The 65,391-nt window shown below is 37.7% G+C and overlaps 7 protein-coding genes, 1 long non-coding RNA gene and 1 other non-coding gene across 15 annotated transcripts in view; 5 read left to right on the top strand and 4 right to left on the bottom strand.

Moving 5' to 3' along the window:
- The first annotated feature begins 5,141 nt into the window (after positions 1-5,141).
- On the top strand, positions 5,142-8,393 carry LOC113724607 (luminal-binding protein 5-like). Its single transcript, XM_027247493.2, has 6 exons — positions 5,142-5,291; positions 5,769-6,257; positions 6,387-7,109; positions 7,213-7,367; positions 7,476-7,558; positions 7,648-8,393. The coding sequence occupies exons 1-6, from the start codon at positions 5,231-5,233 to the stop codon at positions 8,132-8,134; spliced, it is 1,998 nt and encodes a 665-aa protein (XP_027103294.2). The 5' UTR covers positions 5,142-5,230; the 3' UTR covers positions 8,135-8,393.
- Positions 8,394-9,760: 1,367 nt separating this feature from the next.
- On the top strand, positions 9,761-13,030 carry LOC113727651 (uncharacterized). 2 transcript variants are annotated; one of them, XM_027251930.2, is made up of 3 exons: positions 9,761-9,869; positions 11,619-12,716; positions 12,850-13,030. In XM_027251930.2, exon 2 carries the CDS (start codon positions 11,633-11,635, stop codon positions 12,668-12,670), a length of 1,038 nt encoding a protein of 345 aa, XP_027107731.1. In that variant the 5' UTR covers positions 9,761-9,869; positions 11,619-11,632; the 3' UTR covers positions 12,671-12,716; positions 12,850-13,030. The 2 variants fall into 2 exon arrangements, with proteins under 2 accessions (XP_027107731.1, XP_027107729.1); XM_027251928.2 differs by having other exon boundaries at positions 11,619-13,030.
- A 2,953-nt stretch (positions 13,031-15,983) lies between these two features.
- Positions 15,984-16,816, top strand: LOC113724606 (luminal-binding protein 3-like). Its single transcript, XM_027247492.2, has 2 exons — positions 15,984-16,083; positions 16,169-16,816. Exon 2 carries the CDS (start codon positions 16,233-16,235, stop codon positions 16,653-16,655), a length of 423 nt encoding a protein of 140 aa, XP_027103293.2. The 5' UTR covers positions 15,984-16,083; positions 16,169-16,232; the 3' UTR covers positions 16,656-16,816.
- Positions 16,817-20,259: 3,443 nt separating this feature from the next.
- Positions 20,260-22,631, top strand: LOC113727650 (uncharacterized). Its single transcript, XM_072076306.1, has 2 exons — positions 20,260-20,363; positions 21,397-22,631. Exon 2 carries the CDS (start codon positions 21,411-21,413, stop codon positions 22,461-22,463), a length of 1,053 nt encoding a protein of 350 aa, XP_071932407.1. The 5' UTR covers positions 20,260-20,363; positions 21,397-21,410; the 3' UTR covers positions 22,464-22,631.
- Positions 22,632-25,002: 2,371 nt separating this feature from the next.
- On the bottom strand, positions 25,003-29,518 carry LOC140035414 (uncharacterized). Its single transcript, XM_072076305.1, has 2 exons — positions 27,270-29,518; positions 25,003-26,711 (listed from the first exon to the last, which is right to left on the bottom strand). Exons 1-2 carry the CDS (start codon positions 28,602-28,604, stop codon positions 26,370-26,372), a joined length of 1,677 nt encoding a protein of 558 aa, XP_071932406.1. The 5' UTR covers positions 28,605-29,518; the 3' UTR covers positions 25,003-26,369.
- An 8,746-nt stretch (positions 29,519-38,264) lies between these two features.
- Positions 38,265-38,371, bottom strand: LOC113728302 (small nucleolar RNA R71). The gene has a single exon (XR_003458031.1). It is a non-coding gene; the product is annotated as a small nucleolar RNA R71 (small nucleolar RNA).
- Positions 38,372-39,130: 759 nt separating this feature from the next.
- LOC140035781 (uncharacterized) lies at positions 39,131-41,406 on the top strand. Its single transcript, XM_072077163.1, has 6 exons — positions 39,131-39,265; positions 39,307-39,535; positions 39,650-39,871; positions 39,992-40,020; positions 40,199-40,662; positions 40,770-41,406. The coding sequence occupies exons 1-6, from the start codon at positions 39,131-39,133 to the stop codon at positions 41,404-41,406; spliced, it is 1,716 nt and encodes a 571-aa protein (XP_071933264.1).
- A 9,582-nt stretch (positions 41,407-50,988) lies between these two features.
- On the bottom strand, positions 50,989-53,850 carry LOC140035413 (uncharacterized). 2 transcript variants are annotated; one of them, XR_011839604.1, is made up of 3 exons: positions 51,903-53,802; positions 51,719-51,809; positions 50,989-51,330 (listed from the first exon to the last, which is right to left on the bottom strand). It is a non-coding gene; the product is annotated as an uncharacterized lncRNA (long non-coding RNA). The 2 variants fall into 2 exon arrangements; XR_011839603.1 differs by lacking the exon at positions 50,989-51,330 and having other exon boundaries at positions 51,440-51,809; positions 51,903-53,850.
- Positions 53,851-58,075: 4,225 nt separating this feature from the next.
- Positions 58,076-65,391, bottom strand: part of LOC113727649 (ATP-dependent DNA helicase Q-like SIM) — an 18,085-nt gene continuing 10,769 nt past the window's right edge. For 2 of the 5 annotated variants that reach the window (XM_072076302.1, XM_072076304.1), the window contains exons 14-16: positions 64,904-64,996; positions 64,060-64,367; positions 61,637-61,918 (exon numbers count right to left, since the gene is read on the bottom strand). In XM_072076302.1, the coding sequence (XP_071932403.1) occupies positions 64,068-64,367; positions 64,904-64,996 (393 nt within the window). In that variant the 3' untranslated portion in view covers positions 61,637-61,918; positions 64,060-64,067. Of the gene's footprint in view, positions 59,967-61,636; positions 64,368-64,903; positions 64,997-65,391 lie in introns of those variants that run through there. The other 3 variants (XM_072076303.1, XM_072076301.1, XM_027251926.2) reach the window with 3 other exon arrangements.

The following is a 65,391-nucleotide window of genomic DNA, read 5'->3' as shown; positions in this document are numbered from 1 at the left end:
TCATTTATTTTAACTTTTTGCAAACTCATTTAAATTCATTTTTGCAAACTAAGTTATCAATTTATACCACTCTTTGTACCCATCATTAGTTTTAAATATTTACTTATAATGTTCAATAAACTTAATTACCAATTTTTTTCATTTATACTCTATGTCACAAAATTACTTATTATTTAATAATTGAATAATACGAATATAAAAATTTGAATTAAGTACTATAAAAATTAATATAAAAACTTAATCCAAAAATTTTGAACGCCTAACATTTTTTTCATATATAAATTTAAAATTTCATCATTTTATAAAGATAAGAAAATAGGCTAAAATTTATCATAAATTGGTAATGCTAAAAAAATGAGCAAGTTAACAAACTAAGAAAAAATAAAATAATAAGATAAAACCAACAAATAATAATAATAATAATAATAATAATAATAATAATAATAATAATAATAATAATAATAATAATAATAATAATAATAATAATAATGTTAACATCATGACAAAATGAAAAATTTGAAAAAAAAAAAGGTAGGAGAAAAGAAGAGACTTGGGGGGAAGAGAATTTTAAATGGGTTAATTGAGTTTGATGGGTTACCCAATAATACCCATTTAATAAATGGGTATTATTGGGTAACCCATTTATACCCATATACAAAAATTTAAGATACCCATACCCATCTATTCATGGACGGGTATGGATAAATCTAGTTAAATGGGTTGATTTGCCACCTCTAACTTAACCTATCATATATTTACATAAACTAACAATTATTACCCTTCCTTGCATTTATATACTTTTGCTATTTAATCTTACCTATCTTTATTTGTATTTATTTATTTTCCCTAATTAATCTCACATTTCAAAAATATGACACTTGAAATATATCTTAACGAGTGTCCTATGGCACCTATTAGATAGACCGATAAAAAAATTCCAAGTATGTTCTCCAAAAACCATTCCATTATACATAAGCATTCGTGCTAGATAAAGTACTAAAGTAATGTGTTTACTAGTCCCGAAAGACACCATAGTCTAATGTAGTCGGGCTACTTTTTCTGTGTCATTTTCTGATCTTTTTTGTAAAACAAAAAAAAAAATGCCACAGAACAGAATACTTAGGCCATTTACCTCTTTTTCTTTTTTTTTTTAAGGTAGAAAAATACAAGCACATTATTTATAGGCATTCTATTGTAGTATACGTTGCCTTGATAAACATGGTAGTTTGATGGTCACAACATGTGTTGTTGTAAAAATCTGAGATTTCTTTTTTGGTACTAGTGACCCCCTTCGGATCACATCCGTCATTACTCCTCCTTCGGTCTCAATACCTAGGCCGCTGGGAGACAATGAGTTTGTTTGGATAGAAGTTTATTTGAGATAATTACTGAAGCACTTTTTGTGATGTTTTGTATGTGAGATAAAAATGTGATTGGGAAGATAAAAATGTGATTGAAATTTGTGAAGTAAATTATTTTATTTGAAATCAAGTCAATCCAAACAAACCTAGCGAGACACAAGAATTAGAACGACTGCAAGGAAAAATGGCATAATTAGATAGGATTATGTTTCTTTGAAATTATCAACTCCTGAATTTATGGTCAAAAATTTCAAGTACATAAAATATTACTCCTTCCGTCCCACTTTGATAGTCTTGTATTCCTTTTTCATATGTCCCAAATTGTAGTCCACTTTTCAATTGAAGATATAGTTGTATTTTAATTTTCCTAAAATACCCTTATTCAATGTAAGTATTGTTACTATAAACCTATCCCATTTAATGAGAGTTAATTCTTTTTTTACCATCAATTCAAGTTCTCATAAAGTTGTACCATATTTAATGTGAGGGTATTTTAGGAAAATAGCAATCTAAATTTACTTTTCCAACAAAGTTAACTATTTTTTCTTAAACTGTGTGAAAAAAGAAACAGTACTATCAAAGTGGGACGAAGGGAGTACTACAATTTACAATTTACGAGTACTTATATTGCTTACTGTCTTGTACATAATGATTGTCTTGTATATGATGCGTGTTTTTTTTTTTTTTTTTTTTTTCAATTTCAGCCTTCCCATTCAAACGCTGTGTTTTCTGCTTCTCATACACAGCTACACAAGAATTTGTTGTCCCAAGCTCAATGCTAATTGCTGTTTCAACATTCTGCTTATCAAACCCCTCCGCAGCTGCAGATGTTCCGAGAACCATTTCTTTAGAATACCGAAAGAAAACAAGGAAAAAGGTTATGGTTGTTCATTAAGCAGAGATCATATTTCTTGAAATTATTAGAAAACACAAACCAAAAAAAAATAAAAATTGGAACCCATCTTAAGTAATATTAATTGGTTGAGGTGCTAAGTTCTAACCAAAACCTGAATTACAAAATAACTAGAACTCTTGCCAAAACACAGTTTTATACAGTATAGATGTGACATGATCAATTACTTGAAACTAAACGAATCTAAAAGGTTAACAGCATACTTAGCAAGGTTATGAACAGGCACATTAAACGACATAGAAATCCATGCAACTTCTGCAGCACATGAAATCTTAACATAAGATAATGATATCATCAATCAACAAACCATGTGATGAATCGTCAGATTCCAAACGATCCAGCATTTTGGCGACTTTTTGTGAATCTCCTTCCAAAACAAATCTTTTTGAAACCCAAAACAACTGTTTTTATACAGTATAAATGTGACATGATCAATTACCTAAAACTAAAAGAACAAGAATCCAAACTGCTATATTATATTCTCGGTGTACCTCATTATATCTTGGTTGCAAGATTTGACCCCTCGTGCATATATTTGTGTAGTCAATTAGTTTAGCCAAGAGATCAAAGATTATTGGGCAAGTTTGATTCTGAATAGACTATGTAAGGTTTTGGGGGCGGAAGCTAGAGGGAGGGACCTACCAATATCGTATAGTTACTGTATCAAATCTGGCCAATATTTTGATGACACTTGGGAGTCGTTTGAGTGTGGTGATTGCGGCTGTAATTCGGTTCCACGTTGTCGGGCCTATGGAAATGGGACAGGTCAGTCTTTGATGACATGGATTTATGTGTAGTTGATTTCTGGGCTTATGAAAAGAAAACTTAAGAGGGATATTTGCCAGCCAAGGACAATCAACACAAATCTTGTGTCCCTTTTGACATTGAATTAAGAAAAAGGAAGCAAAAAAAAAAACATAGTAAGTATTATTTAGATAACTTTTAGTACTTCATCATAACGCAAATCTTGAATTCCTTGACAGATTTAATGATGCTTGCTTGTTGAGATCGTCACAAACCCAACCAAATACGAATTTTATGACCAAATTGAAAGCCAAAATTAAGCTCCATACTCTGAAAAGCTTTCCACATATCACTTGCATAACCAGTTCATACCGTAGTTTTTGTAAGGAGAACTCAAATTGACAGAAGCAGTTTTGACCACACTAATAATTCTTAAGGTTATGATTAATTATTACACGTTTAAATACGAAGATTTGTCAAGTTATCCATCAATTCAACGTCTTAATAAAATTTTTTTCGAAAAAAGTTCGTGTAATTTAGGGGTTGAATTTCAAGCTTAAAGCATTTATGTTAAATAACCCTCCACTTTGCTACTTTAATTTATGATCAGAGGGCACAAATTAAATAGAAGAAACCCTTTTTCATAAACTAAACTGAGTGGCAAGGCCATCTACTATTTTGATCATGGATGGATGCATACCACTATGAAGAAGTAACTACAGATTATCCGAGCCTGATGTCCCATTCTGGATGATGATAGAAACTTAGGGCGCTTGGTTCATGCTCAAGAATTGGAATTGGATATGGAATTATATGCAAAAAAAATCAGTACGGGTATGAGCTACTGGAATTATATTTAATCCAGAATAAATTTAACAAAGAAAAAAAAATGTCCTTCATTTTTTTCAAGAAAAAGAAAACCTATGACATGAATTACCTGAAACAAAGAGAAGAAGTATCCATAATGCTTAGGTCTTGTGTTAACTAAATATGTTTTTTTTTGTTTCTTTTTCGAGGTTGTTTTCTTTTTATATTTCTTCTTTTTGTATATGTTTCATAACGTAGATTGGCTAAAGGATCAAAGACAATTGAAAATTTTCAACCCCTGGTAGAGAATTGGAGGGGCTAATTTATAGTTTCTGAAAACCTTTGGGTGGCTAAAGGTATTTGCCAAACGTCCGTCATGAGGAGACCGAGGGGTTTTGGTAATTTGCAGTACACTCGCGAATCAGCTGCACGCCTTATATCCAATAGCAAAATGACACGTTTCCCTATGATATCATCAAGTTACAAGAGTCCCGGAGCCGAGTTCTTGATTGGTATAAAATGGAGGGCCCAAGAAGGTTATTTTAGTCAATGAGTTATGATTTTAAAATAAAATACACAGAAAATGGGAAAAGAATCGTATTCTTTTCGGATTTGAATTTTAGAGAAATAGTAAATAATCTGAAATTAACATCGGAAAAAAAGGGGTAAAAAATGCACTCTAGTGGAACTATTACTTCATATTTTGAAAATTTTTTAAAACTAAGACTGAAAATAATTTTTTCAAAAGTAAGATCGTATATGGTTCGTTAGGTTAAATGGATTTAACAATGATACGAACAATTTAACCAAGTTAAAATATTCAATTATTCCTTTTGTTTATTAACTCACAATTTAAGAAGTTAAATCGGAAACTATCCCTCTACCTTCACCCTTTTTTTTTAGGTCTCAGTCCTTTTTCTTGTTGAAATTATTTTTAAGTTAAATTGAAAACTCAAATTTTCAATCTTTTTATTTTCTTTTCTTTTTTTGAGGATAAAGGATGATTCCGATCACACTCGAAGAAGACAAATATAGAATGAAATTAAAAAAAAAAGGAAAAATAAAAATAGACGGAGTTGTAGCGATCAGAAAAGGAATGCAATCCCTCCCTCCTAAGTTTTGACACAAAGTGACGTTGTGGAAAGTGTTTGAACCAATGAAATTGGTTCTTTTTGAAACATTGCATCATCCCAAGTTCCCAACCAATTCAAGAACTCGACAGTCGACAGAATTTGGATACTATGTTGACCCTTTTCTCGCAATGCAAAGCTATAAATACACATCCCACCAGCACCCCCATAGGCATCGTCCCATATATCCCCAAGCCTTCAGATACCAATACATATAAGTTTCAATATTCCTGATTCATATCTCTCTATTCCTAAGATATATACACAGCACAACAATGGCTAGTTCTTCTTCCGTGAAGAATAAAGCTTTTTGGCTTCTTCTCCTCTTCGTTTCAGGTACTCATTCGTAGTTGTAAATAGTACTTATTTGTTTCTAAGCATCATCAATTCGTTAATATAATACTCTATACTCAATTTTCTTGGACGACTTCTTATATTTTTCCGAACTTTCGTTTTCCTGCATCTGCATGTATGTTAACAATAATGTTTCCGGAGACCACCAATAAATTTATGAATTGTGCATAGAAAGAAGAGAAGATTGCATGCATGGTGTAACAACTTTAATATTCCAATTACTTTATGCTAATTTGGAACAGGAATTTTCACCTGTTTGATTGCTTGGCTAACTAGGAAAATTTCAGATGATTAATTATACTTTTGAATTAGAATTTTGCATCAGAATGTTATCTGTAGTACTTGTCAATATCGAACAATCCAGCTTGAATAGTTCTACAACTTGTTTTACTTGAATTAGGCAAATATACGAGGGAAGTCTCTAACTTTCTTCTTTTTTTTTTTTGACAAATTGTGAAGAATTCTTGGCAGGGGTAACATTAGCTGCAGAGGACAGTCAGAAGCAAAATCTTGGGACAGTGATAGGCATTGACCTGGGGACTACGTACTCCTGTGTGGGGGTGTATCGAAACGGTAACGTTGAGATCATAGCCAACGACCAAGGAAACAGAATCACCCCATCATGGGTAGCATTCACAGATACTGAGAGATTGATTGGAGAGGCTGCGAAGAATCAGGCAGCCCTTAACCCCGAATCCACCGTCTTTGATGTTAAAAGGTTTATCGGAAGAAAGTTCAATGATCCTGAGGTTCAAAGAGACATGAAGCTCTTGCCTTATAAGGTTGTCAACAAAGTTGGGAAACCTTATATTGATGTCAAGATGAAGAACGGTGAGATGAAGTTGTTAAGTCCAGAGGAAGTCAGTGCTATGGTGCTGCAAAGGATGAAGCAAACAGCTGAGTCTTATTTGGGAAAAGAAGTTAAGAATGCAGTTGTTACTGTTCCAGGTACATTGTCTATTTAAGATAGTTAAAATCTTGCCCTGCTTTTAATCAAAACCATCGATGTTAAATTAGAATAACTAGTTGAGGTTGGTTTTTTGCATCTGATTTCTGATTGTGTATTTGCATCTGCAGCTTATTTCAATGATGCACAAAGGCAAGCTACCAAAGATGCTGGCACTATTGCAGGGCTGAACGTTGTTCGGATTATTAATGAGCCGACAGCAGCTGCAATTGCTTATGGTCTTGACAAGCAACAAAAAGAGAGGAATATTCTAGTTTTTGATCTTGGTGGTGGTACTTTTGATGTTAGTATATTGGCCCTTGATGGAGGTGTTTTTGAGGTTCTTTCCACCAATGGCAACACTCACTTGGGAGGAGAAGATTTTGATCAGAGAGTGATGGACCATTTTGTAAAATTGATTAAGAAGAAATACAACAAAGATATCAGCAATGATAAGAAGGCTCTTGGGAAGCTCAGGAAGGAGTGTGAGAGAGCTAAGAGGGCCTTGAGTAACCAGCACCAAGTGCGCGTTGAGATCGAGTCACTGTTTGATGGAACTGACTTTTCTGAGCCACTGACGAGAGCAAGGTTTGAAGAATTGAACATGGATCTATTCAAAAAGACCATGGCACCAGTGAAGCAGGCCTTGAAGGATGCAGGCTTGGAGAAGAGCGCCATTGATGAAATTGTGTTGGTTGGAGGGAGCACTCGGATTCCTAAGGTGCAGCAGCTGTTGAAGGAGTTCTTTGATGGAAAAGAACCAAGCAGGGGGATCAATCCAGATGAGGCCGTAGCTCATGGGGCAGCAGTTCAAGGTGCAATCCTTGGTGGTCATGGCGGCGAAGAAACTAAGGGTATGTGATTTTCATATAGCAATTTGTTCAACTTTGATCGGTTTAATTTGGGGAATGACTTTAAATGTGACGTCCATGTGGTTCTGCATTCTGTCTTCCGCAGATGTACTTGTCATTGATGTAACTCCCTTGAGTCTGGGGCTCGAGACCGTTGGTGGAGTTATGACAAAATTGATTCCAAGAAACAGTGGCATCCCAATCAAGAAGTCTCAGGTCTTCACAACTTATCAAGACCAGCAAACTACAGTTTCAATCAAGGTATGATCAAATGCTGATAACTTTGTTACATTGTTAGTGGGAAGAGATCTTTAATCCTCTTTTAACTGGCACTAGTACAAAAACCAATTTCTTGCTGGGAACTTGTAGGTTTATCAAGGTGAAAGGAGCCTAACAAAAGATTGTCACGAGCTAGGAAAATTCGACTTGTCTGGCATTCCTCCTGCTCCTAGGTAACACAATCTCTAAGACAAACAAACAATTAATTCTTCTTCAACCTTTAAGATGAACTTCCTAAACAATGCTTATCATGTGGTTGCAGGGGCGTGCCCCAAATTGAGGTCACATTTGGGGTGGACGCGAATGGTATCTTACAGGTGACTGCCATGGACAAGGCGGCAAAGAAGTCGAACTCAATTACCATCACGAACGAGAAAGGGCATCTAACGCCTGAGGAAATTGATAGGATGGTAAAGGAGGCAGAAGAGTTTGCAGATGACGACAAGGAGCTGAGAGAGAAGATTGATTCTAGAAACAAACTCGAGAGCTACATTTACAGCATGAAGAGCTCCATCAGGTATGATGAGAAGCTCGCGGGCAAAATTGAGTCTGATGACAAAGAGAGCATTGAGACAGCCCTGAAGGATGCACTTGAATGGTTGGATGACAACCAAAATGCAGAGAAGTTAGACTATGATGAGAAGATGGCAGAGTTAGAAGCTGCATTCAATCCTATCATAAGGAAGGCATATGAAAGCAGTGCTGGAAGCTCTGCTGATCCAGAAGATGAATCTAACTATGAATTGTAATCCGCTTATCCAGAAGACGAATCTGACTGTGAATTGCGAAGTGGAGTTTACGAGCTGGAAATATTTTGGCTATCGCAAGTTTTATGTTCTTCTGAAGGCATACTAGATCAGTGTCTGTGATATAAAGTTACAACTACGAAGGAAGGTTTGTTTGGGAGGATGATAGTTGTGAATGTAGGGGTAGTTATGGAATTCAGTTTAACATGTTTTGTGACATCTCTTCAATTCTTGCCTTCATATATAATTGGCAATCAAGAATTATGGCATTAATTTTTATTTTATATTTTTAAATTTCATTTTTGCTAATGGGTACAGATTTTCTCCATACAACAGAGGGATTAATATCAACCGAACCATAAAAAAATGGCAACCAAAAATTACTGCAAACAACACCAATTCTGTCTGGAAATTGAGCTTCATGGAGTTACACACAGATGCTGTCCACGGTTTTATAACTACTACCAAGTTTTTTTTTTTTTTTCAAATGAATAAAAGGTCATTACTTTGTTAAGGTTGTCTTTGCTTACATTTGTATCAAGCAAGATTGCAATTTTCATACATACAATTTTAATTCTGATAAAGAACCAAACATGGTTCTGATAAATGTTGTACACTTGGTCTATAATAATTGAATGAATTTAGTAACCATTGTTCCACTTGACAATTGCATGAATGTAGGACCAATTGATTTCCGGGAAATGTTATCACGCTGATTTAGTGCATCTCCCCTTATCTTCATGGAGCATGGATAAAATCAATTGCCAATCCTTTTCAGCAAGTTCAATGGATCACAAACAAAGTCTTGTGACCTTGTAAAGAGTACTATATCGTGTTTTTTTTTTTTTTTGGACAAAAGAGTACTATATGGTTCACATCAACTTTTAGACCAAATTTGGCCATAAAACAAAAGTTTGGGACCCTTGTTAGTTGTTACCTACCAAAGGCTTAAACTTAATCCCAAATTTAACTTCAAAAACCGGTAATTCTTGAGACAAACCTGGGGACTTAACTACCCAATCCCAAAGAAACGATGTGGGACTACGGGAAAGTTAGTACGGCAGCCTCTACTAGGCCTTAAAGAAGAACTCACTACCCCAAATACCTCTCTTGCGTCTTTGTCTTCTTTTTTTTTTTTTTTTCAGACTTTTGAAGTTAGTTAATTCAACCTAATCTCAAATTTAACCCCAAAAGCCGACAACTCTTGAGGTAAATCTGAGGACTTAACTACCCAGCAAGGACAGTTGCTAGTGATAATTATTCTTGATTTTTAAAATCTAGCATTCGGGCTACGGAACAAGTTTAAAAAGTGCAACGTCTGTCATATTGAATCTTGATCCAATATTAGTGTGTTATCACGCGGCATACATGGTTTAGCCAATATTCTACCCCAAAATCCGATTTTACGCCCTACTTATCCCAAGATACTTTCTGCACTCCTACTCATTCTAGTCCCACTCATAACTTTGGAGGGAAAGTTCGTTACAGTGATTTTTTTTCAGATTTCAATTTCAATGTCATCTCATTTGAATTTTTGTTTCATTTCATTCTCCGACACACTTATCTTCGTTATATCTCATATACGTCACGTCATAAAAGTACTATAATAATTATTTTTTAAAATTGAGTTGTATATAAAGTAGGCATTAGGCAAGGAAAGGATCACAGCAAACTTGCATAGCATCTCAAATCAAATAACTCTCAGTTTCCTTCCGTATCTCTCCGGCCAAGAGTTCCGGTACGTTTCCTTTTTCCTGGTCTCTGGTACTTTTCAATTCCTAGCGATTTCCCATATCAGTTTTATCATGTGATCCTGACCTTTTTGAGACATCTGGAAATGATATCATTTGAGGTAGGCATTTCTGGCAGACCCATTTTGAAATCTGTGCAGTCTGTTGGATGTTTGTTTGGCAATTGCATACTTGTGGTTTGATTTCCTTATTCATCATCTGAATCTGGATTCTTGTTTTAATTTTTTTGGTTGCTTTTCGTTTTAGTTGTCATGGTGTGTTACATGACTTCTGACTGTTAAGTATGATTTTGTGTATTCGCCTCTTTGGGTCAGGGATCGAGTATTTGTCTGATTAGATCATGTACTCTGATGTTCTTGTGGTAGCAGTGTTTCATGAGATCGTGTTCTCTGATGCTAAAAAATTATTGCGGTTGCAGTGTTTCATTTGAGTAAAACAATAAAGGAGGGTTTTGTAAAATTTTTGTAACGAATGTTGAATACTGCCCTCGTTGTGCATTTTGAGCCATATGATTCTCTCATATAGGAAGTAGCCAAGCCCCTTGAAGTTGATTTTGTTTAGTGACAATTTAGTGGTGGGCAAGCTGTTGAGAACGATTAGTTATTATTCTTATGCGGGGAGTATCATGTGTCCCTTCTTATAAAGTGATGAAGTAAATATAGCAACGCATAGGGTTCTGTTGGACTTGTGTGTGCGCCAGTCCATTTGTGCAAGTGAACAAAGCTTGAGGGTTTCTCAAGCATAAACACAAGCAGCAGCGGCCGCGGGAGCTTTCTTCCTTTTTAGAAAGTTAGAAAAAGGTCAGCCGCCACTCTTTTATTTTGGTGAAGAACGACGAAGAGAGAAATAGCAGAGAGAGAGAGAGAAATAACTTCAAGGCCTTGGTTGGAAGGTGATTTGAAGTCCGATTGAGACGAAACTTCACACACGCGATCCTCTCGTCAAGTTCTACTCATCTTTTGATTCAGATTTCGAATTTTCTTTTCGTTTGGTAACATCTTTCTAAACACATTTCTTTGACAGTTGTAGTTTTTGAGGGTGATTTTATAGCAGATTTGCTTAGTTGATTTTGGTGATATTATTGACATTCGAATTTTTCGGATAGATCTGTGTATTCCCATTATTGTGATAATGGAGATTTTTGACTGGACTAGGTCCCGTGATTTTTTCCAATTTGAGTTTTTCACGTAAAAAGTTTGGTGTCACGTGTCTTTTATTTTTCTTGCATTTTATTATCACTGCACTGCTAGTATTAATACTTGGTGATTTGGTTTATTCCTGTTTTAACTGGTACTTAGGAAAAGAGACATTTATCCTGGGTTAACTCTAATATTGTGTGCCTGTACCGGTACTCCTTTCCCAACAGATTCTTTTGTGTTGGGTTTTGGATGTTTCGTTACAAACAGGTAAGAAATAGGAGTAAATTAAGGGAAAAAGATTTTATGGAAAGCAGCTTATCTTTTTTTTTTTTTTTCCGAGCAAAGGCATCTTATCTTAGAGCTAAAGAGTTGATTAATTGGCCGGAGACTGATTGAATAGAACCTTGATTTGTTATGAGCTCCTGATTTTTGTTTGTCTAATTTTGCAAGAGCCTTTGATTAGTTGTAGGTTGCATCTGGAGTTTGAGATTTGTGTATGTAGATTACTCAGCGAATTGTCCTTTCTTCACTTCTCTCTTTAATCATAGTTTCCTTTTGTTTTGTTCTTATCTCTTTTTTGCTCTCTATCTGCCGCAGATTGCCAATACTCCATGGGTAAAGGGGCGAGAAACAAGAGGCATGAAACCGTAACAAATGAGGCTCATCGCATGGGGTTTGCAGTAGTAACTGACAAAGATTCTGAAACAGAGGTTGCCTCAATTCAGCAAGTTGATGCCAAAATTGAAGCTCTCACCAATAGGTTCGACAGTATCCTTGGGGTCGTCAAAAATATGTCCATGCAACTTGAAGAAATATCATGTGGCATGAAGGGTCTAATGAACAAGGGGAAGAAGATGGATGCTTGTGGCATATCAACTCGAGAAGTGTCTGATAACTTAGAACTGGGGCGAGACATCATTGGAGAATTTCATAATCTGAAACAGACGGGCTCTGTCGCGGAGTATCAAGAGAAATTTGCTGAGTTGAGAGACTTGTTGATGACAATGAATTACGGGCTTACAGAAGATTATTTCATTTCCAGTTTCCTGAGTGGACTCAAGGAAGAAATAAGACACGTAATCTGCAAGCCAAAACCAGAGACCCTTATTCATGCTTTCAACCTTGCACGCATCCAGGAAATAGCAATTGAAGTGATGAAAGTGAAGTTAATCTCTTCAGAAATGAGGACTAATCGAGAGCAAATCTTGCCTTGTGAATCAGTTGATGTTTTCATTGATCAAGGCCACCCTGCCAAGTTTAAAGTTTCAGTAGGAGAAAGGGACACAACAGTTATCATATCTACTGGCGTTCCTTATAGCTTCATCGACACTGATGTAGCAATTCAGGCAGGGTTTGAGATGGAGGAGACCACACCGCTGCTTGTGAATTTTGTATTTGGTCTATACCAAGCAGTCAGCAGATTCAGATGTCCAAGCTTCAGGTGGACCGTGCAAGGTCATGAGTTCGTAACTGATATGAGAATCGTGGAAATAAGAGCATGTGACATGGTGTTAGGCGGGGACTGGGTCTCAAATAATTACCCTTTGACGTTCACTGCAGATAGGATTGTCCTGCTGAAGGGTGGAAAGGAAATAGTGTTGCTAGATAAAACAGGATCAGCTAAGCCTAAGATGAACAAAGGGAAGTAATTGGAGAAGAATGATTGACTAACGCAGCACCTGTGCTAAACAAATGGTTAGTAGTAATAGAAAATGTTCTGTTTAATCCTTTTTTCTTTTTTTTTTTTTGGTTTAATAGAGATTGAGGAGGTTTGATGACAGACAAGTATTACTTTGTGATAATCCTACTCTCCGGTGTTTATGTACAGCTGCATTCTTCCTACCATTTTTGTCAGTTATGCTGCGCTGGGATAGGAAGGGCAAACCGCTGTTCATTAGCACTAGTATTTTGTAAAGGGAGAACTCTTTGTAAAGGTTGTCTTTGCTTCTCTAGTTGACTCAAATCAGAATTGCATCCAGTCTAAGTAAAGATACATTTGTTTCCAACAAGATTGCCTTGCCACTGTCATACAACTGCAGTTCTGACAAATGTTTTACACTTGGTATATAATTGCATGAATTTATTAAAAGGCACAATTATTAATAAGCAAGACTTTCCACATCACCCCGCTATATTTGTACGTCTCTTGAGTCTTGTGTAAAGGGAGGCGAAAATGGAGCTATAATCAAAACAACTGCAAAAGGAAAAGGGGGAAAAAAAAAAACCACTGTTTGGCTCAGCGGCCAATCTCACCTGCAGCACTCACTTAATTTAGTCGGATCTGCACACCTCCTAACCCTTAATACTAGAGGTGTGCAAAGTCGAAAAATTCCGATTTCGATATCGAATTCGAATTAAATTCGGAAATTCGAAATCGGAATTTCGGTAATTCGGAATGGAATTCGGTAATTCCGATTTCGAATTAGTCGAAATCGGATCGAATTCGAAATTATAGTTTTTGAAATCGAAATTACCGATTTCGAATTCCCAATTCGAAATCGGAATTCGAAATCGAAACTTTTATTTCGAATTCGAATAATAATATTTATATATAATATAATAATATATATAATACATATTATATAACATAATAGGTTAAATAGTTAATAAATAATAAGTAATAACAATAATACTAACCTAACATCTAACAATTGAAATTGCAAAAATCCTAATCTGTGTTCTGCCGCCTCTTCCTCGTCTCTCTCTCACCTTCCTTCCTCCCTCTCCACCGAACCCAATGATGGCAATCTTGAGCGCTGTGGACTGAGAGAAGCGGCGGGAGAGTCGGGTTTCGTAATCGTAAGGTTGAGCTGCGTCGAGGGCACAGATGAGAAGGGCCGAGGGGTGGCGGCGGCGGGAGAGCTGGAGTAAATGGAAACAAAATCTGCTGCGGCGGTGATGCAAATGGTGGGAACGGGAGAGGGGAAGCTGACGGAGGAGGGTGGAATGGGCTGTGGATTGAGAGGAGGTGGGCTGTATAGGGGAAATGGAGAGCATGGTGGCAGCTTGTGCAGAAATGGAGGCGGAAGGGGCAATGAGCTATTAACAAAATTAGGACATGGGTTCTCAGCTGTATGAAGTTGACGACCCTGAATGAATGGGAAGTTAAGGACACGTACGTATAATATGGTACTAGTAGATTTTAGTTTCTGCAGGCATCGTTTTTGTTTTGTTCTGCCTGAGAAGAAAAAGAAATATGCACAGGTTTGAATTTGGTGAATTCGGAAGCCACCGAATTCCGAATTCAATTCGGTGTGAATTCGAAATCGGAACTTGCCATTTCGAAATCGAATTCGGTCGGGAAAAATCAGACCAAAATTTCGAAAAATTTCGATTTCAAACTTTCGATTTACCGAATTCGATTTCGATGCACAGTCCTACTTAATACGCAAGCCTTCTTAGACTCCCCCTCCCCTCTAAATTAGGATAAATTAGATTATACAATTGTTATCATTGCAAAAAAAAAAAAAAAAAAAAAAAGAGCAAGCCTAGAAGATGGAGAAAAGGGTGAGAATATGAGAGGAAAGAAACAGAAGTTCTCGTTAGCAATTTGATACCATTCCTAGGACCTCCTCTCCAAAGATTCCTAAGAAAATTGTACAACTAAGTCCCTTATTTAGCCACTGCAACTAAAAGATCCCTTCAGTTACCTCTATGCAATAAAGGTCTAAATGCTAGCTAACTCTATTAACCCCCGGTAATTGCTAGCCACATTGGACTCGACTTGTCCACAGTCAAGTCGGGTCAAACTCCATGAGACGGCAACCTCTCCCAATGCCTATCTCTTTATTTACAAAATTCGAATTTAAGACCTTATTTGAGAAGAATCGAGTTCGTTACCATTCGGTCAATGGGCGTGTCATGTAAAATTTTATTTTAAGGAACATGTTAGATTGACACCTTAACAACTTAAACCCACACTCCTATTGCATTAAAAACTTGTACCATAAGTTTCGATAACTTGCGCCATAAGTATTAGAGATTGTACCAAGATTGAATTTAAGACGAAGAGGTATAAATTTAGTGTCTCCCTTGTTTTGTATTGACTCTTGTTTTAAATATTACATAAATTCAAATTCATTTATATATAACGTTAACACTGGGTTAGTTTTGGTTTTCAAAAATCCAATAATTCATATTATGCCACATCATCTCACCAACTAGTGTGCCACAATCTGGATGATTGGATATTTGAAAATCAAGTCTACCCAAATTTTGGAAATAAAGATTAGTTTCACTTCAATATGACATCCTTAGGGTTTCTGGGAAATGTTCTCACATTGATTTAGTAAATCTACCCTGATTTTCATGGAGCATAGGTAAAATAAATTGTCAAATTGTTCAAGATGACATTTTCAAAATGTTCAATGTGTATTTTTTTTTTTGGTTGCCCGCCCGGTATCCGAAGCTTTTACCCCAACTAATTCGGACCCGACCCGCGTCGCGCACCTGGCTATAGTGGGTGAGTCTCCCAACAGGGGTGTCTGCGTACACTAGAACTCAAACACGAGACCTGCTTAAGCGAATCCGAGCCGCTTACCACTCGGACCAACCCCTGTTGGTGAATGTTCAATGTGTATGATAAAGTCTTACGACATCGTAACGAGTACTAATATAGTTCACGTCAAAGTACTAATATAGTTCACGACAAATTTTAGACCAAATTTGGCCATTATAAAAGTTTGGGACCGTTGTTACCTACAAAAACGAGGACAGATGTACTTGTCATTGATGTAACTCCCTTGAGTCTGGGGCTCGAGACCGTTGGTGGAGTTATGAGAAAATTGATTCCAAGAAACAGTGGCATCCCAATCAAGAAGTCTCAGGTCTTCACAACTTATCAAGACCAGCAAACTACAGTTTCAATCAAGGTATGATCACATGCTGATAACTTTGTTACATTGTTAGTGGGAAGAGATCTTTAATCCTCTTTTAACTGGCACTAGTACAAAACCCAATTTCTTGCTGGAAACTTGTAGGTTTATCAAGGTGGAAGGAGCCTAACGAAAGATTGTCACGAGCTAGGAAAATTCGACTTGTCTGGTATTCCTCCTGCTCCTAGGTAACACAATCTCTAAGACAATCAATTAATTCTTCTTCAACCTTTAAGATGAACTTCCTAAACAATGCTTATCATGTGGTTGTAGGGGCGTGCCCCAAATTGAGGTCACATTTGGGGTGGACGCGAATGGTATCTTACAGGTGACTGCCATGGACAAGGCAGCAAAGAAGTCGAACTCAATTACCATCACGAACGAGAAAGGGCGTCTAACGGCGGAGGAAATTGATAGGATGGTAAAGGAGGCAGAAGAGTTTGCAGGTGACGACAAGGAGCAGAGAGAGAAGATTGATTCTAGAAACAAACTCGAGAGCTACATTTACAACACGAAGAGCTCCATCAGGGATGATGAGAAGCTCGCGGGCAAAATTGATTCTGATGACAAAGAGAGCATTGAGACAGCCCTGAAGGATGCACTTGAATGGTTGGATGACAACCAAAATGTAGAGAAGTTAGACTATGATGAGAAGATGGCAGGGTTAGAAGCTGCATTCAATCCTATCATAAGGAAGGCAAATGAAAGCAGTGCTGGAAGCTCTGCTGATCCAGAAGATGAATCTAACTATGAATTGTAATCCGCTTATCCTGAAGACGAATCTGACTATGAATTGCGAAGTGGAGTTTAGGAGTTGGAAATATTTAGGCTATCACAAGCTTTTCTAACATTGTTTTATATTCTTCTGAAGCCATACTAGATCAGTGTCAGTGATATAAAGTTACAAGTACGAAGCTCTTTTTTTTGGAATTTTTATTCATTGTCCATTTGTGATTTCTTTGTGAGAAAGAGTTTAAGACTCTGAAAGTGAAAAAGAATACATACTCCTATCAAGTAATTCAGTAATTCTCCGTGACCTTTGTGCTCTTATTTGATGTCCAATCTCCGGAAAGAAAGATCTCTGCACAATTTTGTGTTTTTGAATTTTGTACCCAAACAAGAAGTATATTTCTGAAGCACATTAATTAACCTGATGACAAAATTAGAAAATCTGTTCAGATTTGTACATGCTTCTGCAAAGTATATCAACCGAACCATAAAAAATTGGCAACCAAAAATTACTGTCAAATTATGATCCATATCTTGTATCTTTGATAATTCACCATCACTTTGTTAAGGTTTTCTTTGCTTACTCGAACTGAATCAAAATCAGGATTGCATCCAGTCAAGTAAAGATACATTTGTATCAAGCAAGATTGCAATTTTCGTACAATTGTAATTCTTATAAAGAACCAAACACCCTATAAATGTTTTACACTTGGCATATAATTGAATGAATTTACTAACCATTGTTCCACTTGACAATTGCATGAATGTAGGACCGTAGTACCAATTGATAACTACATCAATGACAGAAGAAAGGGGGAAAGCAAAAGGCACAGCCATTAAAGCAAGACTTTCCACATCGTCCCTCCATATTAATTAGTAGCATATTTCTTGTTGTGATTGTAAAGGGAGGCAAAAATGGAGCCATAATCAAAACAACTGCAAAAAAACAAGGGGAAAAATTTTGAAAGATAGACAAAAGGGTGAGAATCTGAGAGGAAATAAAAGGTCTAATTAGCAATTCGATACCATTCCTAGAACCTCCTCTATAAAGATTCCTTAGTTTTACAACTAAATCCCTTATTTAGCCTTTACAACTAAAAGATCCCTTCAGTTGCTAGCTAGCTATATTAGTCCCCGGTATCTAGTAGCCACTTTGGATCCCAACTAATCTAGAATCGAGCCCGATTTGATCTCATAAGGGGGTAAACTTTCCCAGCGCCTATTCCTTTATTTGCAAGATTCGAATTCAAGACCTTACTTAAGAAGAATCGAGTTGCTTATCATTCATATAAATAGGCATGTTATGTAAAAACTTTATTTTAAGCAACATGCACGATTGACACCCTGACAATCTAAATTCACGCTACTCATGCATTAGAGATTTGTATCATAAGTATTAATAACCTGCACCATAAATATTAAAAATTGTACCAAGCATGAATTTAAGATGGAGAGGTGCGGATTTAACCCCTTTCTGATTCATATTAACTCTTATTTTACATATTGCATAAATTCAAATTCGTTTATAAAAATTAGTTTCACTTCATCTTGGCATTTTTATGATTTCTGGGAAATGTTATCACGCTGATTTAGTGCATCTCCCCTTATCTTCATGGGGCATGAGTAAAATCAATTGTCAATTGTTCAATGTGACCTTTTCAGCACGTTCAATGTATCACAAACAAAGTCTTGTGACCTTGTAAAGAGTACTATGTAGTGTTTTTTTTTTTTTTGGACAAAAGAGTACTATATGGTTCACATCAACTTTTAGACCAAATTTGGCCACTAAAACAAAAGTTTGGGACCCTTCTTACCTACCAAAGGCAAGAACAGTTGCTGCCGATAATTATTCTTGATTTTTAAAATCTAGCATTCGGGCAACGGAACAAGTTAAAAAATGCAATGTCTGTATAACCCCACATAAATCTCAGACATTTGATATTAAGTTTTCATTGTAAACAATAATGTTTTGGGATAATTTCATAAACCTCCCTCAAGGTATTTGACAATTATATTGAGCTCTCTTGAGATTTCAAAAATTACACCTACCTCCTCTAATTCGACACTTTGACGGCCAAACCTTGGACTTGGTCTAAAATTTAAAGGAATATCCCGAAAAACCCTCACCTTGTAAATTTCAATTACTTTCTATAGCAATAATAATATATTTAGAACAAGTAAAAGAAAAAAATTGTCAAGTTTTCAATACCAAATTTATTATTTGATAAGCAATTGTCTATCAATTATGATAAACTACTTTTAATGGTGCTTTATAGGGGATCCATATTTTTCTAAAATGGAGAAGAAACTATCATCATAATGCTTTTAGAATTTGTTGATTTTTGAATAAGTGAAACTGTCATAGTTTAATGGTAGTTTTGGGACTCTTAGTTAGCGTTTCTTTTGATACAAAAAAAAAAAAAAGATTAACAAATAAAAATTGGACCACATTAAAAGTTCTCGAAAAATGTCATTAGTTTAACATTTAGGGTCAATGTTTATAGTTCAATAATTTTATTGGCAAAAATATAAAAAAGGAGGAATAAAGAGAGAAAAGGAAAAGGGAAAAATAATTATAAATTCCATTCTTAATATATGCATATTCAAAAAGGGAGCTTTATTAAAATGTTAATACTAGTATTGTCATTTTAGGTGAACAAGGAAGGTAAGTGTAATTTTTGAAATTTCGAGAGAGCTCAATGAAATTATCCAAAATGTCAAGGGAGGTTTCTAAAATTATTCTTAATATTTTTTTCACCCACATTACAATTGGAGGGTTTGAATATGAGATTATTTCAAATAACAACTATAACACTTTTGTAATATGATATATGTGAAATAAAAAATTAATTAAAATTATAAAAATGTTGTTAAAATGTGTTTATAATATAAGTAAAATAATATTTAAAATAAATTGTATATCCAAATACACCCATGAATTACAATTGCAATCTATTACATATATTCTGCAGCCACCTCCATGAGAAGGAGAAGGTATTAAGTCCATCACGCACGTAACAATGGCATGCCATATTGTGCACTAGTACTAATTACTTAATGCCAAATAATACTAGTATGGTATTGTTTAGTATTTCTAAGGGATAATTGCATAACTCAGAAACCTCAGGGGAGGTTTTTGCAATTATCCCTATTTCTAAACAAGGATAATCCACCGCATTATTTGGCGACTCTTGAATCTTGATCCAATATTAGTGTGCGTGTTTTCACGCGGCATACATGGTTTAGCTAATATTTTCCATTTTTCTACCCCAAATTCCGATTTTACGCCCTACTTATCCCAAGATACTTTCTGCACTCCTACTCATTCTACTCCCACTCATAACTTTGGAGGGAAAGTTCGTTACAGACGTGGATAGCAAATTTTTCATAAACATATTTTTCAATCCATCTTTTTATATTCTTAATCACCTTTTTATCTCATATACATCATATCACAAAAAATGCTACAGTAAGTATTCCAAATAATTATTTGAAATAAGTCTTCAGTTTTCAATTTCAATGTGAATGTCATCTCATTTGAATTTTTGTTTCATTTCATTCTCCAACACACTTATTTTTTTATATCTCATATACATCATGTCACTATAATAATTATTTTTAAAATTGAGTTGTATATAAAGTAGGCATTAGGCAAGGAAAGGATCACAGCAAATTTGCATAGCATCTCAAATCAAATAACTCTCAGTTTCCTTCCGTAACTCTCCGGCCAAGAATTCCGGTACGTTTCCCTTTCCCTGGTCTCTGGTACTTTTCAATTCCTAATGATTTCCTATATCAGTTTTATCATGCGATCCTGACCTTTTTGAGACATCTGGAAATGATATCATTTGAGGTTGGCATTTCTGGCAGACCCATTTTGAAATCTGTGCAGTCTGTTGGATTAAATGTTTCAGATAGATGTTTGTTTGGCAATTGCATACTTGTAGTTTGATTTCCTTATTCATCATCTGGAGTCTGGATTTTTGTTGCTTTTCCTTCTAGTTGTCATGGTGTATTACGTGACTGCTGACTGGTAAGTATGATTTTGTGTATTCGCGTCTTTGGGTCAGGGATCGAGTATTTGTCTGATTAGTCTGATGTTCTTGTGGTAGCAGTGTTTCATGAGATCGTGTTCTCTTGCAGTGTTTCATTAGAGTAAGACACTAAAGGAGGGTTTTTTTAAATTTTTGTAACGAATGTTGAATAATGCCCTCGTTGTGCATTTTGAGCCATATGATTCTCTCATATAGGACGAAGCCAAGCCCCTTGAAGTTGATTTTTGTTTAGTGACAATTTAGCAGTGGGCAAGCTGTTGAGAACGATTAGTTATTATTCTTATACAGGGAGTATCACGTGTCTCTTCTTATAAAGGGATGAAGTAAATATAGCACGCACAAGGTTCTTTTGTGTTGGGTTTTGGATGTTTCGTTACAAACAGGTAAGAAATCGGAGTAAAAAAAAATTAAGGGAAAATGATTTTATGGAAAGCAGCTTGTCTTTTTTTTTTTTTCCAAGCAAAGGCAGCTTATCTTAGAGCTAAAGAGTTGATTAATTGGCCCGGGACTGATTGAATAGAACCTTTATTTGTTATGAACTCCTGATTTTTGCTTGTCTAATGTTGCAAGAGCCTTTGATTAGTTGTAGGTTGCATTTGGAGTTTGAGATTTGTGCATGTAGATTACTCAGCGAATTGTCCTTTCTTCACTTCTCTCTTTAATCATAGTTTCCTTTTGTTTTGTTCTTATCTCTTTTTTGCTCTCTATCTGCCGCAGATTGCCAATACTCCATGGGTAAAGGGGCGAGAAACAAGAGGCATGAAACCGTAACAAATGAAGCTCATCATATAGGGTTTGCAGTAGTAACTGATGAAGATTCTGAAACAGACGTTGCCTCAATGCAACAAGATGATGCCAACATTGAAGCTCTCACCAATAGGTTCGACAGTATCCTTGGGGTTGTCAAAAATATGTCTATGCAACTTGAAGAAATATCATGTGGTATGAAGGGTCTAATGAACAAGGGGAAGAAGATGGATGCTTGTGGCATATCAACTCGAGAAGTGTCTGATAACTTAGAACTGGGGCGAGACATCATTGGAGAATTTCATAATCTGAAACAGACGGGCTCTGTCGCGGAGTATCAAGAGAAATTTGCTGAGTTGAGAGACTTGTTGATGACAATGGATTATGGGCTTACAGAAGATTATTTCATTTCCAGTTTCCTGAGTGGACTCAAGGAAGAAATTAGACGTGTAATCCGCAAGCCAAAACCAGAGACCCTTATTCATGCTTTCAACCTTGCACGCATCCAGGAAATAGCAATTGAAGTGATGAAACAGAAGTCATTCTCTTCAGAAATGAGGACCAATTGGGAGCAAAACTTGCCTTGTGAATTAGTTGATGATTTCATTAATCATGGCCACGGTTCTATGTTTAAAGTTTTAGTAGGAGAAAGGGACACAACAGTTATATTATCTACTGGCGTTTCTTGTAGCTTCATCGACGCTGATGTAGCAATTCAGGCAGGGCTTGAGATGGAGGAGACTACACCGCTGCTTGTGAATTTTGTATTTGGTGGATACCGAGCAGTCAGCAGATTCAGATGTCCAAGCCTCAGGTGGACCGTGCAAGGTCATGAGTTCGTAACTGATATGAGAATCGTGGAAATAAGAGCATGTGACATGGTGTTAGGCGCGGACTGGGTTTCAAATAATTACCTTTTGTTGTTCACTGGAGATAGGATTGTCCTGCTAAAGAGTGGAAAGGAAATAGTGTTGCTAGATAAAACAGGATCAGCTAAGCCTAAGATCAATAAAACGGAAGTAATTGGAGAAGAATGATTGACTAACGCAGCTCCTGTGCTAGTATGGTTAGTAGTAATAGAAAGTGTTCTGTCTAATCCTACCCTCCCGTGTGTATGTACAGCTGCATTCTTCCTTTCCCTCCTGTTACAAATTTTCATCATATCCCTGCAGTTCTTTTATCTTATTACCTCAACACTTCTCCTCTTTCCTATGGGTATTAATCTGTGGCTAAAGGCTTACTTTCTAGTCATTTCTCATTGTGGCACGCCTGCAAAAGTGGAATGGAGTAACATACAGGCCAGTGTTGATCTTAACATCGTTAAAGAACTATTTCTAGTTGCATTGATAAGGTGTTTCTTGAAAGAATCTTTGCCGGTGCCTTTATTTGTATTTCTCCTTGAATTCTTGATTGATTATTTTTGTTTCTTATAGGATTTGTCATTTACCTATAAAGCTCAAATTATGGCTTTCCTTCCATGCATATTCGTTTCATTGCAAGAACAAATTTTGATTGATAGTAGTGCTTTGCTTTCTTTAAAAGTCTACAATACTAATGGAGCAAGAAAACGTAAAACAAATTTTGGCATTAACGAAGATTCTCCTGCTACTTGGGATAGTCTTTTCCCAAGTACCCACCCGTTGGATGTCAGCTTAGATTTCTACAGCTTTTATAAACAGGTTGACACATTTTTTTTTTTCAAATTTTATTTTTTTGCTTCTCCAATTCGAATGCCTTGAATTTTGTAAACAATGGTATGGGAATTCAATTTGCTTCTCCGGATTTGTAATTTTTCTTATTAGCAAAGCCTTTTATCTCATCGTTTGTGGCATCTGCATAAAGGACTTTGTAAGTCATTTTTGTGTTCTTGAATTTTTGTACACGGTTCTAAACAAGAAATAACTTGGTTAAGGTTCACCCCTCGAGTCTTATATTGATTATTTTTCTGCGGGCCTACTACAATTAGTACTAGTATTTAGCCAAGGGAGAACTCTTTGTAAAGGTGTTGTCTTTGCTTCTCTAGTCGACTCAAATCAGAATTGCTTCCCGTCTAAGTAAAGATACATTTGTATCCAACAAGATTGCCACTTTCATACAAGTGCAGTTCTGACAAAGAACCATACAGTACACCCTATAAATGTTTTACACCATTTGTTCTATAATTGCATGAATTTAGAACACCATTTGTTCCACTTAATTGACAATTGCGTGAATGCAGGACCGCTCGACAACTCACTCGATGAATGACAGAAAAATAAAAAAAGGCCGCCACAATTATTAATAAAGCAAGACTTTCCACATCTTCCCACTATATTTGTACGTCTCTTGTTGTAAAGAGAGGCGATAATGGAGCTATAATCAAAACGACTGCAAATAGAAAAAAGAAAACTAGAAGATAGACAAAAGGGTGAGAATCTGAGATCGTACCTATCAACCTAAATCCACACTCTTACTGCGTTAAAGACTTGTATCATAAATATCGATGACTTGCGCCATAAGTATTAGAGATCGTACCAAGCACAAACCTTACTTGAGAAGAATCGAGCTCATTACCATTCGGTCAATAGGCATGTTATGTAGAACTTTATTTTAAGGAATTTGTTAGATTGGCACCCTAACAATTTAAATCCACACTCCTGCTGCATTAAAGACTTGCATTATAAGTATCGATAACTTGTGCCATAAGTACTAGAGATTGTACCAAGCATGAATTTAAGATGGAGAGGTATGAATTTAGTGTCTTCCTTGTTTATACTGACTCTTGTTTTACATATTGCATAAATTCAAATTCATTTATATATAAGGTTAACACTTGGGTATATTCAGTCTTCAAAAATCCAATAATTTATTTATACCACGTCATCTCACCAACTGGTATGTCACAATCTGGACTATTGGATATTTAAAAATCAGGTTTACCCAAGTTTTGGACAATAAAGATTAGTTTCACTTCAATATGGCATCTTTAGGTAAATGTTCTCACGTTGATTTAGGGCCTGTTTTTTTGATAATAAAATAGAATAATTTATTAATCATGAGATCGAATCTGCAACAAGTGTAGAACAAATAAAAGAAGGAGGAGAGTCTCTCCATAAACAAGAATCTGAAAGATTAACAGCATACTTAGCAAGGTTATGAGCAGGAATATTAAACGACCTAGAAATCCATGAAACTTCCCAGCACATGAAATCTTGACATAAGACAATGGTATCATCAATCAACAAGCCACATGATGAATCGTCAGATTCCAAACGGTCCAGCATTTTGATGACCTTTTGTGAGTCTCCTTCCAAAACAATCTTATTGAAACCCAAAGATTTTAGTAATTGAGTAGCATGTTTGGCCGCATATGATTCAACCACTTCTGGTTCCAATATCCCAGGAATTTTCTTGGAGAGGCCAGCAATAAAACTTCCTTTATCATCTCGGATAATAACACCAACCCCTGATGATTTATCATCCATAAACACAGCTCCATCAAAGTTTGCCTTAACAAAACCTGCATTGGGTCGTATCCAATGACCTATTGATAACCGTGATTGAAGAGAGGTAGGCATATTGCACTTATCTTTGGAATTTGCTTCATAGAATTGATTCAGGAATGCCATGGACAGGGAGACCAAGCTAAGCGGATCTCTATAGGGCCCATCAAAGATTGCTCCATTCCGATTATTCCATAAATTCCAAAGAATAACACCCATCAATTCCATCTCTTTGCTTGATAGTTGCAAAAGCTGGTTGGGAAGTCAGGATGTCAGATGATCAGTCGATTGCAGTTGAACCTTCTGGCTTAAGAAACTAAGCACCCACGATTGCACGACTACAGGACAAGTTAAGAAAGTATGATCAATATCATCAACTGGAGCGAGGCATAAAGGGCAAGAGGTATCTAAATGGAGCCCTTTAATATTGAGTTTTGTGCTGGTTGGCAGTATATCTTTACATGCCCTCCATAAGAAAATTTTAATTTTCTCCGGAAGATTCAAGTGCCAAAGCCGAGACCAAACATTTTGCTTTAGAGTACTACTACTTGATGGCAAATTCTCCCAATTAGAAGATAGCTGCTTGATCAAGTGATACGCACTCTTCACAGTAAAATATCCATTCTTTGAAAAGTGACAGATTAGCTTATCCCTATTATGAGTTTCTCCAATTGGAATGCTTTGAATTAATTCAATATCCTCAGGCCAAAAAATTTCCTGCAATAAGTCAACTCCCAAGTCCCAAGTCTTTCGCTTGTAATCTATCAGGCAATCAACTGTGGAGTTCTCCGGCAATGCAGTAGACCGCGACACGATTTTAAAAGTAGATGGCCGTGGAAGCCACCTATCTTTCCAGATTTTGATAGACTGGCCAGAACCAACTCGCCATCTACTTCCTGCTTCTATATACTTCCTGACCTCACATAGTCCGCTCCAAGACCAGGAAGGCCGTGATCCTTCTTGAGCTTGGAAGAAATCAGTATTGGGAAAATATTTGGCTTTATATACCTGATGAAGGAGGCTAGATGGTTGTGTAGCAATACGCCACGCTTGCTTAGATAACAATGCAAGATTAAAAGTCTTAAGCTGCCTAAAACCCATTCCTCCATCTTCTTTTCGGCTGCAAAGTTTATCCCAACTAACCCAGTGAATTGGTCTAGCCTTATTTCCATCACCCCACCAAAAATTGCTCATCATTGATTGGATATCCATTAGCAAAGAATCTGGAAATTTGAAATAAGACATCGAATATGTAGGAATTGCCTGAACCATTGCTTTTAGCAAAACTTCCGCTCCCCCTTTCGATAACCGTTGTTCATTCCATCCTTGAATTCGTTGCCAAATTCTATCCTTGATAGAAGAGAATACCTCACATTTGGAGTGACCAATAACGGTGGGAAGACCAAGATATTTTTCATGTGCAACCACTTCTTTAATATTCAGGAACTGAGTGATGTCTTGTCAGGTTGAGAAATCTGTGTTACCACTGAAAACCACAGCTGATTTCTCAAGATTGATCTCTTGCCCAGAAGCTTCCTTATATAGTTGCAAGATATCCTGAATATGTCGAGCTTCTTGTAGGGTAGCTTTGCCAAATAACAGAGTATCATCTGAAAATAATAAATGAGAAAGCTTGGGGCCACTCTGACCCACTCGAACTCTTGACAGTTTACCACAAGCCTCTACTTCTTGCAATAGACAGGAAAAAGCCTCTGCACATATAAGAAATAAATACGGAGAAATTGGATCGCCTTGTCTAATGCCTTGCTGTGGTTGCAGATAACCAAATTGAACACCATTTAGCTGAAAAGAATACGAAACAGTAGAGAAACAACTAGAAATAAGATCAACAAAAGATGGGTGAAAACCTAAAGCCAACATCATTCCTTTAAGAAAAAGCCAATCAACCCTATCAAATGCTTTACTCATGTCCAATTTAATGGACATGGATCCCTCTTTGCCTGCAGACTTCGATTTAAGAGAGTGGTTAACTTCGTAAGCGATCAGGATATTATCTGTAATGAGTCGACCAAGAATAAAAGCAGACTGAAAGGGCGAGAGAATTATTGAAAGAACTTTATTTAATCTATTAGCTATAACCTGAGAAGCTAATCTATAAACTACATTACATAAACTAATTGGACGAAATTGAGTTATATTGGATGGACACTGGCATTTTGGGATAAGCACAATGTAAGTGAAATTCAATTGATCATCAAAATGCCCATTGTTCAGGAATTCAAGAACACATTTCACTACATCCTGACTAACAACATGCCAAAATTTCTGATAAAATATTGGGGACATGCTATCAGGACCGGGAGATTTAAAAGGATGCATTTGATTTAAAGCTTGTGTTACCTCAAAAGCTGAGTAAGTTCGCATCAGTGAATCATTCATTCGTTTAGATACCTTAGGTTGCACCCTTTGCAAAACCGCATCAATTATCTCAGGAGATGGCTTTGAACTGGAAAAAATGGCACCAAAATGGTCTAAGATAATGTTCTCCAGATCATCATGGGAGTTGCACCACTGCCCCGCATCGTTAAAAAGGCCATTTATCTGATTTTGCTTCCGTCGCTTGGATGCTTGTGCATGGAAGAAAGCTGTATTCTGATCCCCCTCTCGATACCAGTGAGTTTTACTCCTTTGCCTCCACATAGTATTTTCCTGATCCAAAATGTCCTCTAATTGGCTTGTTAAAGTCCCAATATGAGACTTAACAGCATCAGAGAGAATCCCTTGCTGCAGCTTAGCAATCTTCTTCCTTAGGTCATCTGCTGCAGAACCAACATTACCAAATTTTGATTTGCTCCATTGTAAAAGACCCATTCGACATTCATCAGTTTTCTTTAACAAATTAATACAAGCATTATCCGCAGATGCACTTTTCCAAGATTGTCGAATTACGTTTTCACAATCATCCGCCTTTATCCACATGGCTTCGAACATAAAACGTTTAGATCTCTTCGTCTCATTTTTAGTCTTTGAAAATTTAGTGAAATTCTCAAAGCTAAAAACTAGAGGCAAATGATCAGAGAATATAGAGTGCACATGCTTGAGTTTTGAATTAGGGAATAAGTCCACAAAATCTTGAGTTGCACAAGCGCGATCAAGTCTCGCTCTAATCGTATTTGGATATGTCCGACTATGGCACCATGTATAAGTGAAACCTTCATAGCCCACATCATGCAGATTACTATCCATCAAGGCCTGATGAAAATTCATGATTTGCCAATTATTTCGTGGACCAGAACCTTGAAATTCGGTTTGGCTAAGGACCTCATTATAATCACCAATACAAAGCCAGGGGAGCTGAGATTGTGTGCTTAGTTGTCGGAGAGAATCCCAGGAATATTTTCGCTTTGAAGCATCAGGATGTCCATAGAAGCCAGTGAATCGCCATGTGTAATTTGGCATATGAACCTTAGCATCAATAAAATTACTTGCAAAGCGGTTCAATGATATGTCAAGATCTTTTTCCCACAGGAGAGCTAACCCATCAGAAGTGCCCTGCGCATCCACACCAATACCAAACCATCCAATTTGCTGCTTCAATTTCTCCACAAATCTACTAGAACACTTAGTTTCTATCAAAAAAATAATTGAAAGTCTTTCCCTCTGGATAAGACTCCGGAGTTCATGAACTGTGCGGAGGTTTTTCAACTCCCGACAATTCCAACTTAAAAGACTCATGGTTTTTGGCCGGACTGGTGACCAGCCTCCGCCATTGATATACCGCGTGATGCGGATGAACCAGCTGTCTTAGATTTCTTGGAAAGAGAAACGTCCTCCATATCAACATCATCAGAGAGGGAAAAATTACCAGGACGTTTCACCTTGCTGCCTAATAACCTTTTATGAGAAGATTGAGCCGTAGACGACATCAAACTTGATTTGGGACTGCCAGTGCTCTTTCTCCGCTTGAAGGTACTAGCCATAGCTCGGAGTTTATGGATATCCGAATGTGTTTTTTGTTCTGCCAGGGGTGCATCAACTAGGAAAAGTTCTGATGCTTTGAGAAGAGTAGGGAAGCGGTCTGAAGTTTGGGTATGTTGTAGGAGTTTGCTAGGAAAAGCTGGGAAAGTAGTTGGGAGGGTTGGATTAGGGATAGGGAAATTGGGATTTATGTTTTCAGATAGCTGGGTATGCGCAAGAGTGGATGTGGGGTTATTGGATGTTGTATGAATAGGTGGCTCAAATGAGGAGGGAAAGGGGTCAGAAATTATTGGGGATGTAATAGGGACAATAGCTTGTAATTGGTTACTCCTGGGTTGAGGTTGAGTCAAATTTGGCAATTGGCTTGAGGTATGCGCAAGAGTAGAGGTAGGGTTATTGGATGTTGTATGAATATGTGGCTCAAATGAGGAGGGAATGGGGTCAGAAATTATTGGGGATATAATTGGGATAATAGCTTGTAATTGGTTACTGAGAGTCAAATTTGGCAATTGGCTTGAGGTAGTTAGAAAAGCAGAGAATTTGTCCTGAATTATTTAGTTTTCTGGTTGGACTATCAGTGTGAAAGAAACTTTAGGTGCTTTGTTTCGGGTGTTGGTTTGAACTGGTATGACGTTATCCGAAGGGGCAGATGGTCTTGGTTTATTGTGTGGAGTAACGGGGAGGCGAAAAGAGTCATCAGTGGGCTGGGTTGGAAAAGCAGAGGAGTTGTTGGTTGTCCATGGAGCTGCTGTACTCCTTGATTTGGATTGGAGAGGATCCGAATTATTAGAGGTAGAGGCAGAAGATTTACCTTTGATTAGGACTTGATGTCTCTCCAGATCATTATCCAAAGTTGCAGATTGGGCATGATCAGACTTTGAAAATTCAAGACAGTCAGGTGATGCGGGTGCAGTTGATCTCTTTCCCTTATCCGTTCCTTGTGGCACACGAATCTCATTATCGCTTACTGTTGCAGCTAGCCGTGAACGTTGTTGGCTGGAAAGTGATTTCTCCGACTTAGCTCGAAGCCATCCTCCATATTACGGATCACCAATTTCATAGGTTGCTGCATCAAGCTTCAATTCACAATCCCGCTCGCCATGGCCAATCCTTCCACAGTAAAAGCATAATATAGGAAGCCTTTCATATTGAAAAAGCACCTTATGCACCTTGCCTTCAATGAACAGATGCATTACTCGCTTAAGAGGAGATTCAAGGTGAATCTGCACACGGATACGAAGGAATTTTCCCCAGGCAAACAAGTCACCTTTTGATTCAAAGCCTTCATAGACCCCTAACTTATTGCCAAGGTATTATGCTGTTTTGGCATTCATCCAACTCAATGGAAGATTATATACACGCACACAAAAGGAGCAGGTGTCAAGCTTAATGTTGGTTGGCTGGACGTTGCCTATATAATCACTGATGACCAGTAGATTATCATCAAAACACCATGGGCCACCAGAGAAAATTTTTTCTTATCAAGCATGTCATTAAATTTAAAAAGGAAAAGGTTATCTCCTAATGAAGTGTGGGTGAGACCCTTGGATGGGTTCCAAACCTTCTTCATCGTAGCCATCAGTGCTTCACCATTGAATTGCTTTCTGGTAAAAAGTTTGCCTAAGATGCACAACTCGCTTAAAGAATCTGCAATATCGTCCGAATCGCCCGGCAATAAATTTACTTCTTCTTCATCATCACGAAGACGCAATTTTTCACACATTCTTTCCAGTTCTTCAGCCATGGAAGCCGGGACAAATGATACAGTCTCGAAAGGAGCACAAAAGGCACAAGACTGCTGAATGAATCACGTTCTGCAAACCTGCATGACCCAAAGGAAGTGACAGTTTTTACTCTTTGAAAAAATAAAACCAGAACAGAGAAAAATTTATTCACGGAAAATATGACAAACGGGAACCCAATTGAGTGGAAGCTGGAATGCAAACTGATTGAAAATAGAATAGAAGAGTTATTTGGGGAGGTCAAAACAGGGACGAAAAGTGTTGAACTTCCACTAGAAACTAGGGAAGAGAGCTGCCTGCACTAGCAAGGAAAAGGCCCACAGAGAGCAAAACGTCTCATGGGAGTGACAAAAAGTTTATTGACTTAGGCACGATTTAGGGCCTGTTTGATAATATAAAAAAGTGCTGAAATTGAACCTTTTCAGACATTCAGATATTTTGAGCGTTTAATAAATGAAAATCTATCTGCTGAACTTGTTAAACAGTGTTGAATTTGTGTGTATTTTTTTCAGTACAAGAATCCTAGTTGAATGCTTAATTCTGATAAGAATCAATAGAATTACTTCAACTATCTTATCTTATCTACCAAATCTACCATTGTTTGTTAATTATGTTCAAAATTCGTATCTAATTAAACAATTTAATATTCTCTATCTAACTGTTTTTAGTTTCTCTTTTCTCCCTAATTAAACAATCTAATATTCTCTATCTAACGATTTTTAGTTTCTCTTTTCTCTCTTTTTAATGACTTTCACATCTTCTCCATACTTCTCATATAATATATTTCATCTTTTATATTAATTTGATTTAAAAATAAATATTTTCATTTTCATACCTAACAATTTTAAACTAATTAAATCATAGATTCTATTTCTTTTTTGAATGAAAGGATATAAGGGCAAAATTGTCAAATTAAACTTATTAAGTATTCAGTTATAAATATTTATCAAACAGTATAAATAGGTTTAGTATTAAAATTCATATATTCATATTTTTTTCAGTGTTTAAAATTCAGTAAATTAATTGTTTCAGTATTCAGATTTCAGAATTCAGACTTTAGAATTCAGATTCAGTTTTATGAAACGGAACCTTAGTACATCTACCCTGATTTTCATGGTGCATAGGTACAATAAATTGTCAATTGTTCAATATGACAATTTCAAAATGTTCAATGTATATGATAAAGTCTTATGACATCGTAACGAGTATACAGTTCACGTCAAAGTACTACATAGTTCACGTCAACTTTTAGACCAAATTTGGCCATTATAAAAGTTACGGACCGCTGTTACTTACCAAAAACAAGGACGGCTGCTAGTGATAATTATTCCTAATTTTTAAGGGAAATGTTATTTATGCTCTATTTTTTGTTATTTGCACTTTTACTATTTATTTTATCAAATAATCTAATAAATGAAAATATATTATTAAAATAATAGTGAAAGTGTGATTAACAAAAACGGAAGTGTAAATAATATTTCTCATTTTTAAAATCAAGCATTTGACCAATAGAACAAGCTTAAAAATGTACCATCCGTATAACCCTACATAAATCTCACACACTTGACATTATATTTTGAAAAAATTATTCACAACGTCCCTTATGATTCACTAAATGATTTTTTTCGTCTTTCACTTTTAAAAATGATAACTTTATGTCTCTTATAAAATTAACTTCGTAAAATTTAGCCTAAATCTAGATTTTTGACCACTTTTTACCCTAAATCATCATGTAATTGGCACATGATCATTATTTAGGAGCGAAAAAATTAAATCCTATTTGTAATTAAACAAACAACCTGATCCCACTCACCGTATCTTTCCTACTCATCCCGCTCCCACTCATAACTTTTGGAGGGAATGTTCGTTACAGAGCTTTTCCAATTTCAATTTCAATGCCATTCATTTGAATTTTCGTTTCATTTCATTTCTTCGTATTGGTGATGGAATTGTATATATATCTATTAGGCATTAACATCTCAAATCAAATAAATCTCAGCTTCCTTCCATAACTCGCCGGCCAAGAATTCCTGTAAGTTTCCCTTTCCATAGTCTTTGGTACTTTCCAATTCCTCAGGATTTCCTGAATCAGTTTTATCTTGTTATCCTGATTTTTTTTAGACATCTGGAAATGATATCATTTGATTTATGCATTTCTGGCAGGCCCAGTTTGAAATCTTTGGAATGTGTTTGATAAAATATTTGAGATAGATATTTGTTTGGCAATTGAATATAATACTTCAAATTAAATGTGGCAATTTGTCCCAAGTCCCAATGGGTTACCCATGCCCATAGGGACTTTGGGCGGGATGGGTACTGAAATTTGATATTGGGTTTAAAATGAGACAAATCCCAATTGTACCCATTAATTGATGGAAAATTTTGGAAAATACTTGGGTACCCATTGGGCTCAAATAGCAAGGGCTCTGTTTGGATTAATTATTTTTTTTGATGTTTTAGAAATATTGTATTATAATAGTGTATATGAAAAATTTTTACTATAAATTTTTTTTGAAATATTTGATATACTAATATGGATGGGATGTTTTTTGAATTATTATATATTACTGTAATATTGTATTCGAAAAAATTATGTTTTGAAAAAATAGCCAATCCAAACGGAGTCTTAAATTCAAAAATTATTTTTAACAATTTTTACAGTCATACCAGCGAATATAATATAGTAGTCTTCCTAGTCATTATCCACAAGAATTTTCAACATTTCAGTCAGTTTAGATCTGTCATCCTTGGACAATGATGAGCATAAATATTCAATATCCTAAGTGCCTTGGCCATCTTAATATATGTTGGAATATGGCTGTATATCTATCTTATCCTTTATTTGTTAATCTAATTTTTGGTGGGAATCCTGAGTATAAAGCACTTGCATGTTTATTTAATAAAACTAAAAGAAATTTAATAAATAAAAAATATTAAAGTTATATAAAAAATTAAAAATGAATTAAAGGAAAAAAAATGTAAAAAATAGATTTGGGTATTGGGCGAGATCAATCTAAACCCACCTCAAAGTGATCCCGCTCAAGTTAGTTTCAAAACACATATGGATAAGGTTGGATCCAAACCCATTTGAGTCGGTTTCATCTCAAACCTAAGCAAATCACACCCATTTTGCCACCCCTACTTCAAATAATACTGCTAAATTGCATACTTGTAGTTCGATTTCCTTATTCATCATCTGGGGTCTGGATTTTTGTTGCTTTTCCTTTTAGTTGTCAGGGTATATTACATGACTGCTGACTTTTTTTTTTTTTTCAAAACGATAACATCTGTATTGATTTAAAACTTGATAATACAAGTATGCTTTACAAAATGGGCTAGCTGCCCTCACATGACTGCTGACTGGTAAGTATGATTTTGTGTATTCGCCTCTTTGGGTCAGGGATCGAGTATTTGTCTGATTAGATCATGTACTCTGATGTTCTCGTGGTTGCAGTGTTTCATGAGATCATGTTCTCTGATGCTAAAAAATTATTGTGGTAGTAGTGTTTCATTAGAGTAAAACACTAGAGGAGGGTTTTTAAATTTCTTTTAACGAATGTTGAATAATAATTCCCTCGTTGTGCATTTTGAGCCATATTATTATCTCATATAGGACGAAGCCAAGCCCCTTAAAGTTGATTTTTGTTTAGTGACAATTTAGTAGTGGGCAGGCTGTGGAGAACGATTAGTTATTATTCTTATACATGGAGTATCATGTGTCTCTTCTTATAAAGGGATGAAGTAAATATAGCACGCATAGGGCTCTTTTGTGTTGGGTTTTGAATGTTTCATTACAATCAAGTGAGAAATAGGGGTAAAAGAAATTAAAGAAAAAAGATTTTATTGAAGGCAGCTTATCTTGGTGCTAAAGAGTTGATTAATTGGCACAAGACTGACTGAATAGCATGCTGATTTGTTATGAACTCCTTATTTTCATTTTTCTAATCTTGCCAGAATCCTTGATTAGTTGGAGGTTGCATTTTGGAGTTTGAGATTTGTGTATGTAGATAACTCAGTGAATTTCCCTTTCTTCACCTCTCTCTTTGATCATAGTTTCCTTTCGTTCTGTTCTTATCTCCTATTTTGCTCTCTATCTGCCACAGATTGCCAATACTTCAAGGGTAAAGGGGCGAGGAACAAGAGGCATGAAACATTAAGGAATGAAGTTCATCGTATGGGGTTGCAGCAGTAACTGATGAAGATTCTGAAACATATGTTGCCTCACTGCAGAAAGTTGATGCCAAGATTGAAACTCTCACCAGTAGGTTCGATGATATCCTTGGAATTGTCAAAAATATGTCTATGCAACTCGAAGAAATATCATGCGGTATGAAGGGTCTAATGAACAACGGCAAGAAGATAGATGCTTGTGGCGTATCAACTCCGCTAGTGTCTGATAACTTAGAACTGGGGCGAGACATCATTGGAGAATTTCATAATCTGAAACAGACTTGCTCTGTTGCAAAGTATGAAGGGAAATTTGCTGAGTTGAGAGACTTGATGATGACAATGAATTATGGGCTCACAGAAGATTATTTCATTTCCAGTTTCCTGAGTGGACTCAAGGAAGAAATTAGACGTGCAATCTGCAAGCCAAAACCAGAGACGCTTATTCATGCTTTCAATCTTGCACACATCCAGGAAATAGCAATTGAAATGATGAAAGTGAAGTTAATCTCTTCAAAAATAAGGACTAATCGGGAGCAAATCTTGCCTTTTGAATCAGTTGATGTTCTCATTGATCAAGGCTACCCTGCCAAGTTTAAAGCTTTAGTAGGAGAAAGGGTCATAACAGGCATAATATTTACTGGCAGTCCATATAGTTTCGTCAACACTGATGTAGCAATACAGGCAGGGTGCGAGATGGAGGAGACTATACCACTGCTTGTGAAGTTTGTCATGGGCGGATACCAAGCAGTCAGCAGATTCAGATGTCCAAGGTTCAGGTGGACTGTGCAAGATCAAGAGTTCGTAACTGATATGAGAATCGTGGAGATAAGAGCATGTGACATGGTGTTAGGTGCGGGCTGGGCTTTACAAAATTTTTCACTGGAGATACAAGTGTCCTGCAAAAGGGAGGAAAGGCAATAGTGTTGCTAGATAAAAGAGGATCAGCCAAGTCTAAGATGAACAAAGGGAAGTAATTAGAGAAGATTGATTGGCTAATGCAACTCTATGCTAGTGTGATTAGTTGTGATAGAAAATGTTCTGTTTATCTGATCTTTTCCTGTTTTTTTTTTTTGAGGGGGGTAATTGAGATGTAGTGTGATAAGATGCTGGTGAGTTGATATTAGTTCACTTAAGTTAGTTCCTTTCTCTTTGTTGATCTACTGGTGATAGGTTGCAATTTTACTATTTATTTTATTATTAATTTCCCCTTCTACCTGATTTGATGTGAATTAATTGTTGGATTCTACTCATTTTTCGTAATTTGCATTCATTTCAGGAAGTAGATCAAAAATACCACAACCAATGTCACTTTGACTGTCATCGAGAAAGAAATTAAATAGAAGGCTTGGGAGGGCATTTTTGAAAAAAAAAAAGGGACACAAGCCCTTTTCGATCATTTTGGCCGAAGTGTTCTTTTCTCTGGAGCCGCCGCACAGTGCAAAGAAGAGGAGACTATCAGATACAAAAAGGGAGGATGGCAGAGGACGGAGGAGAGCGGGCTTTATTCTTAGTTTTTCTGTCTTTAGCTTAGCATGAATTTTTGACTTTTCCCTGAGACTTACTTTTTGGCTTTTGGGGGACTACGAATGTCAGGAGCTTAGCCATTCTTGGCTTTGACTTTTCTTCCTTAGTTGCTTTTAGTAGTCTTTTTCCTTCTTGTGCGGGGACGAAGTGAAAACAATGAATTGCCTTCTGTAGTTCTGCTATCTATTCAATATTCGAAGGAGTCAGATTCTCCAAATATCAACGGACGATGGCCGCTGCCTCCTCTGCAATTTTGTTTGAGTTTTATTCATCAAATATGAACTGAATTTCTTCACTCTAGTCAAGGAGCAACGAAGGCTCTGGTTCGCCTAAAATTGTGAGATCGATTTAATTTAATCTTTTTCTTTTATTCATTGGTATTCGCATATTCCTTGATTGCTATGCTTATGGTTATTCAATTAATTGATTGTCTTGGATCCGGATAATTAATTGATTTGGTAACCGATTGTCAATTAGGGCATTAAATCTGTAATTGTTTAATTGCCCTGAAATAGTGACAACTGACACGATTAGATTCATGTTAGGGGATACACGGGCTAATCTGAAATAACCCTGGTAGTGTGTTATTTGGTTAAAATAGGGCTCCTCTAATACGTAAGGCAATTGGGGAATTAAATCTTACGGGTGTACCTAAAAATATTTCCTAATTAGAACAGTGATTAACCGACGTACTTTAATCACCGACACAGTAAGGAGGGGTTGACTGCCATCGCTTGTTTGGTAGTTATAACATATTTATTGATGAATAATTGGAATTGCCATTGCTTCGATAATCAATTAGGTGAACCATTGCTGAAGTTACTTCTTGACTAGATCTTTAATTAATATTACCTTAATTTTAGTAAATTACCATTTGATTTTTAGTTGCCTACTTTCTTTTATTTTTAATTGTTTCCTTGTTTTAATTGATTTAGACCTTTAATTATTGTTATTCTAAGTTCAGTGAATTGTGGTTTAATTTCTAGTTAGTTATTCATTTTTATTTTCTTATTTGAATTTATTTGATTGTCATCGTTCCTACAAAATCACTCCCTGGGTTACTTTGGATTTCTTAAGAAACAAATATATCCAATCCCTGTGGATACGGCCCTACTTACCCTGTCTGCAGATTCATAATTATTTGTGAAAAAAAATAACTATACCATTCGGGTATATCGAATCAAGCAAACTCTTCGCGAACATGGTGAATCAAGTAACCCATTACACACTTAGAGTCCCTACTCCAGTACTTGGAATTGGGTTCAATCATTTTAACTGGTAATTAGGTTTAATTTAATTATTGTACAGGCTTCGACACCATGTCAATTTTTGGCACCGTTGCCGGGGACTGGCGTTATTATTTGTTTCTTTTTAAATTCATTTTTGTTCTAATTTTCTGGTATTTTTCTAGTGTATGCCTCAGTCTTCTCGTATAGGTGATTTGATTTTTGACCCTGAAGTAGAGAAGATCGCACGTAGAACGAGAAAGAAAATCAGACAGCTCAGAGAGGAGCAGTCCAGTATTGCATCTCAGGGACCTGAGCCAGGAGTTGAACCAACAGATTCGTTCGGTGACACTTCAAGTGATTCTGACCATGAGGAAGGAACCATGGCTAATGCACGAACATTAAGGAAGTTGGCTGCTCCTGATTTAAATCAGCAGCCTCTATGCATTATTTTCCCCACGTTAAATGATAACACTCCATTTGAACTAAAATCTGGTCTGATTCATCTTTTACCCTTTTTTCTTGATTTATCAGGTGAAAAGCCGTATAAGCATCTGCAGGAGTTTGATATCGTATGCAATAGTATGAAACCCCCGGAAATCACAGAAGAGTAAATAAAAATGAGGGCATTCCCCTTTTCCTTGAAAGATTCTGCAAAGGACTGGCTGTACTACCTGCCACCAGGTAGCATCACCACGTGGGACTAATTAAAGAAAAAATTTTTGGATAAATATTTTCCTGCGTCCAGGGCTGCGAGTCTAAGGAAAGAAATTTACGGGATCAAGCAGCACACAGGGGAGTCACTCTATGAGTATTGGGAGCGGTTCAAGAAGTTGTGCAGTAAATGCCCCCAGCACTAGATAAGTGAGCAATTGCTCATACAGTATTTTTATGAGGGGCTCCTTTTCAGAGTAGGAGCGTAATTGATGCTGCAAACGGAGGGACACTGGTGAACAAAACCCCTCGGGAAGCAAGGGAGTTAATAGGGGGGATGACAGAGAATTCGCAGCAATTTGGTACAAGGGAGGATTGCCCGACACGCAAAGTGAACGAGGTAGAGATATCCTCTATCCAGCAACAGTTGACTGAATTGATTTCTTTTATTAGGTAACTTGCTGTAGGAAATGCATCTCAGGTCAAGGTGTGCAGGGTTTGCACTGGTATGGGTCATTCTACAGACATGTGTCCAATGATTCAGAAAGAAAGTGCAGAGCAAGTGAACATGACTGGTCACGCGCCCGCGCCACGAAAGCCCTATGACCCATATTCAAGTACCTACAATCCCGACTGGAAGGACCACCCGAATTTCAGTTATGGAGGAAATAAGCAGCCCAACTTAGCACCGAACAGGCAGTCTAATTTCGTGCCAAATAAACAACCAGGGTACCAGCAGCAGTACCAACCCTGATCACCTCCGCCCCCAAGCTCTGGTCCATCTTTGGAAGAGATGATGAAACAACTGATGGCAACCATTACGCAGAATCAGCAAAGGACGAACTCTGAAATGCAGGACATAAGAAATCAGATGAGTCAAATGGTCACAACAATCAACCGTTTGGAGTCCCAAACCTAGGGTAAATTGCCGTCTCAACCTGAATTAAATCCGAAGAACGTGAGCGCAATGACCCTAAGGAGCGGGAAGGAAATTCAAGGGTCTGAACCTGTGATCTCTAAGGATAAGGATGAGGAAAAAACCGAAAATGAGCTTGAGAGGAAAGACAGCAATGGTGCAGATCCAAATGTACTTCCAGACCAAGTAATTACAGTTAAAACTAACCCACCTCTTTTTCCTACCAGGTTGGAAAATCGAAGCAGGATAAAGAAAAGGAGATCTTGGAGGTGTTTCGCAAGGTAGAGATAAATATTCCCCTCTTAGACACTATCAAACAAGTACCAAAATATGCCAAACTCTTAAGGGATTTATATGTCAACCGAAGGCGGTTGAGGGGAGATGAAAGGGTTATTGTTGGGAAAAATGTGTCTGTGGTCCTGCAGAGAAAGCTTCCACTAAAGTGCGGGGACCCAGGTATATTTACTATTTCTTGAAGGATTGGCAACACTATGATTAGAAGGGCCATGTTGGATCTGGGAGTATCAATTAATATCATGCCTAAATCTATCTATGCTTCTTTAAAGTTAGGTCCATTAAAAGAAATTGGAATAATCATTCAATTAGCTGACCGAACTAATGCATATCCTGATGGGTTGATTGAAGATGTGTTGGTAAAAGTTAATGATTTGGTGTTTCCAGCTGATTTTTTTGTACTTGATATGAATGATGATCACTCCCCTGATCCTTCACTTTTGTTATTGGGTAGACCCTTTATGAGCACAGCACAAACAAAAATTGATGTTAATAAGGGTACCTTATCCATGAAATTTGATGGAAAAATTGTGCATTTTAATATCTTTGATACTATGAAATATCCCTCAAACTCCAACTTTAGTTCAGTTTTCTCTGTGAGTGCTATTGACCCTGCAGTGCAGAAAGTGTTTGAAACTGTTGGCAGGGTGAGTTGGAGGTGGTTTTAACCAAGTACCTCGAGTTGGAGATAACTCCTAAGGTGGAGTGGAGCGAGGATCTAAAATGCACAATAGGTGCATTACACTCATTGCCGACCACCACAAAAAGGTATGAAGTCTTACCATTCCCGAACCTTACCAGAGGGTATTGCCATATGTGGTGCAGGCACCTGTATTGGAATTGAAACCTCTACCAGAGCACTTGAAATATGCGTATTTGGGCGACAACGAGACACTCCCGGTTATTATCTCAGCTGCACTCTCGAAAACTCAGGAGGAAAAATTGATTCGAGTCCTTAGAGAGCATAAAGAGGCGATAGGTTGGACCATCGCAGATGTCAAAGGGATCAGCCCCTCCATCTATATGCACCGGATTAGACTTGAAGAGGATGCCAAACCTGTACGGCAGGCTCAAAGGAGGCTCAATCCCCTCATGATGGAAGCGGTTAAGAAAGAAATTTTAAAATTGCTAGATGTGGGGGTTATTTTTCTAATATCAGATAGCCCATGGGTGAGTCCAATCCAGGTAGTCCTAAAGAAAATAGAAGTGACGGTAGAGGCTAACCAAACGGGTGAATTCGTGCCAGTGCGCAAACCCACTGGATGGAGGCAGTGTATAAATTACCGTAGGTTAAATGCCGTTACCAAAAAGGATCATTTCCCTCTCCCTTTCATTGACCAAATGGTTGAACGTTTGGCTTGTAGAGCTTACTATTACTTTTTAGATGAATTTTCAGGATATTTTCAGATAGCAATTGCACCAGAGGACCAAGAGAATACGACTTTCACGTGCCCGTTCGGGGTATTGAAGTTGACAGGGCGAAAATAGATATTATATCTGCTTTGCCTTACCCCACGAGTGTGCAGAAAGTACGCTCTTTTTTTGGCCATGCAGGATTTTACCGAAAATTTATCAAGAATTTCTCGAAAGTTGGAGCCCCGTTGTTCCCACTTTTACAAAAGGATGTAACCTTCGAGTTTGATGACAAGTGTGAGAGAGCCTTCAACAAGTTGAAGGAATTGTTGACCTCACCCCCAATCATCCAACCCCCTGACTGGAGTTTACCATTTGAGATCTTGTGCGATGCCAGTGATCATGTTGTAGGGGTTGTGTTAGGGCAAAGAGTGGGAAAGACAGCTCACGTCATCTACTATGCGTCCCGAGCATTGAATGGAGTTCAATTGAATTACTCCACCACTGAGAAGGAGCTTCTTGCGGTTATTTTTGCTATAGAAAAATTTAGATCATATTTTTTAGATGCTAAAGTTATTGTGTTTTTCGATCATGCAGCATTAAGGTACCTAATGACCAAGAAGGATGCCAAACCGAGACTCATCAGGTGGATATTGCTACTACAGGAATTTGACTTGTAGATAAGGGATAAAAAAAACTCAGAGAATCTAGTAGCAGACCATTTGAGTCGCATACCAGTTGGGGAGGAGAACGAGCCGTTGAAGGATGCATTCCCTGAAGAGCATTTATTTTTCTTAAATTCTCAATTACCTTGGTATGCTGATTTAGTCAATTATCTAGTAACGGATAATTTTCCTGCAGGTTGGCCAAAATCGAAGAGGGGTAAATTGAAGAGCGACGCCAAGTATTTCATCTGGGATGACCCGTACTTATGGAAGAGATGTGCAGATCAAGTGATGAGGAGATGTGTAAGTGAAATGGAATTTCAATCGATTTTAGTTTTTTGTCATACTTTTGCCTGTGGATGTCATTTTGGACCCAAGAGAACTGCTCATAAGGTATTAGAAAGTGAATTTTATTGACTTTTATTGTTTAAGGATGCTTATGTGTTTTGTAAGTCATGTGATCGCTGTCAAAGGGTAGGTAATATAGGTCGTAGAGATCATATGCCCCAAGTCCCGTTGATTTTTGTCAAAATTTTTGATGTTTGGAGTATAGATTTCATGAGGCCTTTTCCTACTTCATTTGACTTTGTATATATTCTGCTGACAGTTGACTATGTGTCTAAATGGGTGGAGGCTAAAGCCACTCGGACTAATGACTCGAAAGTAGTTGCATATTTTGTCAGGTCTAATATTTTTGTGCGATTTGGAATGCCAAGAGCTATTGTCAGTGATAGGAGAACGCACTTCTGCAACAAAATCATAGATGTGTTGTTTCGCAAGTATGGTGTACTCCATAAGGTCTCAACATCGTACCACCCTCAGACCAATGGTCAAGCGGAGGTATCGAATCAGGAAATCAAATCCATCTTGGAGAAAATGGTGTGCCCCGATAGGAAAGATTGGAGTCAACGATTGGAAGATGCACTCTGGGCCTATCGGACGGCGTACAAGACTCCTATAAGGATGTCACCGTACAGGTTGGTATTCGGGAAGCCGTGTCACCTTCCAATGGAGTTCGAGCACAAAACTTTTAGGGCAATTAAACAATGTAACATGAACTTAGAAGATGCCGGGGCTCAACGGAAGTTAGATTTGCAAGAATTGGAGGAGATCCGGAACGAAGCGTACGAAAACACTTTAATTTATAAGGAGAAAAGCCGGGTATTTCATGATCAACAAATTTCTAGGAAAACTTTTGTAGTTGGTCATAAGGTCCTCCTGTACCAATCCAGGCTCAAGCTATTCCCAGGTAAGCTACGTTCCCGTTGGATTGGACCTTTCGTTGTGACTCACTTTTTTTCCTATGGTGCAGTTGAAATCCAGAGTGCTAAAACGGACAACAAATTTGTGATGAATAGACACCGTTTCAAACATTATTACGAAAGTTTTTCAAGTGCAGAAGTGGAGACAATAAGTCTAGACGCACCACCGGGTCCTAATCAGTGACACTTTACCATGTCTAGCTAAAGACATTAAAGAAAGGCGCTTATTGGGAGGCAACCCAATTATTTCTTTTAATTGTTTGTTTTGATTTCATGTGATAGCTTAAATAGGTTTTCCGTGAATTTGACTGATTTCGAGGTGCAATTTTCGTTTCTGATGATTTGTAGGTATCCGTCTGTCATAATGCGTCCGCGTCATGACGTATGGGGAGCTCACGGTCAGAATCGTCAGAAGGGGTTCCTGCCCTCATGACGCGCCCGCGTCATGACGTATGGAGAGCTCACAGTCAGAATCGTTAGAAAGGGTTTTGATCCTCATGACGCGCCCGCGTCATGACGTCATGACGCCGCCCCCAGTTCCAGCTCTTCCTCGCCATCAACCAGCTGCCCCAGCCGTCCGCCGCCGCTACTTTCTTCCATCGCGGGCCACCCTCTTCCTCTCTCTCTCTCCCCGCTGCTGTCTGCCACTAGCACTCTCTCCACTACCCACGCTGCCTCCACTCCAGCATGATCGCCGCTGCTGAAGCTCCACCGCCGTACGCCAAATTGCGCCACCACCAACTCACCTCCAACTCATCTCCCGCCCGCGACCCCAGCGCACCGCCAGTGTGCGACTCCCCCTTCATCCGCCGCTTCCTCCACTTCACCACAACTACCGCAGGACGCAGTCCTTCACCACCATCGCGCGCTCCGACCACGCGCAGTCCCCACTGCCGTTCGCGGCCCGCTGCCGTTCTCCTCCCTTGGCCGCGATCCAAGTCCCTCTTCTTCGCCGCGCCTCTCTCACCACCAGTCCCAGCTTGCCGCGTTGTCCAATCCCGATTCCAGCTCCGCAAGCATAGATCCGTCGCACGACGCAGCACTACCCCACGGTCTTCTCACTCGCACTTCTGCAACCTCCAGTGCTTACGTTGAGGTACTCCATCTGTCGCTTTAATTAGTGCGTCAATTCAAGTAATTTGTGGGAATTGTTTGGGTTCCGGTGACCCAGGATTTCTGTGGAAAATGTGGACTGTTTCTGTGGTCGTTGGTTGAATTGGTTGGCATTTGTGCCATTTGAGTTGCTTGTTAAAATTGGGCAAGTTTATTTCAATTGTTTGGGGCGTTCTGTCCATCGATTCCAGTTCTAATTTCACAGGGGGTTTCTACTGCAAGACTGGTTTCACGGGGGTTTATTTCAATTGCCTGTTGATTTAAATCATTGCTTTGGAAAGAGCTTTATCTGTGATTTTGGGTCTAATTAATTGTGCAAGCCCCTGCTTTCCGTCCGGATTGATTTGTTCCCTAGATTGATTGTTGACTTCAGTGAACTGAGTTTCCACCTAAGGCTCTTTTACTTGCTTTGTTCCTTGGAATTTTAGTCCTCTGTTATCTTTCTTTAGAGGTTTCAATTCTTTCTTGTGACTGGGTTATTGCGTGTGGCTACTGCATTACTACTGCTCTGCTTTGCTCTGGCAATTGGTGAAATTTCTGGGGAGATTTGTTGAAATTCTAGTTGGTCTGAGTTTACTTTTGTCTGTGAGTTGGGGTTGATATTACTTTGGGTCAGCCGTTGGAATTGCTTCATTAGTAGCTTTTAATCGATTGTTGAGACCATCCTGGTTGCTGTTTCAACTTGCTGACTTCGGGGGAGATGCTGTCTGTGCTTTTGATCTACCAAATTGTGCAACTAGTTGCCCTATTTCACCTTCTGCTGGCCATTGAGTCTTTTAATTTGTTGTTGGTTAGATATATATTTGGGAGCTATTATTTTGCTATTGTTCTACCTTTGCTGCTTGCTCAGTGTGTGGGCGACTCTATATTTGGGTCCTATTATTGTTGGAATTTATATATCTTATTGGGTAAACTGACTGTTGGGAGACATAGTGAGACCAAAATCATCCTCTAGGTCTAGGGCCTTTCAGTCTCAACCCCCTCCACAAGCCTCCATTCCTGTGAATACACCTACCAACCTACCCTTCTCTTCTAGTGTCCGAACCCGCTTGGGTAGGGGTAGGGGTGCTCAGGTAGATACCCCAACTCACTTTGGGGGGCACTTGACCTTCACTAAACCCGTCAATCAGCAAAGATATACTAAGGTCTGTGAGAGGCGCATCATACCCTGTAAATCTTGTGATAGACTCTCTCTGACTGCCCTCGGTATATGGGAGGAGGTTGATCAGATGTTCACCGCCATTGGGTGGCGCCCGTATTTTGATATTTCTTGTCGCGCCTTTGTTGAGCTGATTCGGGAGTTTTACTCCACTTTTGAGTTCGAGTTGCCTACGAGGTTCACCGTTGCAACACCGAATGTTATTCATTTCCGTTTCATGGGTCGAGAGTTCAATTTCTTCATCACCCAATTCAATTTGACATTTGGATTTATTACTAGAGAGTATGCTGAGACTAGGGAGTATGCGGAGAGTGCCTGTGATTACGTAGAGCCGTTCCTTTCCCACTACCATGATGTGTGGGAGGACATGTCCGTCGATCGGCACCGCTACGACCCTTCTAGGTCTAGGAGCTCCTTTCTTAAGAATCCTAGTGCCCTCTATGTTCAACGATTCTTAGCCTACAGCTACTCGGGGCGCAAGGACAGCTCCGGTATACTCTCTCGACCTGAGTTCTTCTTTCTCTGGAGTATGAAAAATAATATAAAGGTCAACTTAGGGTGTTGGTTGGCGGCACAGTTCAAGACTGTTTTGACAAGAAAGAACAAACCTCTGATCCTTGGGTCTTACATCACCCACTTGGCGACCCAGTTGGGAGTTCTTAACCTGGATGACCACGACCTTCATTTGGCATTCGAGATGGAGCGCCTACCCAATGGTTTCTGCCAGTTTGCCCCACCGGGACCACCTCGAGCTCCGAGTGCGCACCCTTCGACCCAAGCAGGGCCCTCTTCATTCCCTGGGTCGGCCGAGGACACTGCTGGACCGTCTACCTCCGCTTCTGCGCCACCTCCACCACCTGACACTACTGAATGGTAGCAACTCCGGGAGCAGGTTCAGGCTTTGGAGACTCGAATGGTCAACGTTGACGCCAATGTCGCCGACATGGCACAGAATTTGGCGCAGTTTCTGCTTCATACGGGCTTCGCCCCTCTGTTTCCACCTTGCCCACCACTTTAACCTGGCCTCAGGGAAGTTTGGTTACTTTCTCCCTCACTTTTGCTGTTTATTTTACACATTGAGGACAATGTGTCCTATAGGTGTGGGGGGGTCTAATGGGGTGCCAGTGTTTTTAGCTTTTAGTAGTTTTTAATTTTATTTCTAGTTGCTCATTTTCTTTCTTTCTTCTTGGTGCTTATCTCTCATGTGAATGCCGAAAATGGGATGTGGGCTTATTGACTCTAATTCTACTTTTGCCAAGTTTTTAAAATAAAAATGTATCGAGTTAATGTGGTTGAGTCCAAGATATCTCCTTGGTGAATATCGGACTGCTTTACTCTCTTGATTTCTTTGTTAACTTTTCTAGGCATAGGGAATGACTGTTGGCGTTTTAATGTGAACTGGTCCAATATTGACTCCAGTTCTCCATGTTTGGCAATAATGAGGCGAGCTGCTCCTATGCTTGGTTGTTAGTATTATTATTTCGCATTTTTGCGTTGTTTGGCTGTGAATAAGTTTGACTGTACTCCGCTATTAGTTACTACTGAGTAACCGGGGATCTACACCTAAAAGTGTCGATTCTCGCGTCAAAAGATAGTACTTTCTATGAGTACGTGGTCGTATAGCGGTAGGAGCTGAGTAACCGGGCTCCTTCATCTAAAAATGTTGGAGTTTGCGTCAAAAGGCTCCAACGGCTAGAGACTAAGTCTTTTTGTGTTATTGTTATTATTATTATAAAAAAAAGGGAGGGAATGAATGAAAAAAAAACAGAAAAGTGCAGGTTGTGTTAGTATGTTAGAGGTCAGCTTGCCGATTTATGGACTGAATATGGAGGTTTTGGTTAATATTTAGATTGTTTGCTGATAAATGTTATGCGCCATTTCTTTTTCTTAAATTAGCTAATTTGAAAATTGAAGGAGTTTGTAGTTTAGAGACTAACTGGGGGGATGCTTCTCGGATTTTAATTACTAGTGCTCGATATATGGTTTTTCTTGATATCTTGGCAATTTGGTAAATAGAGTAATGACCATTATCCAATTTTGGTGTCTGTGTATTTTTCTTATGCTTGAGGGCAAGAATGATTTAGGTGTGGGGGGAATTGATAGGTTGCAATTTTACTATTTATTTTATTATTAATTTTCCCTTTTACCTGACTTGATGTGAATTAATTGCTGGATTCTACTCATTTTTCATAATTTGCATTCATTTCAGGAAGTAGATCAAAAATACCACAACCAATGCCACTTTGACAGTCATCGGGAAAGAAATTAAATAGAAGGCTTGGGAGGGCATTTTTGAAAAAAAAAAGGACACAAGCCCTTTTCGGTCATTTTGGCCGAAGTGTTCTTTTCCCTGGAGCCGCCGCACAGTGCAAAGAAGAGGAAACTATCAGATACAAAAAAGGAGGATGGCAGAGGACGGGGGAGAGCAGGCTTTATTCTTAGTTTTTCGTCTTTAGCTTAGCATGAATTTTTGACTTTTCCCTGGGACTTACTTTTTGGCTTTTGGGGACTACGAATGTTAGGAGCTTAGCCATTCTTGGCTTTGACTTTTCTTCCTTAGTTGCTTTTAGTAGTCTTTTTCCTTCTTGTGCGGGGACGAAGTGAAAACAATGAATTGCCTTCTGTAGTTCTGCTATCTATTCAATATTCGAAGGAGTCAGATTCTCCAAATATCAACGGACGATGGCCGCTGCCTCCTCTGCAATTTTGTTTGAGTTTTATTCATCAAATATGAACTGAATTTCTTCACTGTAGTCAAGGAGCAACGAAGGCTCTGGTTAGCCTAAAAATTGTGAGATCGATTTAATTTAATTTTTTTCTTTTATTCATTGGTATTCGCATATTCCTTGATTGTTATGCTTATGGTTATTCAATTAATTGATTGTCTTGGATCCGGATAATTAATTGATTTGGTAACCTATTGTCAATTAGGGCATTAAATCCGTAATTGTTTAATTGCCCTGAAATAGTGACAACTGGCACGATTAGATTCATGTTAGGGGGATACGCGGGTTAATCTGAAATAACCCTGGTAGTGTGTTATTTGGTTAGAATAGGGCTCCTCTAATTACGTAAGGCAATTGGGGAATTAAATCTTACGAGCGTACCTAAGAATATTTCCTAATTAGAGCAGTGATTAACGGGCGTACCTTAATCACCGGCACAGTAAGGAAGGGTTGACTGTCATCGCTTGTTTGGTAGTTATAACCTATTTATTGATGAATAATTGGAATTGCCCTTGCTTCGATGATCAATTAGGTGAACCATTGTTGAAGTTACTTCTTGGCTAGATCTTTAATTAATATTACCTTGATTTTAGTGAATTGCCATTTGATTTTTAGTTGCCTACTTTCTTTTATTTTTAATTGTTTCCTTGTTTTAATTGATTTAGGTCTTTAATTATTGTTATTCTAAGTTCAGTGAATTGTGGTTTAATTTCTAGTTAGTTTTTTTATTTTTATTTTCATATTTGAATTTATTTGATTGTTGTCGTTCCTACAAAATCACCCCTTTGGGTTACTTTGGATTTCTTAAGAAACAAATATATCCAATCCTTGTAGATACGACCCTACTTGCCCTGTCTGCAGATTCATAATTATTTGTGAAAAAAAAATAACCATCCCATTCGGGTATATCGGATCAAGCAAACTCTTCGGGAACAGGGTGAATCAAGTAATCTATTGCATACCTAGAATCCCTGCTCCAGTACTTGGAATTGCGTTCGGTCATTTTAACTGGCAATTAGGTTTAATTTTATTATTGTATAGGTTTCGACACCCTGTCAACTGGTTAATTGATTTCCCAGTTTATTTAGCTAGTAGTTATTGCTCTTGGAAGTTGGAACCCAAAGGAATCTTGTTGTAAAGCTATAAATAGAGATGAAGGAGGTTTGATGACAAGTATTGCATTGTGATGTAAAAGTACAACAAAAATTACTAGGGGAGAGCGCAAATGCACAAGCACAAAATTTGATTTCCTGGTAGTGTTTTCTTTAAAAGCGTACAATACATACTAACGGAGCAAGAAGAAAATACAACAAAAATTAAATTGATCCATATCCAAATGGAAATAGGAATGACAATTAAAGAAACCTGGAGATTGGTTATTGTAGAGCAAAGGCGGCTGCAGAATTGAGAAGGGAGCGCAAAGAAGATGATGGCTAGGGGGGATGATGTTTGGTGCATTCTTGAAGATTTAGGAATTGATCGTAACCTCCCACCATGGAATTTTCTTATGTACCTTGTCATGGCATTCTGGCTGATCCTGGCCGCCGTATTGGATCTCTATACTTGGAGAATTATCGCCATGAATACACACAGAAGTTTATTGCTGCAGAACTGCTTCGTGGGATAGACTTTTTTCCAAGTGCCTATTGGGGAATCAGTTTCTACGGCTTTTATAAACAGGTTGACACACTGCTTTTATAAACAGCTTTTAGGATATGGGTTATTTTTTCCTTTCCTTGTGAACCTAACCAATGAACATAAGCCCCAACTCCTTTTCACCTTTTCCAATCGTTCCATTCATTACTAGGAACTCTATGCCTTTTCTCAAAATCTATTTTCATTGCTCATAATACTTATGTGTTTCTTCATTCTACTAGTTTTTGTTCTGTTAAGTTTTAGAACTTTTCAAGTTTGGTTTTGAAGCAACCTATGGCCATTATTGAATAACGAGTTGATAGCCTTTAAGAAGTGAAACTCAAGAAAATAAATGTTTGAAATATTAAGTTTTTTAATTATGTAATCTATTTTGATTATAACTGTTTTCATTTGGCAGACTTCTAGAGCTGAAGTATTGAATCCTTTTTGGACTTTTAATAAATTTGAATTATTTTTCTTATGGTTTCTCACTTTTCTAACAACTTTTATCTAACCTACTAAATTTGAATTATTAAAATTGATTTTAATTGTTATATTAGTAAAATATTAACATTTCTGGAAACCGAATTCATGGGAAGACAGATTGTTGCCTGTTTCACATTTAATTGAATACAAATATGTAGTATTAAGTCTACAATCATTATAGCCAATGAGATTTTAATCTAGTGATCAGGGTGTCCAATCTTATAGGAGTATTAATTAGGGTTAATTACTGTTTGCCTCTCTGAACTTGACATTTTACAACACCTTAACCCGTTAAACTTTAAATATATACATTTTGCCCCGTTATTGACTAGTAAAACATTAATAATGAATTCTCCATCCAAAATTTTAACAAAACGAGAATATCATATACATGATAAGGGTAATACTGCTGCATCAACGTTGATGTCATGAGTTCACGTTGAATCCTTCTAGCCATACAGTAAAAAGTGCTGGAAGTATTTTGATCTTTACGTACTCGGAGGATATGCCATTGGATGTTTCGGAGATAGGGTTTTGGAGTTCATCAAAAAATAAATCAATAAGTAAAGAGCAGTAGAGCTGGGAGTGGGGCAAAGATGGTTTGTAACTCTATCAACCGTACTGAACAGTGTAATATTTTTTAAATGTTTTGTAATTTTATGTAAATTTATTATACATCCTTACAATAGAGGTGTGATATTTTATTACTGTTCATGTGGGTCCTATATATAATAATTGTGCCTCTGTTATTAAGTTTTATAAGTAATTCACGTAGAGTTTATACCTTGTTCAAGAAATATTACATTATTCAGAACGGTTGTTACTGACAACTGTTTGGTGCCTTGATCCAGCAGAACTTTTGTCTCAATTACTATCTGAAACAAGGAAATCTAATTATTTAATTGAACGTGTCAACAAACTATCAAAAGCCTACTGCTTTAAAAGACAAATAGCAAAGGCCCGTAAAAGCCACACAGGAAGCCTTTTTCAGTTTTTCTGGACAAAGTGACCATCTTTGCATTTTTATAATTTTCCCCCATTTTGGACAAGGTTTTATCTTTCCCAACAGATTCAAGCAATTGGAGATTAGCTCACTTGGGGGTAGCATCTCCTTTGAGCTTGCGGTTAATATGTTGCTTAATTTAATTATTCAGAAGCTTATTTGGTAGATATAGTAAGAAGGGATCTTCTTGTTACAAAGTTTACTTGTGTGGGATTATGTGTGTAAAAATGGAAATGGAAGAAATTTCATTTCTTGTCTTTTCACAAATACTATTTCCCCCTAAATTCCTGATCTCTTCTGTTTAGTTTACAATTCACTGCACCATTACTTATTCATTTTCACTGCTGCAGCATAGTGAGTAAACATTAAAATCGACCATTTTCGTTTCAAAAGCTCAAGAATCAAGTTCACACCTTGATGTATACAGCATAAAAGGTTTCACTCACTCGTAGGTCACAAGTCTCTTTCGCCTTCTGTATATCAATCCACCATTTATACTGAAGCATTAGAATGCTTAAAAACAAAGCGTAGACGGGATTGATTGTTTGCAAATATCTGCCATTAGAATGAATAAAAGCAAAGCTTAGAACGGATTCAAGTAACAGTTGCCACAATAATTTCTCAAATTGCATAGGAACTTATCATGGTTTATCAGAGTCGTGTATGCTTTAATTTTAGATCATTTAGTATAACAATCTTTTTAACTACTGAAAAATCAAAGTGGAAGATATGGTGGTTTTTGCATCTCTAATAGAACCACCAACTACAATATTCTCATTGTGCTTCATCTATGGACATTCTTCAGGAAAGTTTCTTATTTCTAAGTAGAGAAATTAAAAAAAAAAAGTTGCCATTTCATGCCAACCTAATATCTTTCTTCTCCACATCCACTTTTCGATTTCCAGCATCCACCCAAAACCATAGACATTATAAATATGGCTACCTGTTATTTCTTCTGGTAACAGTTACTCAAAAGTATAATCTTCTTTTGTTGCCTGAACATAGCTTCTGTACTTGTCTTCGCTTTCATTTGCCTGTTTAGTTTATCTTCATCACTTTCGCACAAAACAGAAGCCATTCAACATGATATTGCTGATTCTTTTCAGCATAAAAGTTTAGAGACTTACATAATTCATGTTAGTTTGCCTGATGGTGTTGATTCTGCTGCTGAGTTTAAAGGCCTTGATAGCAATTACCACTCATTCTTGCCAAGATATGCCAAAGGCTTGCCTGACATATCACGCATTATTTACACCTATGGTCGTGTTATTACTGGCTTTGCAGCCAGATTATCACGTGAAGAGTTAAAATTAATGAAGAAGAAGGAAGGATTTCGAGATGCTACACCCCACAGAATCTTGAACCTGCATACAACTCAGAGTCATAATTTCTTGGGGCTGCATCGGGATTATGGCCTCTGGCAGGAATTAGGATATGGACAAGGTCTGATAATAGGGATTCTAGACGATGGGATTAAACCAGACCATCCATGCTTCAGTGATGTTGACGTGCCACCTCCACCACCTACATGGAAAGGGAAATGCGATTTCAAGGGATTCACATGTAATAACAAGATCATCGGTGCAAGGAAGTTTGTAGGAAATGAAACTGGTGAGCCAGTTGATGAAGGTGAACACGGGGATCACACTGCAAGTATTGCTGCCGGGAATTTTGTGGAAATGCAAATGTGTTCGGCTTTGCTAATGGTACGGCTGCTGGTATGGCCCCTCATGCTCATTTAGCCATTTACCAAGTGTGTGTGGGGTCAGTCTGCTCTAATGAAGATGTTTTAGCTGGAATGGAAGCTGCTTTGCAGGACGGTGTTCACCTGTTGTCCCTTTCGCTTGGAGGAATGGCCGGAACTCGCATTCCCTTCTATGATGATGCCATTGGTGTTGGAGCTTTCCATGCAATTGAAAATGGAACATTTGTGAGCTGTTCTGCTGGCAACTCAGGTCCAAAGAATGGAAGGTTATCCAACGAGGCTCCCTGGATCCTCAATGTTGGTGCAAGCTCAATCGATAGGAACCTAAGAGCAACAGCCATACTAGGAAGCAACAAAGAATTTGATGGTGAATCGCTATTCCAAACGAAAGATTTCCCCTCAAAGCTCGGACTCGTCCGAGTCGTAACCAGAACGGCAGGCGCCGATCCAATACCAATACCCGAAACATCGATTATACCATATCCGATTTGAATCGCTCCGAATCAGCCGATATTGTCCGAGTTAGAACCGTGTAGCAAGATAACGGCCATGTTCTCAGATTCAACTGGAATATGCACTGGTCAAAATCATAAACAACAACTGGGAAGCCAAACCAAACCAAAAAGGAACAGAGAATGAAAGGCCACAAAAGGTTGTGCACCATAGCTATACGGCTGTTGCGGAGCCTTTTACAAAACCAAACGAAAAACGAACTGAGTACAAAAGGCCACAAAAGTGCAATTATATAAGTAAATTATTGTCCTACAACTACAAAAAGCTGTGCACCACAGCTATACGGCTGTTGCAGAGTCTTTTCCCATGCTTTCTTGTTTCCTTTTTCAACCACAAAGACAAGATTTAGGGGAAAGTGGGGATAAGGGGAGAACCATGCCAGCAATTTCTGCATGATCCATCACTACTTGTTGAGCTTCATTCCAGATTCTAGAGTGATTATTTGGAGAAACAAGCCGAAGGGTTCTTCAATTTCTTCATCGTCCGGCTGCGGCTCAAAACAGAGGTGACGGCAGGTGGGGAAGAAAACAACAGCGGGAAAGGGAAAGCAAAAGAAAGAATAAAGGTGACGCCCGGCTAATTCCGCAGCTGAAGGGGTTCTTCAATTTCTTCATTATCTGGCCGTGAAGGAGGTGAAAAAAGTACGAAAGGGAAATTGGAAAAAAAAAACGAAGAGAAGACTGAGAGGAACACATGGCTAAACCTAGGAGCTGCGGCTACACTAAACTATGGAGAAGGTGGGCTTTTGTACCGGAGCAAGCGATAGGGAAAAAAATTGAAGGAAAAATTAGAAGCACATAAAGTCTAACTTTGGCCCAAGTAATTAAGAGATCAGGCTCCTAATCTTAAATCCAAGCATCAGCCAAAAGGTCCGCATCTTCTTTCAAAATAACTTATCAATTTTAATTTTTTTAATTTAGCATTCAGATATGATATTTAGATATTTGTAAATTTAAGTAATGCATTTTGACACTTTTTACATATTATTAAGTATATGATTAGTTTGTATTAGTAGTCTCTTACCTAAATTTTAGTTAGAAAAATATATATGATAATAATTAGTAGTCCCTTATGGTAATGACAGCATTATTTTATTTAATAATTAGTAACTATATATGATAATGTAGGTATTTAGTAAATTTAATTTGATAATTATGCTTTTTATGGTATTTTCTATTTTTAGTAATTTTTTCAGATTTTTTCGAAATTTTTATGTGCTATAATGTGTGTATCATCCGATATTCAACCGATATGTGGCAATGGATGTGGAACAATCGAGACCGCGACACGACCGCGATCCGTGACGGTGAACCATGTGTATAAGTGCTGTCTGTGATATCATCGACAGGGTAATGCCAAGTACCAAGAATGTTAAGACCGGGACCAACAATATCAGGTTTCAAAATGCCCGGGCTTGCCAAACTGGGGCCTCTTGAGGAGAAAATTGCAACATCAGGAGCATTCTTTACTCCAAGAATTGTTCCTTTGAACACTATTTTCACTGTTGGGTATGATCTGGAATTTATGTAAGCCTTGATTGCTTGTCCAGCAGCAAAACTCACATCTATTGCAGGAAGAACATAAGCTTCATCAAAGAAAGCATATCCTTGTTCCTCAGCGTTCACATGAATCATGGCAGCAACACCAGCCTCCTTAACAGCTTGCCCCTTTTGAGAACCACTACCTTCACATAAGACTATTTTACCTCCGACGTCCGTCCTATTAAGTGAACCTGGAGAACATTGTGCAGCGTATGGGTCCCCATTCTGGCCTGGATAAACCAAGGGAAACAACTTTGAGGCATGGTTCGCCGTTGCAGATCGCGCGTTGCGGTCTCGGTTGTTTCACATCCGTCGCGGCATATCGGTTGAATATCGGGTGAAATGCACATTATAATATATAAAAATGTCCAAAAAATCTGAAACAATTATAAAAATAGAAAATATCATAAAAAGCACAATTATCAAAATAAATTTACTAAATACCTACATTATCATATCTAGTTACTAATTATTAAATACAATAATGCTGTCATCACCATAAGGGACTACTAATTATTATCATATATATTTTCTAACTAAAATTTAGAAAAGAGACTACTAATACATATTAATCATATACTTAATAATATGTAAAAAGTGTCAAAATGCATTACTTAAATTTACAAATATCTAAATATCATATCTGAATGCTAAATTAAAAAAATTAAAATTGATAAGTTATTTTGAAAGAAGATGCGGACCTTTTGGCTGATGCTTGGATTTAAGATTAGGAGCCTGATCTCTTAATTACTTGGGCCAAAGTTAGACTTTATGTGCTTCTAATTTTTCCTTCAATTTTTTTCCCTATCGCTTGCTCCGGTACAAAAGCCCACCTTCTCCATAGTTTAGTGTAGCCGCAGCTCCTAGGTTTAGCCATGTGTTCCTCTCAGTCTTCTCTTCGTTTTTTTTTTCCAATTTCCCTTTCGTACTTTTTTCACCTCCTTCACGGCCAGATAATGAAGAAATTGAAGAGCCCCTTCAGCTGCGGAATTAGCCGGGCGTCACCTTTATTCTTTCTTTTGCTTTCCCTTTCCCGCTGTTGTTTTCTTCCCCACCTGCCATCACCTCTGTTTTGAGCCGCAGCCGGACGATGAAGAAATTGAAGAACCCTTCGGCTTGTTTCTCCAAATAATCACTCCAGAATCTGGAATGAAGCTCAACAATAGTGATGGATCACGCAGAAATTGCTGGTATGGTTCTCCCCTTATCCCCACTTTCCCCTAAATCTTGTCTTTGTGGCTGAAAAAGGAAACAAGAAAGCATGGGAAAAGACTCTACAACAGCCGTATAGCTGTGGTGCACAGCCTTTTGTGGCCTTTCGTTCTGTTCCTTATTGGTTTGGTTTGGCTTCCCAGTTGCTGTTTATGATTATGACCGGTACATATCTGAGTCGAATCCGAGAATTTGGCCGTTATCTTGATACACGGTTCTAACTTGGACTATATCGGCTGATTCGGAACTATTCAAATCGGATATGATATAATTGGTGTTTTGGGTATGGGTATCGGAACGGCACCTGCTGTTCCGGTTGCGACTCGGCCGAGTTGGCGAACCATACTTATACATCATCAACTTTCAATATAGTATCTGGCACCTCAATGTCGTGTCCCCATCTAATTGGCATTGCAGCCTTATTAAAAAGTATGCATTGTGATTGATCACCTGCTGCAATTAAATCAGCTATCATGACCACTGCCGACATCTTAGACCGGAATAATGACAGCATCCCTGATGAAATGAGGCTTCCTGCTGATGTTTTCGCGGTTGGTGCTGGCCATGTGAACCCGTTAAGAGCTGCTGATCCTGGCCTGGTTTATGACATCAAACCTGATGACTACATTCCATTTTTTTTTTTTTGTCAAACATCATAAATTCACTTCATTCATGAACTTGATATTACAAGATTGGATACATCAGAATTTCTCCCTTTGTAATCCTTTTGTGCACTCTCATGGAGCCACATGGGAAAACACTCTTCCCATTCAACATTTTTAGTTAGCTTTACCGCAAATTTTGCTAAGCTATGTGCACAGCTGTTTCCAGCTCTATGAACAAAAGAAAAAGTACATTGTTCAAACAAACATCTCATATTAACAATGTCTTCAAGGACAATAGTTATCCTGGTATGCTGGTCCTTTTCCTTGTTGATCATGTCCACTACCTCCTTGCAGTCAGACTGGAATTCTACTTCCTTCCAGTTTGCATCGTAAGCCATTTGCATTCCCATCCGAATTGCTGCTGCTTCCTCCGCTTGTGGCGTGCTAGCTTTTAGTTCAGCTTTTGCCCATGCTTTCATCAGTTTTCCTTCTGCATTTCTAGCCACAGCACTTATGCCTATTCTCTTCATGTTTTGTGAAAATGCAGCATCAGAATTTATCTTTATCTGTCCTCTTGAGGGTGGTTTCCATGGCTCGCTGCTATTTGAGCTTGTTGTTTGTTGAATGAACTTTCCATCTAAACTTGTTTGGGATACTACAGACAAGAACATCAAAAAAATACTTGTGGGATACTACAGACAAGAACATCTAAACTTGCTTGATGACTACATTCCATACTTGTGTGGTTTGGGATACACAGACAAGAACATCAAAAAAATTGTTAATCGTCGTGTTTCATGTGCCGATATCATTAGCATACACGAGGCGCAGCTAAATTATCCTTCATTTGCTATTCAACTTGGAAATACGACGCAGACATATTCAAGGACACTAACAAGCGTCGGCGAGACCCCCTCAACTTATGAAGTTAAAATTGACTCAGTTCCAGAGGTTAAAATAATTGTCCAGCCTCGTGTGCTCTACTTCACACAGGAGAAACAGCAGTTGAGCTATGAAATTAGCTTTACCAGGATCCTTCCCTTTTCTGACCATCTTTATAGGCATGGTGCAATTACATGGATTTCAAACAAGTACAATGTTAGAAGCCCAATCTCAGTTAACTTCGTGTAACATGGAATTTGAAAATGAAACTCTAGTAAAATAGCACTCATTATTCCTGATTACTTGATAAAATAATAGTTGTTTCATAATGGTACGACTTTTCAGTGGCAAATCATAGCTTTTCTAGTGTTTGCACTTTGCATGTAGCACCACAGATAAACTCATGTTCGAGTTCGCAAATGCGTCCTTAATGTAGATAACTAGCAAGATATGGAATAGCCTCCATCAACATCCTAGCTCTTTCCCTTCCTTAGCAGACTTCCTTTCAGGCTTTTACGAAATTTTATACAGGTCCTAAGGAGAAATTTCAAAACTAGTTTGAAAGTTCAGTTTTATTTGGATCATGAATGGTGGCCAGATGCAAAGCAATATGGCAACTTTCTTTGTCTACTAATCATTTCGGTACCATTGCATAACCAGAGCTGCTAAAAATTTCCTAATATATGTGGATCAATTGCTGCTAATGTTTTGAACGATTGCTTATTTTGTCAAGATGCAGTTTCGTATACTGCCTTCTAGTTCTAAATGCTACGCCAGACAAAGTTGAGAGGATGATTTTTTGCATTTAAATGATCACAAGAACTCTCCAGGCAACACAAAAATGTAAAAATAGTCTTTAACCCTTTCTTTTTGATTCCGTACACATGAATATCAGAAATCTAGAATAATTATATGGAGAAATTTAGTTATGCGTTACAAATTTTATTAGCTGTGAGGAGATCAAGATTCTAAGGGACGGGGTGTTGAACCATTGATCTTCGGAAGCCAATATTTGCAACATGGACGACATTTCTAGCCCCTCTGCTCCTCTTTATTAGAATTATTCCTCGACTTTCTTGATCTTCTAAACAAAAAATCAAAGGCAGTGGCATCTTCACCTGGAAATGAGCTGAGTATCTCAATTTGCAAATTTCTGAGAATCACAGCAAACTCTTGAGCATCATTCATGGCTCCTCGTGCTCGGGCCATCGCCTCCTCCATGTCCTGATTAACCAAGTAGTGCGAGCATATTTGGCCAAGTATGCGATCATGCCTTTCTTCATACCTTACGACTCTTAGCTCAGCTTCAACCAAGGCTTCACTTACCATTCTCAATTTGTCTTGTGCTAATTTCTTTTTCTGCCATTTCCTTACAATTGGAAAACAGGTGAAAAATGAAGCTGACAAGCCTAGTATTGCAAAGAAAATTCTCCCATAATGGTCCATTGGTGAGCATTCTTTTCCATATCTAAAGTACACAAAAACAAAAACAAAAACAAAACAAAAGAAGGAAAGCAAGGGAAGAAGGAACTCTTATTCTATGCTTTGATGGCGAGGTAACTACCAACTTGATAGGGGCGACTTTCTTGATTCCTATATCTGGTTTTCGTGTCTTCTCTTTATTCTTTTCAGAAAGAAAAAGTGAGGTTCTCTTGATTAGCTGAAAATCTGAAATAACCTCTTCATTAGAGTGGACAGGTAGAATTTTCCTTTGCATGCACAATCCATGGGATTAAAAGTCCACCCAATCACTTGAGTCCTAACTCCTAACATAAGGATGGGTGAGAATTTTCACTAAAGTTATAGAATGCGTACAAGAACAACAGTACGTCGATTTTGCCATTTCTTGTGCACAATAAGTTTCATATGGTCATGTCAATTGAAATTACCTAAGCTAAAAGTACACATATTTGTTCGCCCTTACTCTTATCAATTGGACTATGTATCTACACTAGGGCTACAAACGAGCCAAGCCGAATCGAGTTTTGGACTTATCGAGCCGAGCTCGACTTAATAACAGGTGGGCTTGAGTTTGAGTTCGAGCTCGAGCTCGACTCGACAAGGCTCACAAGCTGTAGCTCGATTTCTGGCTTGCGAGCAACTCGAATTGTCAGCTCGTAACGTAGCTCGAATTTCTGACTCGTGAGCAGCTTGTTAACTCGAGTTTCTGGAAATTAATCAAATAAAAATAACAAATAATTATTTTTTTCTTAATAAATAATAAAATATTATGGATATATATGTAATTTTACTATTAAAATTATTGTAGCTCGCGAGCTAACGAACTTAATATTTTGAGCTCGAACTCGAGCTCGAGTTCAATTTCGCCAGCTCAAGCTCGACTTGGATATTGATCGAACTTGAGTCAAGCTTTGACTCAAGCGGCTTGCGAGCAGCTCGATTCGTTTGCAATCCTAGTAGAATCTACACACTATTTTTGTTCAACCAGTTGACACTTGTTCCCAAATCATGTCAATCTCTGTCTCTTGCTTTCTTCTTTTTTTTCTGTCACAATAATAACATTTGTATAACCTACTTTAACTTAATTTAAGGAGAAGGGAAGCCGATGAAAAACCCCGTCAAAGTAAGCCACTTGAAAATGGTAACCACAATTAAGTGGCAAGGTAGGAGACAAGAATTGACCTTCCACCGCCACCAAGACTTAAATATCTTGGTGGTAGTACCAATAGCCCAAAAGGCTGTTGGCCTTCGTCTCTTGCTTTCATTTTGCAGCTGAAAAAGAAAATGATGAACTCAAGTAAGTAATAAATTTTTAAGAAGGGGTAATTTCAGAAGCCTTCCCTGAGATTTTTGACTATTTCACTAGCCTACCTTTAGGTTTCAAAAATCACACTAACTTCCTTTGAGATTTATTATCTTACAATATCTAGATCTAACCAGCAATTAAAAAGTGATATCAAGAGAGAGAAGATAACATGATTCCACTTTTATTCCTTATCTACTATATTAATTAGTTAATCTAATACCAAATCATTTGATCTCTAATGATAAACAGCAAATTTTAGTTGAGAGGCAATGGTGGAATCATGTTATCTTCTCTCTCATAATATTGTTTTTTAATTATTAGTTGGGTATAAATATTACAAGATAATTAATCTCGAGGGAGGCAGGTGTAATTTTTGAAATTTGAAAGAAGGTTGCTAAAATAGTCAAAAACCTTAGGGGATGTTTTTCAAATTATCCCATTAAAGAAAGCACTATCAATTTTAGGGGAAGAAACTTTTTGGTGTATTCATGACTTCCCCTAAGCCTTTTATTATTATTATTATTATTTTGAAAAAATAATTTCCTACAAGTTTATGCCTCTTGGAGCAGACGTTTTTTTTTTTTTTTGAAAATGCAATGCGTGATGTTCAGGCAGAGGTGCCCTCAGTGGGTATTGAAAATCAAATCATGCATTACAAATTTAACTTAGCTGAAAGTCTATAAGCAGCTAGGATCCAAGTAAGATTTTCTGAAGAAGGACATTGATCTTTGAAACCCCAACTTGAAATATAGGGAAGACAGCTGGCCTCTCGGCTCTTCCGCACCTAAGTTGGTCCTCAACCTTCTTTACTCTGTTTGTTTTTTTTTTCTTTTATAGATATAATGTAAGTGCGAGGATTTAAATGTGAAACTTCTCATTTGTACTCTCAAACTATCCAACCCATCTCTTCGTCATACTTTTTAGGGTAAACAACAAAAAAGCCCCATGTGGTTAAGCAATCATATATAAAAGTCCCCTGTGGTTTTATATCATACCAGTCGATACCCGTGGTTTGAATTAACCTGAAAAGTGGACGGAAATCGTCAAATTTTCGGTGTGTGTCTTAAACGAACTGCAAAGGCGCGTGCATATGCGAAAAACAGATTTCCACCACAAATTTTCACCTGATAAGCCTACTTTACCCTTCACTCTTTAATAATAAGAGACCAGCTTCCAAGTCTTCCGAGTCTTCATGTTCAGCCAAAATTGAAGATTGAAGGCAGCATTCGAAGCCTGTGCAAGTAATCAATCAAGCAGAGCTTGCAGGCTAGCAAAGGAATTGCAGGAAACAAAGCCTTAATGTAAAAATGTGAACTGTATCTGTATATATTCGGTCTGCAAATTCTGAAGGAAAAGTGCAGAAAGTACCCCAAGATGTCTTCCTCAAGCTCTCGACCAACAAGCGGGGGAAATGGAGGCAGAGGTCTTCGATACCAGTCTTGGCTATATAAACTGACCAGTCTTGGCAGAGGTCTTCCCCAAGTGGTCATTGGAGGCAGTCATATATATATGGCCACAGTTGCATGTAAACTCTAGTTCAATTCAAAGCATTGCCTTTTATAATTGCAAAATAAAAAAGATGTCAAAATTGAAAGCAAATATTCCTGGCAATATAAATCGTTCAATGCAAAGCTGATAATTCAACAAATAGCTGACGTTTATTTAATAGATTCTAACATCTTATTCAATATACAAGTTCATTTGCCCTTCTGGCCGCCACGTAAACCCGAGAAATATCCTCGAGGATTTGCCTCAAATCCGGCTCTTGAAATGTATGAGCCACCACCACCAGGCGCTTTCATATATCCACCGCCAGCACCAACACTGCCGCTGCCTTTAGATGAACCACCGCCACCGGAGCTTCCTTTCCCTCCTCCGTTGCCTCCACTGCCTTTGGCTCCTCCTCCAGAACTCCCACCTTGACCCATTTTGAAGTTGCTCTTTAGCTAACAAGTTTGAAACAATTCATATGCCAGTATAGCACTAAGCTGCTCGTGGGTGGATCATTATGCCAAGACTGGTCAGTTTATATAGGCAAAGGCTCTCGACCAACACTCCCATTTTTTCTTTGATTTTTTACTGCAAATCTTAACTTCCTTGTATTCTGCGTCGATCTTGATATTTGATTGAAATAACAATCAAAAATTTTGTTGAAAATTGGCTAGAAAAGGGGCTGCTCTATGTCTCTCTAGGGTTTTCTATTTCTTTCTCTCTCTCTTCGTTGGTTTCGATAGAATGAAAGTGCAAAATTACTTCTGCAATTTTCGCTTATATCAAAAGGGTATTTTCGTCTATTCACTCAACTCCGTCTGTTTTAACGATTTCCATCCACTTTGCAGGTTAATTCAAATCACGGGGTATCGACTGGTATGATATGAAATTACAGGGAACTTTTATGTATGATTGCTTAATCACAGGGGGCTTTTTTGTTGTTTACCCTACTTTTTAAATGTTACTATCTCTCCGTCATACTTTTTAAATGTTACTTGTTCTGTCCCATAAAGATATGCTCACTTTCTTTTTATGTATGTTCCAACTTATAGGCCTATTTCCTTTTTTAAAAAGTAGTTAGTTTCTTATTTTACTAGCATACTTATATTCAATATGCATAGTTATGAGAAATTTTTTAATCTATTGGTTGCCCTCTAATGCTTCCCAATTGAAAAGTTTGATTGTCTTGATTTACAAAGTAGCGAGAGCATATTTGGCTAAGTATTCGATCATCACGCCTTTCTTCATACTCTACTTCTCCTTGCTCAGCTTCTCCCAAGGCTTCATTCACCGTTCTTAATTTGTCTTGAGTTATTTTCTTGTTTTGCCACTTCCCTTTTTTTTTTTCCTTTTTTTCCGTAAAAGTGCAAAACATAAGAACAATGAAGCTGAGAATCCTAATTTTGCAACAACAATTTTCCCATAATGGTCCATTTATGAGCTTTATTTGCTACATCTAAAATAAATTATCAAAGAAACCGAGGAAGGACCTCTGATTCTATGCCATAACGCGAGGTAACTACTAACTTGCTATGGGCAACTTTCTTAATTTTCATATCTGGTCTTCTTGTCTTTTCCTAATTCATTTCAGAGTAAATGAGTGAGGCTTCTGGTAATTAGCTTTCATTTTGCAGCTTAGAAAACACGTAAATTTACAAGTATCAAAATAGAGAAAGCGCTACAAATCTGGTTTTCTTGGACAACATGTATTCTTTATGTTTCTAGCTGATTTCTGAACTATGCAACTAAAAACAAGAGATCACATCTTGATCTAGGTTGTCTTTAGACTATATATTATTTGGTGCAAGGAAAGATTTCACCTACATTTCTTTCCTGTTTCTCATCCAAATAAAATTTGAGAACTCGGCTACTTGGATGAAATTGGCGTCCTGTAGTCGAGAAAAATCCACTTTTCGTCCTTAAATTTTGAGTTAGGGACACATTTCGTCCCCAAACTTTTAGACGCACCACATTTAGTACATGAATGAATTATTTTAGGCCACATTTTGTCCAAAAAGGATAAAATATTCAATTTGAATGAAGAATGCTGACGTGGCCGTTGATTTTGACTGAAAAATTATTTTTACTTAACAGCCACGTGCCAAACACGTGACTTTCTCCATCCAAATTAAACAATTTACCGTTTTTGGACTAAATGTGGCAAAAAATAATTAATTCATATGCTAAATGTAGTGCGTCTAAAAGTTTGGGGACAAAAAGTGGATTTTTCCCCTTGTCAGTCCCACAGCACTTTGCTGTATAGAATGTAAAAAGAAAATAGAATTCTTACAAGAATTCATGATTTCTGATGTTGGACGCCAAATCTCAAGTCACCTTAATTAACCTACCCCCCAGTTGGTTACTCTCAGAATGGATGGTGGCAACAACTTCCCTTTCCCGATCAAAACTCAAGAATTCAAGAGGTTGAGCAAGTCTTGGTTTCCAAGAGAAAAGAACCATACACTTCATGGTCAAAATAAATTTGATCGTGAGTAAAGACATGTCTAAATCTGACGTGCTTGGACCCCAAAAGGAAAAGGAAGACTTGAGTTAATAGTAATAGCTAACCTCAATCGTCATCTCCTTTTTAGAATCTTAGCAACCAACCTTCCTCGAACTGTTTTCATATCGGGTTTGACCATCTTCCTTTCCTTTGGCCTTTTCCATGATCCCTCTCTCTTTCTCTTTAACCGTTGACGGCGGATCTCAGGATCAGCCCAACCTTTGCCCCATTCTGCAAAACTAGAATACGGTTTGCGGTTTCTCATAGACAGCATCATATCAGCTTCTGGATAAACATAAAATGGTCTGTTCTCAGATCTCAACAGTTGTAATCCTGATTCTGTTGGTTCTGGAAACTTTATCTGAACATGAGCCTGCAAGACAAGAATGTCAGCTCAAAAACATGGTATTAAAACAGTGGTATGGGGATTATGATGACGAAGCAACAAAATATACTGCTGTGAAAATCTCGATATTAGTCAAAATGCTTTAAGGGACTATTTAGCACAAGACTCTAGCCTGTTTAACAAAATCAGAAGTGAGTACTTGTCACAAAATCAAAATTATTCATGAAAAGGCAATAAATCTTTGAAGTGTTTACTCAATCAGTTGAAACTTCTAATGATTCAACCACTTGACAGCAGAACTAAAGCCAGACTCAAATCTTAAATTCTCCCTTTACTTGGAGAAATCATACCTATTCCAAAATGTGGAACCTGTAAATTCTTACTCAGTAAAAGCAATAATAACAAGTTGAGAGTTCCAACACACCAAAATCATCTTTTGACTTCATATTTCAAAAACAAAATTGCCTCGACAATTATCTTAATTTTACTGGTGAAATCATTGAACTTAACTTTGGAAGACATAAGAGAGTACCATTACAATAAAATTTAATACAAGATCATACCTTATCATCTCCATCCTTAATAAATCCTTTATCTTCTAAAACACGGGCAAGACCTTGCCACCACAAAAGATCACTTGAAATGAACTCGTGATGCTGAAAAATATTGAAGGAATAATCGGCTTGATGTAAGAAGGAGAAGTCCATCTCTTTTCGAATATAATTCAGAAATTGCAGATATCATGGCATATTGAGCCTATCTAATTCTAATTCCCCTGATACCATATTTGTCAAAAGCCTGGATAGCCCAAAAGAGTGACTGAAGAACATTAAAGGATTGCGCTTATCAAGTTACAGTTAGATTGCTATGGTCAATGCATATATCCATAATTTTGCAAAGCAGCACAAGCAAAAGAAAAAAGAAAGCAGGTACCCTATAACACAAAGATGACGTTGTAATGTATCCTTAATCTACAAGAGAATATCAGACAATTTTCCATTCCAAAGGACAGAATGCTGATGTATCATGACCTCTGGTCATTTGGACATCA

The sequence above is a fragment of the Coffea arabica genome, chromosome 2c (assembly GCF_036785885.1).
Source record: "Coffea arabica cultivar ET-39 chromosome 2c, Coffea Arabica ET-39 HiFi, whole genome shotgun sequence".
Lineage (NCBI taxonomy): Eukaryota > Viridiplantae > Streptophyta > Magnoliopsida > Gentianales > Rubiaceae > Coffea > Coffea arabica.
This window is presented reverse-complemented; position numbering and strand designations above follow the sequence as displayed.

Excerpts from the sequence above, each read along its gene's own strand:
- LOC113724607 (XM_027247493.2), top strand. The coding sequence starts at position 5,231 with ATGGCTAGTTCTTCTTCCGTGAAGAATAAAGCTTTTTGGCTTCTTCTC. Across the intron at positions 6,258-6,386 it reads TGCAGTTGTTACTGTTCCAG|CTTATTTCAATGATGCACAA; the intron begins GTACATTGTCTA and ends TTGCATCTGCAG. Across the intron at positions 7,368-7,475 it reads AAACTACAGTTTCAATCAAG|GTTTATCAAGGTGAAAGGAG; the intron begins GTATGATCAAAT and ends GGGAACTTGTAG.
- LOC113727651 (XM_027251930.2), top strand. The coding sequence starts at position 11,633 with ATGGGTAAAGGGGCGAGAAACAAGAGGCATGAAACCGTAACAAATGAG.
- LOC113724606 (XM_027247492.2), top strand. The coding sequence starts at position 16,233 with ATGGACAAGGCAGCAAAGAAGTCGAACTCAATTACCATCACGAACGAG.
- LOC113727650 (XM_072076306.1), top strand. The coding sequence starts at position 21,411 with ATGGGTAAAGGGGCGAGAAACAAGAGGCATGAAACCGTAACAAATGAA.
- LOC140035414 (XM_072076305.1), bottom strand. The coding sequence starts at position 28,604 with ATGAGTCTTTTAAGTTGGAATTGTCGGGAGTTGAAAAACCTCCGCACA. Across the intron at positions 26,712-27,269 it reads GAACTTACTCAGCTTTTGAG|CTAAATGGTGTTCAATTTGG; the intron begins GTAACACAAGCT and ends TATTCTTTTCAG.
- LOC140035781 (XM_072077163.1), top strand. The coding sequence starts at position 39,131 with ATGACCCTAAGGAGCGGGAAGGAAATTCAAGGGTCTGAACCTGTGATC. Across the intron at positions 40,021-40,198 it reads TGTTTGAAACTGTTGGCAGG|GCACCTGTATTGGAATTGAA; the intron begins GTGAGTTGGAGG and ends TATGTGGTGCAG. Across the intron at positions 40,663-40,769 it reads CAGTGTATAAATTACCGTAG|GATATTTTCAGATAGCAATT; the intron begins GTTAAATGCCGT and ends ATGAATTTTCAG.